Source organism: Vitis vinifera, chromosome 6, assembly GCF_030704535.1.
Source record: "Vitis vinifera cultivar Pinot Noir 40024 chromosome 6, ASM3070453v1".
NCBI lineage: Eukaryota > Viridiplantae > Streptophyta > Magnoliopsida > Vitales > Vitaceae > Vitis > Vitis vinifera.
The window spans coordinates 13,292,605-13,364,693 of NC_081810.1; the positions used below are offsets into that span (position 1 = coordinate 13,292,605).

A 72,089-nucleotide genomic window follows, 5' to 3' on the forward strand; every position below is an offset into this window, starting at 1 on the left:
AGCATTAGAGAATTCATATATCATATGATAAAGATGAAATCTAAAATTTTGGCTAACTCTCAATTATTTTATTATCAATTTTGAAAGGATAAAAGAGGGACCCACTGTGCACATGGGCGCAGTCCATCCAAGCCCAAGCCCAACCCACTCCTCTAAATATTTTTAGATTTAAAAAAAAAAAAAATCATAACGATCACTTTTATTATATCCAATGGGATCATATACTTAGAGGATAAAAATGGCAGTGTGTTAAAACTTTTAGTACCTCTAAATTACTTTCAAAATTTGTATTGTTAATTTGAAATTCAATCGGCTGCCTTATATTCAAAATTCAATTTTTCCCTAATGTACAAGTTGAGGATGAACTCATAAAGGATACACAACCAACTATATCAATGTGTGCAACATCATCGATCAAATGATATTACGTATATATTTTCAAATATCAATGGCTTTTATTTTATATATTAATCTCACTTATTGGTACTTTTATTCAATTATTTAAATTTTATCATACATTAAATTATTAAGACGGAGAGTTTGATAATTGGATGACTTAGTAGGGCTTATTTAACGATAATTTTAATTTTAATGAATTAGATTTTAAAAATAAATAGTTTTTATTGAGGCAAACTTATTTTAGAGTGGAAGAAATCGAAGAAGAGAAAAGAAAAAGGGCCATTTGTAAATAATGTAATGTAACTCCACGACGGGATCAAGGAGGTTGAAGAGGTGGAAAATCCAATAAATATGACAATGGAAGTAACATACCCACTCCATTAATGGAAAAGGTCAAGGTCACTTCACCCCCTTACCATGTACACACAATACTCACTTCTTCCTAGCTCCTTCTCCTTCTCCACCTCTACCTCCACCCACGCCGTTAACTTCATTCACCAAAAAGGCCAAAAACAAGATAACCAAAACCCCAACGCCGTTAAAAGATGACGGACCCAACGTCGCCAATTCAATTTGTCACGATCAGCCCTCACCCCACTCTCCCCACATCTCTCCCCTCTACCTCGCCCCCTCCGCTCGCCTTCCCTCCCTCCCAATCCCCAACGCCCTACCGCTAAAACCCGCCCTAACCCCAAAAATATCATCATTTCCCACTTCGGTCTTTCTCAATTTCTGTTAAAATTACTTTATTTATCAGTCTCTATCAAATATCTCAATTTTTTTCTCAATGGTATCATCACCATTTGCAATATCTTCTGTGCTACTCCTCTCAATTCCTGTGCTTTTTCTTCTGGCGCCCCGCATCCTCCCTCCGCGCCAAATCCCCATTCCCCTTTCCGACGAGGTCGATGATCTGGCGCTCTTCCGCCGCGCCGCTGCCCTCGACTCCGCCCACTCAGCCTCCAATCTGCCCTCCTCCTTTACGCATCTCGGCGCCACCAACCCTAAGCTCAAGATCGCATTCCTCTTCCTCACCAACTCCGACCTCCACTTCGCCCCGCTGTGGGAACAATTCTTCAGAGGTAATGAAGATCTCTACAACATCTACGTCCACGCCGATCCAACCGTTCAGGTGGCTCATCCAGCCGGAGTTTTTGAGGACCGCTTCATCGCGGCGAAGAAGACGCAGCGGGCCTCGCCGATGCTCATCTCCGCCGCACGCCGCCTCCTCGCCACCGCCCTCCTTGACGACCCCTACAACGCCTTCTTCGCGATCCTCTCCCAGCACTGTGTCCCCCTCCATTCCTTCAGATTTGTCCACCACGCCCTCTTCGCGCCTCCCCGGGTCAAATCTGCGTTGTCGGTTGAGTCGACTCGGCTGCCGGTCCGGCTGAGGTACTCGAGCTTCATCGAGATACTCTCGAACTCATCCTCTCTCTGGAAACGCTACACGGCGAGAGGCCGTTACGCGATGCTGCCGGAGGTGCCGTTCAGCAAATTTCGAGTCGGATCTCAGTTCTTCGTCCTGACGCGGCGGCACGCGCTCGTCGTCGTCAAGGATCGGCAGCTGTGGAAGAAGTTCAAGCTGCCGTGTTTGAGAAGCGACTCGTGTTATCCAGAGGAACACTACTTCCCGACGCTGTTGTCAATGACGGATCCCAATGGTTGCACTCACTACACACTGACTCGAGTCAATTGGACTGGAAGTACACACGGTCATCCCCACACGTACCGGTCGGCGGAGATTTCGGCGGAACTCATTTACAGGCTCAGGCAATCGAATTCCAATTACTCGTATTTGTTTGCAAGGAAGTTCACACCTGATTGTTTGCAACCGTTGATGAATATCGCCGGCACCGTCATTTTCCGGGACTAAAGAGGATTGATGCCGGTATGTACAAAATACAAATGTTGTGATTTGGGTATGCATAGTGAGTTGAGCTGAGTTGAGTCGACTAGTGGTGGAGTGAGTGGAATCAGTGGTGGTGGTGGTGGTAGTAGTTTTAGGCTTTTTGCAAACCCTGGAAAGTTGGGGTATTTAGTTTTAGAGTAGCTGGAGTCAAACACTACTTTTCATGGATGAATTATTTTGCAACTTCAATTGTTTAAAATCCTCATCTTCATCTCTATAGCCTTAAAGCAACAGAATGCCACTCTTTTCGTAGGATGCCGAAATCCCACATTTTGGGATGAAAATCAGGCCATCTGAAATGGACTGGAAAAGGCGGGGGTGCGGACCCGCTTTCACAAAACTGGGGAGGAGTTATTTTCATTATTTCTCTTGTGGGGGAATTCATTGGAGTACTGGGGGGCATCCTACGATTTTTCTTTTCTTCTTTTGGCTTTTAACGGATAACGTGAAGAAAAATTTTGTGATAGGAATGTTGGGAGACTTGGTTGCACATTTCTTCCACCTCTCTCGTCCGTTGATTTTTAACTTCTATCCACATAAAACGTGTACAAGAATTACTGTGAAAATGAGGGAAATGGTTAAACATTTTGGGGGCGTGGAAGTTGTCAAAGTGGACCCACCTTGCAAGTTATATCCTTTGAACTTGTCGGTGGATTAACATCATGCGGGTGGTATGTGGTGGTCGACTGGTGACTCAGGGGGGGGATAACAAATTTTGGCTGTAATGGTCACTTGGTCAGTGGTGCGAGTCCTTTTGAATACCAGTAGTCTTTTCTTATTTTTTATTTCTTTTTCTTGTTAGAAAGATTTGTGATCTGATGGTGGGAATTGAATCAATTTGACAGGTGAAGTTTTGAGGCATACGGTGAGAAGGAGCGGGAATAAGGTTTTGAAGAGGCGTCAAAATGGAAATGCCCACAACCTAATGTAACCCGCCACCGCCAATAATAAATAAAAACCAACAACAATTGGTGAAAGTTGAAGAGAGAGAAACCAACAAGGTTCTAAGGGTGGTACATTTTTTGCTGAATTGTAACCATTGCAGCAGTAGAGGTGGAATTAGTCCTTTTTTTCTTTGTAATATTTTTGGGGGATATTGTACATAAATAGATTTATAAATATATATTATGGAAGGATGGATGGATGGATAGGTTTTTCTTAGAAGGAAGGAAAAACGATTGAAGGTGGGGATTGGGTTGAGATTCTGAAAGGCCCCCATTGCTTGGAACCTGGATATGGCATCTCCCACTTTGCTTCTCTTCCGAGCCTACCTTTATTTTTTTAATCATTCGTTTATATTTTCCTTTGCTCCATCCTTGGAAAGGAGAAGTCCCGGTGTTGGGTTTCATGGTTTTGTGATGTATCCAACCAAAGTTGTCCATGGGATTTAGCAATTCAAATATCCCATATACGTCTGTATTGATTATTATATCATATGTTATACAGAAAATAAAATATACAAGTACAATTTTGGTCTAAATGAAAATTAAACTGCTTGCATAGATGGGTATTAAGTTATCAGGCGCGTAGAAGGGGAAATATGCTGTAACTTCCATATTATTATTTTCACCCTTTACCCTCCCACCAGATGAAATCAATATTCTAAAAGCTTTCGGGGGAGGGTAGAGGGTACATAATGTAGTGTACTTTTTTGGTAAACCAACCACCACTCCATCCGTACCATCGGCATGACTCCCACGCCCACTACAAATTTCCTAATCGTGTTCTCTCCCCGTTGTCACCCTTACCCCTCTTTTTCTTCCTTCTACGCTTCTACCCTCTCCATTTCAAGTCGTTAGGCAGAAGAAAGTCACACACCAAAAGCACACTACACTTAGAAACATGTATTTTAATCTAGAAGCACCTTGCCCACTGTAGCTCAACGGTCTATATCATATGGTAGGATGGACCCATCATTATTGTATGGACGTGGACATTTTCCCTCTTCTTAATTCAAATGTGGACCAACCAAGCCTTTGATGATGAGGATTTGGTGGCCTGTTTTCCTAGTTTTGAATTGGAAAAAAGAGGGTAGATAGGGTATGTGTCACATGATGAAACCATTTTGATTGCTCCAATTGCATACCTCTAGTTGGTGGGTTTCACCATAATTAATTACTTCTCACATATGGCCAACATCATATCAAATATGGGTGAGAAAACTGGAGTAGGAGTGGATGGAAAATTTTTGTCAACATGGGATCAAGATTTTAAGGTTTATTGCTGCCTATGTTAAATCTCTCCTTTTACAAATTGGATGGGAGGGGCTGAAGACCCCAAATACCATCCATTTAAAATATGGGAAGGTTGAATGCAGGGCTGAAGACCCCAAACACCATCCATTTAAAATAATAATGAGTTACATCAAATCCTACAAAATATTACGTGCTTGTGAAATTAGCTTTACTCGGACTCATCCCAATAAGGTTTCTACCTTACAAATATTTCTGCATGTGTTGAAAATTCTTTACATGCCCAAATATGTGATTGTCATTATCCTAACAAGTATTTTCAAAATTCTTAAATAATTAAATTCGTATTCGAAGTAGAGTTTTGTGATGTTAATTGCATCACCACAAGCAATTAAAGTGTATACTAAGAAGCACGAGGTATGCATTGTGGATGTGAAGATAAAATGTAGGTCTTGGTCAATGTAAGTCTCCTATGGGAGAAGGCTGCATATGGATTAAGATAAAAGAAAAACCATATTCTTGTAGGTGGTTTCCATGCATATTATGTTTCTTATGATGTAATTGAAATTTTATTCATATTCCTGGAAGTTTTGAATTGATTAAAAAATCATGATTATATAAAAATAAAATTTTGAGCTTAATAAATGATCCTACCTATTCACCTCATAGTTGTTCCAAAAATTAAGATAAACATGATTTCAATTGATAGAAGAGTAGGTTCAATTTAGAAAAATTAAAAATTTTCAATTCCTACTTGTTCTTTTCATGGAATTGTATTAAGTATAATCATCAATTAATAATTCTTCCTACGATGATGAAAACAATTATTCCCATTGGAAACCCTATATGAATTTTTTCTTAAAAATGTGAGCTGAAAGGGCTTGGAATTATGTTGAATTTGGATGGGGACCTCTGTTAAAGATAGATAGGACTAGAAGATCAACAAGTGAATTTTAAGCCTAAACATGGGTGGGACAAACTTGATAACGAAGGTAGTGAAGTGAATGCCAAAGCCCTTGACCATGATTCTCTCTTTTGTTCAAAATGCTATGCCTTTTTATGTAGCAACTCCAACTAAGAAAAAAAATGTATAGTTACATGGTTAGGATAGAGCCCTCAAAAGCATAACTTGATGTAATAGAATATAATTTCATTAATAAATTTATTTATTATGATTCTAGTTTCCTTTTCTTATCCTTATTTGCATTAATTATTATATGAGCATTCATACTCATATCACTTGCATTATACATGGGTGCAAGAGTTGTACAAAATATCCAAGTCATGGGTTCCTTACATGATGCTAAGTGGTTCACAATCAGTTCATGGATTTAAGCAATTCATAAGAGATTGTAGTGAGCAACCTCCTAATTGGATAGATGACTTATTTTTGTCATTGAAATGGTTTTCTCATAGTAAGTGCATTAGTATGTGTGAAACCAAGGTTTGGTTAATCTTGATTTTGATGATAACAAAATAAGGTTTAAAACTAATGACTATATTTCAAGTGTGATTAGGCAAGACGATTTCCAAAGTGGCAATCACAAAGACAAATCAAGCCAAAGAGAAATCATGAAGAAGAAGACCACCTCAAAGAGAAGTGTTTTTCAAGACCCAAGCTTCATAAGATCTCTTTGTAAGGTTGTTGGTGCACTAGGATTTTCATGCATTACATTCTTTACTTATGCACCAAAATCATCCAAGAGTCATTTTGTTTTAAATATTTTAAGAATTAGATGACTTCATGTTTTCAACTAAAACCTAGTGTTAAATGTCTTTCAAACTTGTTTTAAAAGGTTTTAAGTTGAAAAAGTTGGTTGTTGAGCCAAAAAACGGTTCAACCGGTTGAACTGGGTGAGAAACCGGTCGACCGCAAGCTCAACCGATCGAGGTCCGAGTCGACCCACAGCTCAACCGATCGAGGCCTGGGTAGACCCCCAGCTCAACCGGTCGAGGGTGCAAAAAACTTTTTCTTTCTTCCAGAACGGTTGTTCAACAGATCAAGGTTGAACCTCAACCGGTTAAGGTCCCGTCGAGGTCTGGTTGAGGTCCGGTCGAGGTCCGATTGAGGTCTGGTCGAGGTCCAGTTGAGGCCCAACGGTCACCTGTCAAGCATTAAATGTTAACGGCTAGTCGACCGGTCGACCCCTAGCTCGACCGGTCGAACCCCCAAACGGCTAGTTTGGTTTTTCTCTTCTATAAAAAGGCTTTAATCTTCATTGTTTAAAAAGTTTAACCTTCCTAAACCTTTCTTGATTATATTTGAGCCTTGGAAGAGTGTTTTTGAGTGCACCATTGTTCTAAAACTTGCATATCCTTAGTGCACCTTTCAATCCTAGTTTTCTTGTATCATTTGAGCTTAAAGTTCTTGTGCTAGGATTTTTGTGAGATCATTTATTTGTAAACCTTTGAGAGGAAGTTTCTCAAGAGTGTGGTATCTCTTGAGAAGTGTAAAGGGTGCTTGGAGCCAAAAGTCCAAGAGGGTGAATTGGAACCATAACCCAATTGTATTGCTTGAAGGCTTGGTTTGGAAGCCTTGAATTAGTGGAACCTCAAGCTTGGGATTGAAGCTAGAGGAGAGTGGATGTAGGCCGGGTTGCGGCAAACCACTATAAACTCTTGTGTTTGCATTCACTCTTCCCTATTTTTCAATTTATATGCAATTGTCTTGGTATTGCTTATTATATACTTGCATATAATTGTCTCTTACATTCACATAGTTTAAATTTGCAAAAAGAGACCATCACCCTATTCACCCCCCCCCCCCCCTCCCTCTCCCCCTTTAGGGTGATTATCATAGGTTGGATTAGCCTCATTTTTCTAACAGTATGTATAATTAAAAATTGGACAAGATCTATAATGAATCATGATATTAACTATTGGGTAGTCATAATTCACCAAGCTACCATACTACATGCTCAATCTTGAGAGAATAGTAAGCTAGTACTGAGGTATTTAGTGGCTTTAACTTATGGGTGAGACTCTAAAGTGGGCATATATTTCTTACAAATTAGGTCACAATTGTTGGGATTGAGCCCCTAAAAGCAAGGCATGATGTAACAAAAATAGACTTGGTTGTCCCCTTAGTATCCTTTTTATGCATTAACATTGATTTGAACATTCAACTCATATCTTTTACCTTATACATGACTTAGGTGCATTAGGAGTTGCATAGAGGATGCAAGTCATGAGTTTCTTATAAATAGATAAGTTATCGACAGTCAGTTCAAGGATTTAGGTAATCTACTAGAGACTATAGTATACTACCTCCTAATTAGAGGGATGACTTGTCTTGGTCATTAGGATAGGTTTCCTATGGTGAATGCACTAGTGTATGTGATGCACACTATATAAGACCTACAGTGAATCATGACGTAAGGATATTGATTTTCATGATTCACCAATCTACTATACTACATGGAATCTCAACCTTTGGAATATATTAAGTTTGTGTTGAAATCAATAGAAGGTTTTGACCTGTGAGTGAGACCCTAAAGTGGTTATATATCCCTATGGATTGGGTAATTGTTGATGAAGGTTGGTGGCAACGAGTATTCTCAATAGAGGCACCATGATATCTAATGAGATTGAAACAGTAAGTCCCCTTAGTGATCCAAAGGACGTGTGATCATGAAATCTTTAGTCTTTGTAATTTCTTTAGTGAAATTTTCCATATGCTCCTTAGAGATAGAGTATATTAATTGATCACATGATAAGTGGAATATGTAACTCATGGATTGGAGAGGTAATCTTGATAAGTGATAGTACTACCCTATTAGATTATGGGCACCAATGCATGGAGAGCTTGCATGCAGTGAATAGTAGGTCACAAACTCGAGTTTTATCTCGTTGTTATTTACATAGGGTATTAGAGTGTTGTTGATTCTTTGTAGTGAGATGTTGAATCAATTTCAAATTTGGATTCTGAAGAAGTCAATACTCTTATGGGTCCTACTAGTCCCTGCTTTGAACTCATATACCATGATGACATGGTTTATGAGGATTTAATTGACTTTAGGTTTGTTCTTGTGCATAAAGGTGTTTTGATAACTATGCAAGGTTGCACAAGGGATAGTAAATAAGGTCTCTGGATTAGCTTAATTTGATTAATTAGATGGCCCTATAAGGTTAATTAATCAATTAGGACCCACATTGGGCTAAATTAAGTAACTCAAGCCCATATAGGCTCAAGTCACATAAGCCTAGTAGAGGAACTCTATAAATACCCCCTTACTCTAATTAGTTGTCTTCCATCTTCATAGAGAGAGTAAAAATTTACTCCCTTCCAAAGTGCATCCTTTAGAGTGTCAAGGTCATGGTTAGAATCATTGGGTGGAAGACTTTAGGTGTATGAGACCTCCACAAACTACAAGCTTCTTCTTCTCCACACAAATTCAATCTAGGAAAATTCAAATCATAGGTATGATTACTATATCTCTAGATTTATAGTTAATAATAGTTTTTCTTATCATTTTATTTTTCCGCAATAGATTTAAAGATGCCTAAGAATAGATAGAATGCACCCTACAAGATCCGGGATGAGGGAACGAAGTAATCCAAAGTTTCCATCAACTAGTATCAAAGCCTCAGGATATGTTTTAGCATGTTAGATCCCTTATAGGATGTGCTAACTTTGTTTTACAATCTTAATTTATTCATCCCATGGCCCTAAGGGATGAATGCATGGAGTTTTTTTTTTGTTTTTTTATTTTTCATTTCATAAATATGGAAAGGTGTAATATCTTGTTTTTCCTTTCTCTAGATTGGGTTGTACACCCCATAAAGAGTATAAAATTTTTATTTTATTGTAAAAATCTTTTCTTTTCAATAGATAGATTGTAAGCTCCATATAGGCGCATAGAAATTTTTTTATTATTGTGAAAATTTTCATCTTTTTTTATCCATTTATGGTGACCTAAGAGAAGAAAGATTTTTGAAGTTTCTTTTTTGAGATCCTATGATGACTTAAGAAAAAAAAAAGATTCTTGGAAGTTCTTGTTTTGAGATCTATGACAACAGAGTATTGTTCACTTTGACTCAAAATTGGGGTTGTCTTCCATAATTTTGAAGCTTAGGAAGTCAAGAACCCAACGCTTCAAACGATTCGTAAATTGGAGTTAAAACGAGAGAGATATCGTCAATTGAAGCAAGGGTGTACATATAATTATTTCCTTGTTTTTATTTTATGTTATCTTTATTAAATGCATTTGTGGCCTTAAGATATTTTGGTATTCTTAATTGAAAATAAATTTTCATGAATTTTTCAAAATTGGAAAACCTATTTAAATTGGAATGTGCAGTTGGAAAAGAATTAAGAGCTTTCTTTCCTCTCTAAAATTAATTCTTAGAAATTTTAATTTTATTTAAAATCTTCTCAAATCTTTGAGATCTCTATGAATAAAGAATATTTCCTTTTTAGAAGAGCTCATATTTTTCCAAATCTTTATAAAATAATATATTTCTTACGATTTAAAAAAGATAAGTTAATTTTGGAAATTCATAATAGATAATTTATAATTAAAAAGGTTACTAAAATAAGTGTTAAAACCTAAAGAAATTTTTTTTAGTATTCTTAATAAATTTTCATGAGAAGATTTTTTCAAGCTTATTTATTTAAACTGGTTCTTACTAATAAGAATGTTATTCCTTTTGAAACGATCCACTTGGTTTTAGGATAGGTGGTTCTCCAAGCTCTCCCCCTCGAGAGAAGGAGAACTACACCTATACAATCTCCAGGGTCTCCCCCCTAAGAGAAGGAGGAAACCATTTAGTTTGAATATGGATAGTCCAAAGACTAAAAAAAAATTCTTTTAACATGGAAGTTCTATTCTAATTTAAAAGGTAAATAAATAATTTGGAAAATCTCATGATAGAAAATTTATGATAAGAAAAGTTACAAAAATATTTTTGGAAACTTTAGTAATTTAATGAAAGTATAAAATAGTTTGAAAATATTTTTTAAAATGGATTGTTTAATTCCTTTTAAGGAAATAAACATTTTTTGAAGTTTCTCATAGGAAATATTTTATCCGTTAAGGAATTACTAAAAAAAATTGTGATTTTGGTAGTATTTAATGGAATAAATTATTATAAAGTTTTCATGAGAATATTTATTAAATTGGAAAGGTGTAGGGATAAGGAAAATAGATTTGCAAGGAATTTTGAATATAAGAAGCAAAAGTTCCTTTAGTGGATAAGGTGCTCTCAAGATTTTCAAAATCTCATAAATTGATAATTTCCTTATTACACTAGAGTTTCCAATTTAGAAAATAAATATTTTGAAAACATTTCACTAGAGATAATTTATCACTAAAAGGTTATTACCAAAAGGCTTAGTAATTAGATAGAAATAATTTTTTTTGAAAGTATTTCCGAGATAAAATATTTATTAATTGAAATTGGGTATAGAAAGAAAATTTTATGAAAATAGATTTTAAAATTTTGAGAGAATATATTTTATCAAAATTCTTTTTGAAAAATACTCTCTTAAAAATTTTAAATTTTCCATGTTGACATTCTCTTATTAAACTAGGTTTTCAATTAAGAAATAAATATTTTTGGAAATTCTCAAAGTAAACAATTTATTCATCAAGATAAGTACTAATGATTTAAAATGTTCTTATTTATTTCAAAAGATTGAGTGAGAAAGGGCTTTAGGCGAACCCGTAGCCTCCATTATCGAACCCATCTTGATTTGGGTTCGTCAACACCCCCACATGGGTTGGGCCCTAAGGATTAAGAGATATGGACTCTCCACATGGACAAGACTAGATATGTCTATAGTGGGAGTAACCACCCCCATGATGGGGTTCCTTACTTAGTGACATTGATAATTTAAGGATAATGGTTATACACTTAACATTGGATATGAAGCAATAGAATCACCCCACATGGTCCCACTCGCATAGTCCATAGGCTAAATTTAAAAGATATGTTGATTTTGCTTTCAAATATATTTCATGGTTAAGGCAAGGAGATCAATCTGACAAGGTCTCTAACTAATAATAAGGTATGATAGTAGGATATCTTACAAAAGGGCATATAGTTTGAGAGCACTGCATTTTTGCTAAATTAATTACCAATTGTCTTGAATGCTTAATTATGTCATATGCATGGTTATTTCTTTATGACAGATATCATGTCAATTAAGTTATCACTCTCTTTCTCATTTTGGACCAAGCCTTACTATTCTTTTGGATTGATCTAGATGTAGTAGCTAATTGTAGTTTAGCTAGAGCTAGCTATTCTTTATGAACTAACCTAGTAAAAAGAAAAAGGGGTATATCAAAGGTGGCATTAAACAGATTAGAAAACTAAGTGTCTAATACTTGGATCTTTTAATAATGTGTTGCAATAGCAACATATGTCTATTACTAGAGACTTTGATGTTCTCTTTCTAGTCTACAAGAGTTATTTGGTGTTAAAGTTAGGTCAGCTAGACAAGCTATCCTTAGGATTATTATGAACACCAAAGTTCATATGACCTTAGAGACCTTGCCAATGTCTTTTGGGATGGCTAAGAGGATTCTCAAAGACTATAAGGGTGTTCATATGGGAGTCAAAGATTCTTTAGGTTCTTTTACCAAGAAGAAGAAGAAGAACACCAAATAAGGAAAGTTCTAGAGAAGGAATAAGAAAGCAAGCTCAGTGGTAGGTGATTTCTTTGTAACCTTTTAGGACACTAGAAAAGGAATGCTTAGTTTACTTAAAGGAAAAAGGAAACTATACATCATTTTCTCATTGTTGAATATTTAGTGGTAGATTTCACCATTTCTAGTGAATAGATTCTAAGCCCACTGTTTGTAAGTCCTTACATGGTATTCAATAAGTGAAAAGGTTAAATGATGGGATTATACTTTCCTTAACTTCAAAACCTAATGCCTTAGATACATTCATGGAATTTAATGTAGGACCAAATAACCTATTAGGTAAACATATCAGGCACTTCAATTGAATTGAATTGAAATGGTGTATCTAGTAAGTTTGATTCTTTCCATGGGAAGCATGAGATTATATCCCAATTATGCACACCAAAGACTCCCTTACAAAATGGAGAGGTGGAAAGAAAATATTAAACTTTGATAAACATAGTGAGATCAGTGATTGGTTTCTCATTACTTCCCATATTCTTTTAGAAATATGTCTTATAGACTATGTAATACCTCTTTTTTTAAGAGGTATCTTAGTTTATAGGATATCTAAGACGATTTATAGGTTATTACCTTTATAGTCAAGATCATAAGAAAATATTTGTTAGTACAAATGTCAATTTCTGATGAAGACTATATGATAAAGAATAAGGCAGAGAGTAATATAGATTGCAGCATATTGTAGAAGATAGTTGCAAACCCTCCATTTTGTCCTCATAGCACATGTTATTTCATACTTGTTTCCCTTTGCCTTGTATGCCCTTGTCATACATGCTTAGGATCCCCTTCTATTTAGTCGTTCATCATACTACGTGGTGGTTCACATGTTGCTCAATTCGTTATTGACTCTCGAGCCACTTTTAAAGACCTTTTGGAGGGAGTTTCTGGATCCATAACATGATTTTAGTGGCCCCCTAGGCTCGGTTTAGGAGGGTTGTTTTGTTTGTGAGTCTTTACCTAAGGTTCTTGATTTGTTTTTGGTTTAAGCTTAGCTTAAGAGGTCCTTTTTTAAGGGTTTGTAAAGAAAGTTAGAGCTTAGGAAGAGATAAGGTCAAATGCCCAAATTTCCCCCATCCCTTGCCCTTTAAAAGGGGTCTTTGGAAGATCATTTAGGGGATTCTCTCTTGGTCATTTTTGTGGGGAGACTCTAGTGAAATTGGGAAAGAGAGCGAACTTTGTGAATTCTCTTGCTTGAAGGAGAAGAAAGCATACAAGAAGTTGAAAAGGTTTCTCTTCTAATGGTACTTTTGTTCTTTAGATTATGTCACCACCCTACTATTATCACATAATAGCATCTTGGACGATTCAATCAAGGGAAATACCACTAAGCCAAAAGGTTTCCTTTAAAAACCACTTAGAGTATACACATATTCAGGGGTAAACCTATGAGAGTCCTCCTTATCAATACACATATTCTTGACTTTCTGCACCAAAAATAAAATTATTTTGTCCTTTTCTTCAAACAGTACCTTAAATTGCTACAATTGTGAAGTAAATTAGTTGAAAGTATTCAAGTGTTGCAATAGATCTATATTTTCTATTATACATAGACCATACAACACCATATATAACTTATTTGACAAGTTTTTCGATATATACAATTGCTCCAAACTATTCCAAATATCTTCAATTGTGACTTCATCAATCAAGTTCACATTATGTATTATTACTTCATCATAAAGATGTAAATGGGTCACACTAGTATCCTTATCCATTTCTTTAAATATCTCATCTATCATATATTTGGACTTCCTAAACTAATCCTATAATGCATTGTGAACTTATTAAATGAGTATATTCTTCATTTGCCATTACCATAGAGAGAAATTACTCTAAAAAATCTCGCTATCTCATACTTAACCCCAAACATCGTATCGGTTCTAATATTATTTATTATATAGAAGCAAGCAAATAATACAAGGAATAACATGAAAACACAAGATTTAGTGCGCCTACACTCACAAAGAGAGGGGAAATCAAATTACAATCCTAAAAGCTCTCAAATCCCAAAATTCTCAATTATACCTAAAAGAACTCATCACTTCAGTCAAATTTCTTCTTATATCCTTCCCTGTCTATTTCTATAAAAGAATCTCACCAGCCTATTCCTGTAACAAAATCTCACCACACTTCCTTCATAACAATAGAAAAGTTCGTTACAAAATATTATTCAAATAAGAAATATCACAGGTTCAAAAATAAACTAAAAAAAGAATTTAAGACACTTTTCAACAAAATATTTCTTGCACACATCATCGGACAATAGCCATAGAGAAGAAGAAGAAGAAAAAAGACATGAGATGATTTGTCCCCATTTCTACAATCTTGATGTCCAAGTACAAAAGTAGTATCTTGAAGCTGCACCTGCCCCACCTATAGAGTATTTAGATACAATCAGAAAAGGGTCTTAACACGGTGACCCAATTTGAAGCAACCTGCTTCGACGCTGCATCGTGGCATACGCTGGTTGTTTGGCCATTTTAACATTCTTATTATTAGAGTTTTTCCACTTGCCTCAGCAGAATATTAACACCTCTCTTTTGGAAAAACTGGTCCTCCAATAAGTATTGATAGCAGAAATAAGAAATATGGGGGCAGAAAATAGAGTTGGTCTGTTTGTCTGTGAGTTTGCAACCAGTCCACACAAATTTCTATTAAGGATTATCAAGCAACTCCATTGAAACAGAACCAATATAACATTATGTTTTATAGACATGCTGCTGTCAGTGCACCCTACAACCAACACAATATCCCAACCAACAATATACATGCATTAAATGGCTCAAATCCATCAGCCAGAACCTTGTATTAATTATAGAAGGAATTATTCATAACAATTATTTACCCACGGCATAAAGAATATACTTTGTAGTGACAACAGCCCTCAGAAAAAAAAAATAGTGAGATCCTCAATCTCACATTGTGAATTCAGTAAGGAAAAACCAAAAATATTTCAGTCCAATGGGAAAAGGTTTCAATTTCTCTAGAGTCCCAGAAATGAGGGGGTGTGTTGAGTATCTGCAACTCAAAACATAATCTTCCAAGTGTCTGCAACTTCTCTTTTAATGTGTTGAGCAAAGATGGAACACCACCATTCCCATGAGAAAAGGGGATGTTCTTTTGAAGCCCAGAGTCCAAGCAAACCCATCACACCCCACTGTTTAATGAATTTTAGCACCATAACTTTCAGAAGCATGGAATCTGAAACTTTTGGGTTTTGGGACTTTCATGATGCAAGGTTGCTGATACCAAAGTAGACAGTTCTTTCTTGAAATGCATTGATAGCATAATCAACCTGAAAGTGGCCTAACCGAGATTTCATCCTAAGGCTGTAACCAAGCCCAACACCTGAACCAGGCTTGCCCTGCCTCAGTGCTGGATTTCCTGAAATTCACATAAGCAAACTGGTCACTAAATTATGTAAACTCAGAGGAGTAAAACATTAAGGTGGTAATACTGCAATAGATCAACACCATAACTGGCAATCATAATAAGAAACAAGTAAACTTGAGTTGAACATGGCTAAATGAATCTGACCATGTAACTTCAACTAGAACCAGACAAGCAGATATCATTAATTGGTTGAGCTCAAAGAAAGAAGTTTGGATTGAAAATATTACAAAGCCCAGGTTTCTTGCCCATGTTTGTCTTGATTAGACAACATAGTAACTAGCTTAGTAAAAGTTCTGCTTCTAGCATATAAACTATGAAATATATCATATTAAAACAATAAACAGAAAAAAGTAAATTTTATGCTGATGAAGCTCTTTTTCCCTTGGTCTTTGAAGAGATAGTTTGCATTCTTCCAAGTGGCTATATAATTATATGTCATATGCACAAACCAAAGCTTTTCGCTCAAAATCGTCCACATTAATAGCAACTTGCAACTAGAAAAAGATCATGGCCATTGACAAATAAATGTAATATGATTAAGTCGCCTCATGGAAAACCTAAAAACCTGCCACAGCATTTCCTTACTGAAATCTACCATTTGAGAGAATCTGATCTTGGTGGAATTACTCTTCAATGGTTGTACGTCTACATTTTTTTTTTTTTTGGCATATTAGTCTTTTGCCTCTACATAAGGTTGATTTGTTTTTCTGTCTTTCCTTATAGGCTAGTAGACTTGGAAATAGAAAATCAAAAGAAGTTTATTAGTTAAAAACTTCATGGATGAATATTTGTTAAAACTTAAATACAGATGGAGCTGGGTCAGAGCAACCAGTGTTTAGGAGGTTATGGCAGCTTAATTTCTGATGATTTTAAGTAGATTTGTCTTTGTTCACTATTGTTCTTTCAGTGAGATTTCTAACATTAAAGTTTAAATCTTCAGCTCCAGGAAGGATTGCAGTACTGCCTTGGATTGGTTCCTCAAACCCCATAGTAGAATTGGATTCTTATAAATATTTGGTAGATGTGTCTCTTAGTACAAGCAGCCTCCTTGGCAAACTTCATCAGCTAGGGAATCGAATCTTTTGCCATCTCAGAAAATTATTCAGTTTCTAAATGTTTATTGAGAAGATAATCAAGTTGCAGACTTGCCTTCCCAAATACTGACTCACCCTTGCATCTTTCTCCTTCATTATGCCATACAATGTCCAGATAGCAATTCTTCAAACTAAGGTTGTCATAATTACACGTCTTTCTAAAGCTTATCTTAGACCCATTGCCCACCACTAATTCAAATACTTTTCCCAAGTGCAAGCCCTAGTTTAGAGATCTCCCAAATTTAGAGATCCCATAGGAAAAAACCTAGGTTACCTCAGTTGACGTCTTATCTTGTGGGTAGCCCCACATGGCCCTACAGTTCCATCTACATGCCATGCATACCACAACCCAGTAACACAGAAAAGCTGTTATCCACTAGAACGGTGTCAAGTGCAAAAAAAATCTCCACATGAATGCACCAGGACACCACTTTTATACCTTCTTCTTGCCAAAATAGTGTTGTACAGTGCTAGGTGCCCTCCTTCTGATGGATGCCCAAACACTTCAGATGCTCATGAGATGTTGGTGTCTGCTTGGCAGATGCCAATGGGGTTGTCTATGTCACCTCTAAATGGAGGTGATTCTGTGTGGGTTTAAGGGGAAGACTAGTTCTTCCACCATCAAGGTAGGGGTTCATGTCCCTCCAGGAGGCTGAATCCCAGGGAGTTCTATGACACCACCTCTGAGCACAGGTGATTCTGTGTGGGTTTAAATGGAAGACTACTTAACTGCCATCATCATGCTCCTCCAAGAGGCTGCCTCCCAATAATCTTCCCTTGAAAGTGTCATCTTTGACATAGCATTTTAATACAACTATGCCTACCTCAGTTAGGGGCAAGGGTTTGGCATTTCCAGTATGGCTCAATGCACATCAATCATGGGTCCAACCTACCATCTCAAATACATTAGAACTGATTTGAGAATTTTGATCTAGTAGTTAAAATTGTTGGATTCATTGAGCTGGGATTAGCATGCACTGAACTGTTTCAATCAGAATGACAAAAAGGGGGAACTCATGAATATATGTGAGACATGTGTCAGTATTAGATTCTTCTCATCTCAATGGCATTTACTGAGTTACTTTTCATAAGCATGATAAAAGAACTCCATTATCAGAGCATATCCAAGACAACCAAAAAGCTTAGTCTCCTAGATTTTCATACGTGAAATCAGTGTCCATGCTTCCAAACTTCTATTGCCTCTCATTCTCATCCATTCTTCTCTCAAACTTGGAAACATCATCATTCCATCTAGCTAATCTCCTCTAACTAAGGACCCTTTACAAACAGCTTCCCACCACTGCTATTATCTCTATATTTTGGCTGCCATGGTGAAGGAGGCCTACTATACGTATACTGGATTACCAACCAGTGAAAAGTAAAATAAGAAAAATGTCAGTGAACTATTGAAGCTATCAGTGTGATTGATCAGACAAGAACCAAGGGCCTTTGGCAGATTTCTTTCATTTCCAAATTCACTCGCCACCTTACTCCCAAGCCTAGATGAAGAGGATAGTTAGAGAATTAAATGTAAAAATCAGTCAAGTTCAAACTGATTCAAACCAGCATTTTATTGGGCTTGAGCTTATTTCATGGTTGAAGTTTGGCTTGGGTTGAAGAACACCAATCCAAGCTCCATTAGAAAGTCTTTGTCCTTGTTTTAGTATAAGTTTCTGAATTTGAGGAGCATGAGTTTGGCAACAAGGCCTCGTGAAAACTTTTTATCTCTATGAATCCATATAGATTTTTTATTTACTATTTCTCTTATGTCTATAAATGTTTAACTTTCTCACAAACCAATTAACATTAGACCTGGCCAGGCTTAAGACATTTTTATTAGTTTTTTTTTCTTTCTACTATTTTAAAACACATGAACTACACATGGTCATACATGCATTTTCTAGCATATTCCAACATGATGAAAGAGTAGGAGAGAGAAGGCTCTCCTTTTTCTTAACTAATCAATGTGGGATTTAAACTTTAGAAGTTCTCTCTGTCAAAATGGAATCATTTTCCCTGTAGAGTTGACAGGTTAAAGTTAGTCAAAAGAAAACCTTTATTGGTTCATCTCTACCTGGATTGCTCAAAGACTGTAAGATTAGTTCCACTTTCTTGAAACAATGCTGATGTTGGACAACCCTAGGATGGTTGCCTACAATCAAATAGGTGGGCTAGGGCTTTTATTTTTTATGGTTTAAGGAGAGGAACAAGGGATAAAGTTTATGTCAGAAAAATAAAATAAAATAAAATAAAAATATAGAGAAAGGAGATAAGGAGAAGAAGAGATAGCAACCTTAGAATCACACTAAGGCCTTCTAGGAGTTTCAGCTAGAAGAAAATCAATAGAGTTTAACACCAATCTTACTTTAATTGCAACTAACACTAAAGCTCTTTGCTGATGTATATCTTGGAGATTCATCCTCAACAAATGCCCTAGATATTAATTAGACTCCAAAAATCATGAGGGGAATGGAGCAGAGTTACCAAGATCCTTTCCCTTCGAGCTTCCTTAGGAAACCCATTCTCACCCCTGTCCTAATTGTTGATACTGAATTATGCATCCCATTGCCATTCCTAGATACTCTAGACCCCGTGTATAAGTTAAAAATTAGGGATCAGGGTTGTTGCAGATAACACTGCTGATATTTTTCATGATTCAAACCATTACCAATGAGATTTGGATTAAAAACTCAGTAGGTACGAACTTTGCAAGTACAAGTTTTGGTCAAGTAAGAAGATCACATACCAGGAACATGACGACCAGAGCCCAAGTCAGTTCCGAAGTCCAAGAAAACAGCACCTTCCAATATCTTGTTCTGAATACAGCAAGAGTGGCATAAGGGGGTGAAATAGTTTCAAGAATTCATTGCAGCCCAACAACAATATAAAGTGCACCATAAAGATATTGAAAAATTGTAAATGTGATTGGGTATCTGAAGAATATATTTTAACATTTAACTATAATAATTTTTACAAAAGCGCAATTTAGATCAAGTATTCTATCAACAAAAATAAAAAATTAGCCATTTAAACAGAAGGGATAATTGGACCAACAAACAAGAGGTTCTCAAATTCAAATCTGTCAACTGGACATAGTCTTCAGTTCCCTCACCAATTTCATGCACCCAATTCCCTGTTTGGCACACAAATTTTGGGTAGCTTAGAAGATATTTTTTGGCTGTCAAAGTACTTTAATTACTTGTTTGATTATACTTCAAGTAATTTAGACTAGAGACATTGTAGAGTTAAAAAGCTCCTTTTCCAATAGCTTGGGTTGTACAAAGGTTTAAAGAGCTTTAGGCTCTTTTGCTTCCATTTCTGTTTTCTGTGAATTATCTTTGTCCTTCCATTGGTTTTTTTTAGCCTTCTTCATCATTTGAGCATGGCCTGCACATATTTCCTGTGTACATGACTTTCAAAACATTTGGCACTTTGAGGATTTCAATCACTATAAGTAAATAAATAACAAAAGTTCATTTCCAGAAGTTACAGCTAACTTACTTCCTTCCGAAGAGTTGCAAGAACTAAGAAGCCAATCTCCAGTTGAAAGGTTTCTATTACATGGACATCTATGGCTTATAAGTTCTATGGAAAGACCATTCAACTGACCTGTTATCCTATTCTATCCCACACTCCTGTTATAAGAGAGAACTCAAACATCTTTGCAACTGAAATTCAGTATGCTTCTTCCTCTGTCTCTCTCCTCTCACATGCAAAATCATACAATATAACAAAAACTACCTCATCCTTACTTGCACAAGCACACAATACAACAAACATGCTCAGAACTCAGGACATCTGTTTCATTAAATAGGCTTTTCTTTCTTTCTACCTTTGGATTTTAGGTTTCCTTTCCAAACCTTTTGATGGAATGCTAATATAAGATTATTTCAACTGTTTTTTAAGTTTCTAAAAGTTCATGTTGTTAGTGAATCAACTCATCATGTTTTAAGATATTTGTGATTTTAACCTCTCTTATATTATATAATATGTTTGGATAGCTTATATATCTTATGGTGCTATTAGAAGTGACACTATACAAATAGGAAAAACATGCACAAAAGATGAGGTGTCATATCATATTAAAGGCTGGAGGGACTTTAGCAACAATCATAACTAACCAGACCAAAAGCACTTCTTATTATGTCAAAAGTCCTTAATACCTAGCAAACGAACAAGACGTAAAGGACTACACTAGAAACAGATGGAACAGACCTCCCTGAATGCCACAAATTTACTCAGTAACATTTTCCACAACTCATTTGAGAAGGCTCTCACCAACTTTGAATCATGTCCCCATGAAGATCAAACTATTTGGCTCTGAAATTTCTCAACAACCACTATATGGTCTCATAAGTTTTAGGGAAACATCAGTAACTAGCAACAATGGTATTGTAGAATGACAACACATAATCCATAAAGATTTCTTCTTATGTAATAATAATTGAGAGGGCCTCATTGGTAGGTGCGGCCTGCACATTAGAACCGATGGTTATGGACTGAATCCATTCAAATGGAACATTTTCTCTTGTGGAACCTCCTTCTATCTGAAAGATAAAGAAGTGTGCCACTTTGCTCAAGATTTTCTACAACAATGGAAATTCCAACTTACCGTAGCATATTTGAAAATCATAGATTTGCTTCCATGAGATGGCAGCCTAAATGAGAAGTCTATATAATTGCCAAGGGGGAGTTTGAGATAATATATTGCACACCACATTTCACAGAAAATATGTTTTGATCAATAGATCAACTAATGTAGTGCAGTACAATCCAACATAGAGAGGAAAATAAGATCCACCTAAAAATCACAATCATGTTAATGACACATCTGGAAGTGATCTTGCATGGAATATTATTTAATCACAATCATAATTGGGTTTCTTTTTCCAAATGAAGCTTATAAAGATACAACCTACGCGCCTAGACAACAAGATTCAATGATGCTTTCAAATTCATTTCCTTTTTTCTTTGTAAGTTAAGGAACATCCTCATTCATAGTGTTAGGATGGAGCCCTTCAAAAAGCATGACATGATGTAACAATAAATGGATTTATTATTTATACTATGATTCCAGTTTCTCAATTTATCTATCCTATTTATGCATTATACTTCTGAGCATTCAAGTCTGGCATCTCTTGCATTGTACATGACTTGCATTAGGAGTTACATGGAAAATATAAATCATGGGTTCCCTGCCAATAGATGAGTTGTTCATAACTAGTTCATGAACTTAGGCAATCCATTTGAGGTTGTAGTGCATTACCTCCTAATTAAAGAAATAACTCGGTCTGGTCATCAGGATGATTTTCCTATAGTAAGTGCACTTGTGTGTATGGTTATACATTGAACATGACCTATGATGAGTCATGACATTAGTTATTGAGTAATCATGATCTCACTAAGCTACTATATTGTATAGCTCTCAACATTGAGAGGATACTAATCTTGTGCTAAAGTCATCATTGAATTTTCCCTATGAGTGAGACCCTAAGGTGGTCATACATTCCCTATAAATTGGATCACTATTGATGGAGGTTAGTGGCAATAAAGCATACTCAAGATAAGCGTCATGATATCTCATGTGTTTGAAATAGTATACCCCATTGGGTGATCATAAAGAAATGTAATCAAGAAATCTATGGTCGTAGTAATTTCTTAATTGGAATTTCACATATGCTCTTTGAGAGCTAAAATTTGTTAGTTGATCACATAATAGGAGGATTTGAGACTCAAGGGTTGTAAAGGTAATCTTGAGAGATTGATAGCATCCACTCGTTAAATTACAAACATCAGTTCATAGGGAACTTACATACAGCGGATAGTAGATCAGGGACCTAAGATTAGTATCTCATTATGATATCATAAAATACTAAAGTACAATGAAATCTCTGTAGTGGGATGTGAAGTCAACTCCAGAATCGAATTCTAAGAAAATCAATATTTTCCTACAAGTCTTAGTGGCCTCTACTCGAACTCATATTCTATGGTGGCATAGTTTTTTAGGGATTTTTGGGTTCCATATTCATGTGTGCATAAGAAGATTTCAATAAATACATAAGGTTGCAAAAGAGCTTATGAATGATCTTTCTAGATTGAGATAATTACTTAATTAAAACCTAACATGGCTAATTAATTAATTAAAACCCAAGTGGGTTGGATTAAGTGACCTAAGCCAACAAGGAAACCTATATAAACCCCCTTAAGGGCTAGGGCTTGAACATGTTTGCCATTCATCTTTCTATAAAGAAAGTCGTAGCCACCACCCCTTTGAGAGAGGATTCCACCTCCTCACATGCCAAGATCGGAAAAAAAGTCATCGGGTGGAAGATTTGTTGGTCTGTGAGATTCACATCAACGCTCCATCAATAGGATTTGATCTAAGAACATCCAAATCACAGGTAAAGCACTCATTCTCTAGATCTAAAAGCTTCAAATGTTTATATGCTTCTATATCTTAGATCTAGAGTAGCCTAGGATAGATTCTTGCATGCACCCTAATAGTTCATGTTGTGAGTAGTGACAATGATGTAAGGTTGGATGATATTCCTATAGTACAGGATTTCCCTGATGTTTTTCGTGAGGATTTGCCTAGACTTCCACCGAAAAGTGAGATGGAGTTCATTATTGAGTTAATGTTAAGGACAACTACTATTTCAAAGGCACTTTATCCTATAGTACCTTTAGAACTCAAGGTGCTGAAAATACAACTCCAAGAGATGCTTAAAAAGGCTTTATAAGGCCTAGTGTATCACCTTGGGAGAACCCAATGCTTTATGTTAAGAAGAAAGATGAGACATTGAGATTATGTATTGATTACAGGGAGTTGAATAAGGTGACCGTTGAGATCAAGTACCCATCGTCTAGGATTGATGATCTGTTTGATCAATTGTAGGGTGCTAGTGTTTTCTCTAAGACAAACCTCCGATCTTGTTATCATCAACTTGACTCTAGTGAGGATGTACCTAAGACTGCTTTTCATACTAGATACAAGCATTGTAAATTTATGGTGACACCCTTTAGCTAAACTAGTGCACATGTAGCTTTTATGGATTTGATGAATCGGGTATTTAAACCTTACTTAGATCAGTTTGTGGTTGTTTTCATAGATGACATCTTGGTCTACTCACAAGGTAGGGAAGAGCATGAGCAATTCTTAAGGATTGTTTTATTTTATTTTTATCAAAAACAAAGAATAATGTATTAATAGTAGAAAAAATACAAGAAAAGGATGAGAGGTCCTTCCCTCAAAATACAAAATCTGATCGAAGTACGAATACACCCCTCTATAGAAAACTATATACAAAGATGATCCCCAACTATCTCAAACTTTTGAATCACGAACCACAATCCAGTTGAGTTGTAAAACACTAAGAGGAACTCCTCTAAAAGCAATAGTACAAGAAGCTCATAAAGAGGAATAGAAATGAAGTAAATCCCATAACATCCCTTCTCATCTCCCCTTATCCTCAAAAATCCCAGCGTTTCTTTCTTGCCACACAATTCACAACAAAGTGAGGCAAGCGATTTGCCAAAGTGTCTTGCCTCTAATTGAGTTCCCCAAACCTCTAAATGCAATAATCATCATGTCCTCAATACTCCTTGGTGGAACCCAATCCAACCCTGCTAGATTGAAGAGCTTGTGCCAAAGCCCAATAGTTAAAGGGCAATGTAGAAAAAGGTGATCAATCTATTCTTCATTTCCTTTGTATAAAACGCACTACTCAGACAAAGGGATTTTTAGGGTCTTCTCAATTGAAGCTTGTCATTGGTGTTTACCTTGCCATGTACTACTAACCAAGCAAGGGCCTTAACATTTAAAGGGGCTTTTGAACTCCACAAAAACTTGGTTGGAAGAAACAAGATAGGATTTGAGAAATTTAACAAGGCCAAAAAAAAAATTTAACAGTGAACAAGCCTAGTGAGGACAAAGACCAAGCTCTTGAATCTACCGCAAAATGAGAAAAATGCACTGAACTAAGGGAGGACATGAGTCTCTGAAGGAGTTCAATTTCTATATTAGTGAGATTACAACGGAAATTAAAATTCCAAGATAGTGGATAGGAATTGCCAAGGACAATTGAGACGGTGAGGTTTTCCATAGAAATAACTCCTTAAAGATTGTGGAATTGAGAGCACAAAGGTTGGTTACCCCACCATAGATCTTCTTAAAAACATATTCTCTCCCCATTCCCCACCACTAGACGGATATATGGGGAGAAATCCTGGAAAAATTGTGCAATAGTCTTCCAAGGATATTTATGTGACCATCTAACCACCATGTTAGCATCCCATCATTAGGATGTCCCATAGATACTCACAATAAACTGATGCCAAAGACCATTTCTTTCCCTAAGGAACCTCCAAAGCCATTTCCCTAAGAGAGCATTATTTCTCAAGGAAGTCTTCCCGAATCCCAAACCTCCCAACTCTTTTGGCCTACAAACAACATCCCACTTGATAAGATGGTCTTCTTTATATATATAAGTAAAGAGAGGTAAAAATACATTAAAAAGAAACACCAAAATGGCAACTCAAAGTAAACAAAAAAGATACACCAACCCCCACCCAGCTGGAGCAAAAACAGTTGTCAACAAGGAGGTACAAAAAAGACCCCACCCTCAATGAGAGCCCAACCAAATGAAACCAACTAACGTCAAAGGACCATCTTTTATGAACAATTTCATCTCCTACCAAAAAAAACAAACAAAAGAACTTTTAAGTCTTTGGATGAACAACACATCATCTTTAAACGCAATTTTGTTCCTTACCTTCCAAACCGTCCAAAAAATGCATAAGGGGCCCACTCTCCAAACTTCCCTCCTCTTCTTACCCACAAAGGACACATCCCATCCCAAAAGTGTCGCCCTAACTGACATAGGCAGCACCCACTGCACCCCAGAGAAAGTGAAAAACATCCCCCATAAAGTCCTTATCTTGGCATAATGGAGTAGGATGTGATCTATCGATTCTTCATGCATTTGGCAAAGGTAATATCTATTCACTAACAGTCATCCTCTTTTCTAAATTTTATCCAAAGTAAGAGTCCTTCCCCATGTTGCTTCCCACCCAAAAAAACTCACTTTTGGCTACACACAAGGCTTCCAAATGATATTTGATAGGAAGGAAATTGTAAAGCTTGGTTCTAAGGCTTTGTAGAAGGATTTAATAGAAAACTTCCCGCACTTGGTCTCCATCCAAAGCACCCTACCCTCCTTATCCCGCTGAACACTCTTCCCATTGAGACTCAATAAGAATCTGTCCACCTCATCCACCTCCCAATCATTGAAGGGTCTAAAGAAATACGGGCTTTAACTCCCCCCTCAATCAGCAGAACTCTGCACATCATTCACCCAAGCGTCCTTAGAGACGGCTAGAGCAAATAATGAAGGAAAAGAGTCACAAAAAGGTAAAGTCACACACCATTTATCCTTCCAAAATCTCACCCTTTGTCCATTGCCTACCATAAAGGAAAGTCTACTACTTACCAAGTGTCACTCCTTCCTAATTGCTTTCCACTACCCCACACCATGCTCATCCCTCACACCATCCCCTTTGCTCCTCCCCATACTTTCCCCTTATCACTTGATTCCAAAAGGCCCCTCTCTTAATTGCAAACCTCCAACTTCATTTGCATAGGAGAGCCTTACTGAGAATAGATAGGCAATTCACCCTCCACCTCCCTTTTCTTTTGTCTAAGCAAACAGTCGCCCACCTTACAAGATGAGTTTTTCTCTCAAGAGCCTGACCTCCTCACAAGAAATCCCTTTGAATCTACTCTAACCTCAATCTGACTATCCTGGGTAAATAAAGTACAAACATGTAATAAATAGGCAAGCTAGTCAAAGTGCTTTGTATCAAGGTGATCCTCCCTCCTTTGGAGATGTATTGTCTCTTCCACATTGTCAATCTGTTTCGAATCCTTTCCTCCACACCATCCCAAGCAGCCACGGACTTAAAAGGCGCACCCAACGGCAATCCCAAGTAAGAGGAAGGAAGACTCCCAACCTTACAACCAAGTTTTGCAGCCAAATCCTCCACATTTTTCACATATCCCACTAGGATTAACTCATTGTTGTCCAAATTAATTCTCAACCCCAAAATGGCCTCAAACCACATGAGGGTCCAACATAAATACGTCATCTGATCCTGAGAAGCCTCACAAAATACAAGTGTATCATCTACGAACAACAAGTGGGACACTTGAGCCCCTTCGCCACCTCTACCCTTCACCTTACAAGTTGTCAAAAAGCCCCCATTCACAACTCTCTTTAGAAGGAAACTAAGTACCTCCATAGCAATCACAAACAAGTGCAGTGAAAGAGGATCCGTTGCCTTAAACCCCTGGAACTTTGGAAAAAGCCTGAGGAAGTCTCATTAACCAAAACGGAGAACCTGGGTGTGGAAATACACCACTACATCCACCCTAGCCATTTCTCCCCAAAACCCATCATACTCAAAACTGAAAGTAAGAATGACTTGTCCACATGACCATACGTCTTTTCTATATCAAGTTTGCACATCACTGCACACTCATTGCTCTTCAAAATTGAGACTATGGTTTCATTAGCAACAAGGGCAGGATCCAAAATTTGTCTACCCTCCACAAAGGTATTTTGGGCCTTGGAAATCACCTTAACCACCACCGGCTTTAACCTATTTGCTAGCACTTTAGCCAACCACTTATACAGTCCTCCCACCAAACTGATTGGCCTAAAAGCCCTTAAGTCTTCTGCTCTTCTTTGGGATCAAAACTAAGAAAGTTGCATTCCAACTTCTGACAAAACAGTTGTGGTCATAAAACTCCTTGAAAAAACCCATGACCTCCTCCTTCACAAACCCCCAAGAAAACTGTCAGAAAGCCATGGAAAAACCATCAGGCCCTGGCGCTTTGTCCCCACTAAAAATCTTAAGAGCCTCAAAAACCTCCTCCTCAATAAAAGGCTCCTCTAGCTTGGCTACTTCAAGAGCCTCCAGCCTTGCAAAGGAAAGGCCACTAATGTCAAGTCTCCAATTTCCTGCAATAGACTGCAAAACCTTAAACGCACTAACCACTCCATCTCTAATCTCATTCTTCTCTATTAACCAAGTACCATTGATTTTAACTCAAGCCATTAAGTTCCTCCTCCTGTGAGTGTTAGCCATCTTGTGGAAAAAAAACTAGTATTTCTATCCCCTTCCTTCAACCACACTTCCCTTGATTTCTGTCTCCAAGAAATTTCTTCCAGGAGAACCCATTTTTTAAAATCCTCCTTTGCTTCTCTCCTAACTTCCATCTCATGAACAACAAGTGGTCGGACTATCTCTTCTTTGTCCCAAAATTCCACCTGCTTCAAAGCCACAGCCTTATTGACTTCGACTTTTCCAAAGACATTCCTATTTCAATCTCTCAATAAAGGCTTCAAGGCTTTCAACTTTGCAACCAAAATGAAACTAGCAGACCCACTAAAATTGAGACCTTTCCACCAAGCCTGCAGCTTATCCCTAAAGCCCTCCTCCTTCAACCACATATTTTCGAATCTAAAAGGCATTAGGCCTCTCCTCAACCCTCCCCCATCAAGCAGAATTGGACAATGGTTAAAGATGATAAGATGATCTTTCTTCCCTTCCCCCGCCCCAACTTAAGGATTGTTTTATAGATTTTGAGAAAGCACCAACTCTTTGCTAAGTTCAAGAAGTGTGAATGTTGGCTTGATAGGGTTTCTTTCCTTAGTCATATAGTTTCCAAGGATGGGATTCCTATTGATCCTAGCAAGGTGGAGGCTATAGTTAGTTAGAAAAGGCCTATCACAATAACTGAGGTCATGAGCTTTTTAGGATTTGTTAGGTATTATAGACGCTTCATAGAGGGATTCTCTAAGATTGCCCTCCCTCTAACTAAACTTAGAAGAAAACTAAGTTTATACGGTCTGATGAATGTGAGCATAGTTTTGAAGAGTTGAAAAATAAATTGGTGACTACTCTAATGTTGACTATTCCTTCGGGCTTAGAGGGATATGTCGTCTTTAGTGATGCATCAAACCAAGGACTTGGTTTTGTATTAATGCAACATGGGAAGGTTATTGCTTATGCTTCTAAGCAATCGAAACCTTATAAGCAGAACTATCCTACTTATGACTTAGAGTTGGCAGTTGTGGTTTTTGCCCTTAAGATTTGGAAACATTATTTGTATGATGAAACATGTGAGATTTAAACAGACCATAAAAGATTAAAGTATTTATTTTCTCAAAAAGAATTGAATATATGACAAAGGAGGTGGATTGAACTCCTCAAGGACTATGATTGCTCTATTTTGTATCATTCTGACAAGGTGAATGTAGGTGTTGATGCTTTGAGTTGAAAGTATAGTGGTTTTTTGCATACAAGGAAGACAACCTCATTTGTTATGTGATCTGGCAAGAATTAGGGGCTTAGTTCACAATTCTGGATTTTGAACTATCAGTGACCATATACAGACTATATGAGTCTCCCATATGATACTTAAAAAGACAAAAAACAATGAGTTTCCAACATAAAAATTACTTACTATTTATCAGCAGAAACCAGCCATTTTTTAATAATGACTTGCTACCGTGTTTAAAAGACTAGGACCACACCTCAACAATAAGAGACATGAATTTCAATTGTCCAAGGAACAATGGCTCATCTGTCAAAAATTAAGGCACGAAAATTTGAATCTGACCCAAAATGGTTCTGACTTAGACATGACACTGATAACAAATATATACACTGGCTATATGAATCTCCTACATAATACTCTTAAAGGAATAAAGAAATGAAATGAGTTTCCCACATATAAATTACAGCCTACTCATATGCAGAAGCCAGTGATTTGAATAATAGCTAAAGCAGTACGTGCCAGAAGACTGTGATGGACTAGTTTTCCTATGTATTAGGAGTAATATTATCCTCCTATACCCCTGTATGCTTTGCGGCGTTTGCCTTTGCTTATATATTGATGTTTATTTATCGAAAAAAAAAGTAATATTATCCTCCTATACAGAAGTCTCTTATAATAACATCAAAGGAATTAAAGAAAAATTTATAGCTAGTGAGTTTCTGGGAGGAAGGTTCCTCTCAAAGTAAACCACTATCCATTCTTTTCCTTTTTCTTCTCTACTTCTTTTTGTTTCTTTTTTATTTAATTGGTCAAAATAGGCCCACAAAAGAATCACATCCAAGTTGCACAACCAACTAGATTTATATGGAGAAACCAATCATGAAACCCAAAAAAATTACCCAGTCAGCTAGAAAAATAAACAATCTTGGATCATGAGGTCCTTTATTGCAATGACAAAATTAGACATACCAAAGGGAATGTCAATTCACTGTTAGCAACTAGACATGATGTCCCAGATCCAACTGCACCCTCACCATACCCTCGCACACTACCAAGACCCCCAATTGCAAATGCTTGATATGGAGCCATGTCCCCTACTATGGAACCACCTGTCAGACTGTCAAAGGAAAAGGTAAGATCAATGCAGATAGAAACACGAAATAAAACTCATTATAAGACAGGAATAGAACATGATTGGATAAGCTAATATTGAAGGAAGCACAAACAGTTAGTGCAAAGAACACTACAGTATAAAAATTAGGATTCTTGAAGGCTACTCCTGCCTCAAAATAAAGTTAGCACCTCTGTGGCAACTAATCATTTCTCTTAGGTTTACTTTCATTCTTCCTATAGATGAAATTCATGTTTCTTATTTTTTGAACCCCACTTGCTATAGCTGGAATCAGGATTCTTATTTTCAAAGAATGGTGTTTCTTATATTTCTTTTAACAAGTAATCAATATTGCATTTGTCTTGAATTCAGAGGGAAGTAAGACCTTGTATACATGCGAGGTACGAGCCATATGAGAAAACCAACACGTCAAACAAATTGGACTCCCTGTTTAGCTAATCAATTGGCAGATTGTTCAGCCAAATGAGGAGCCAAGCACCTGTTTTCTTTTGTAGGAGATTTTACCTCCTCAGATATGTTGAACATTTTTAGGTTTGTAGATTGGCATTTCCTTCAGCTCTGTGGCTTTTATCAGACTTTGTATATGTTGGAAGTATCTCTTCTCCTTTATTCTACTTCCTAATTCATATAAATGAATATGTTGTTCCTAATTAAAAAAAAATTGAAAATTAAAAATTAAAAACAAAAAAGGTAAATTAAATTTAAAAAACTGAAAAAGAAAAGAAGAAGACCAAGGAATACACAAAATCAAACAAAGACATCCCTCTAAAATCATCCAACCCTAACAACTAAGTAAAATCCTTTCAAAGATTTTTAAATTCCTTAGCTGCACGATTCAAAGGGCTCCAAATAGAACAAATTGCGCTAATCTCCAAACTCAAAACCTTCTGCAAGCTGAACATTCCAATAACCAGCTCTAAAAGATGTCATCAAGAAATATAGAGCAACCTGAAATTCATATAAAACTCGAGCAAATCTTGCATTGAAACAAAAGATGATGACTTATACTCCATGTCTCTCTCTGCAGGACATGCAATGCTCAATTCAGAATAACCTACTTTCAGCCAATTAAAAATAAGATAAAGTAGAATTAAAAGAGCCACTTCCAAGAGACCGAACATACCCCCATAACATGGAAAGAGGGAACTTAGAGTCCATTCATAGAGAAAGAAATTCATAGAACAGCTTAACTGTTAAGGGCTATGCTTTGGTTCCTCTTCCAACCCAAAGCATCCTTCCTTTATCAAGACATCTCTGTCGAGTAAAGACCGTCACAGAAGGAACACAGCCACCAACATTAATGTATTCAGCAATCTCCAAATTCAGAATATCAGAGCATGAAATTCCCCATCCATTACACATGATCTTGCACTAAAGCATCCTTATACCTAGCTATTCTAATAGCTCAAAACTGCACTCCAAAAGAGTCCCCATAGCAGAGATCATGCCAGAAGCAGACCATCAACCCCAGCACCACACCCCCTCTCACCACTTTATGATCAGAAGACAATCCCACATATCTCTTTCGCACCCACTCACCCATTGGCAAACCTTCCTTTACTCGCTGTCTCCAGAGTAAAACTAAACCTTATAATCATTTGGTGAAAGGCACCTTATTAATCATGTATAGAAACCAAAGCTGCGAGCTTCTATTTTCCTTCACAGATCACTGCATCTTAACAGTATGGTTCTCGAACTCCTTTCCACATCTTTCCACAAGAAATTATGCTGCAGCTTCCCAAATGCCTTTAGAAAGTACACAGAAGTTAGAAAAGAAGATTTTATTATTCTATTTGGCACAGGAGACTCAAAAGGAAATGAAAGAGCTGAGAAGAAATGGACAGAAAATGGTGAGGCTTGCAATCCAAATTCCTCTTATCCTCTCCTTTTCCTTCTATCATGTCCTTGTCAAACACACTCTTAATGAGTTAGAGACTAATTATATAAGATCCCTCTAAAAAAAAATCCTACTCTCCACAAAGATTTCCATGCAGATTATCACTTTGTGAACCGCTTAACGATAGGACACCAAACACTTGAAGCTTCAATCAGGAATACACTAAGGTTTTGTTTCTTTCTTCTTCTTTTTTTCCCCCCTTCCTTTTTCATTATTGCAAAATGTATTTATTTGGAACTAAACCTGAAAACCATCAATCCCCAAGCTGCCAATCCCCACTCCAACTCCTTGACACCTAGGGCAAGCCCCAAGGACCACTTGTGATACATGGACTCATCAAACTAATCCAAGTGTAGACACAATATGGTATTGGTGTGGGCATTGGATCCTTATCAGTATAGATAGAAAGACATACCATTTGCCCTTTATTCTTTGGCCAAGTTGGAATTGCATTTGAAGGGGTTTGGGGGCAAAGAAATAGGAAATGCTATTTTCTATATGACTTTATTTTTAAATTGTTTTCTTTTTTCAGTAATGTAGGGCAATAGAGAGAAAAGAATATAGAGATTAATATAAGCAGAAGAGAAAATTTCTAAATAATTATGATTTTCTTTTCTTTGATATGCGACCTAAAGTTTTAGGGTATCTCCGACCAAAGATTTTACCCACCCAATAGTGAAATCCTGCAAATAAAGCAAAAACGGCTGCTGAAAATAAGTTAGCTTTGGATTCAAGGTTGGTCGTAGATCATGCAGTGGCTCAAAAGATGAAAGAATCGGGTTTAGAGAGGTGATGGTTTTTAAAGAAAGACTATAAATATATATAAAGAACTAACCACAACGCTTGCACCAAAAGCGCAGAAAAGTACACACAAAGTATACAAATGGTGCCAAAGGACAAGCAACAAGAAGATAGAGGAAGGAACAAAAAACCATACCCCCTCTCCCCCACTCCTTACTCAAAACTAATCCAATCTACATAGCCTATCAAGGACATGGGATTAACATCAACATACGATTTAACCCATTCCACAAAAGTATTCATAAATGAAAATTTAATGGTTTGTTCTGTTTTCTCTTAATCTTCAAAGGCCCCTCTATTTCTTTCTGTCCGAAGCATCCAGAACAAGCATACTAAAGCTGCCCTCCAAGCTTTTTGTTGCTTCTTGCCCATGAAGGAACTATGCCAGCTTAACAAAGTTCTCCTCACCAAGGAATGCATCACCCAAACCACACCAAGCATAGAAAAAATCAATTGTAACAAAATACTAGCTATAGCGCAATGGAGGAACAAATAATTAGCCAACTCCTCATCCTTTTAGCCATGGAGCACCTATTCAAAACACTTCATCCCCTCCTTTTAAGTTGCTCAATTGTCAAAATTCTGCCCCATAATGCTTTCCAAGCACAAAAACTCACCTTCGTGGGAAACTATGAATTCCAAACATAGCTTGTAGGGAACCTATGAATTCCAACCCCCCCTGGATTCCTTCCACTCCAAACTATCATCCTCCTCCCTCCTAAGTGAGCAAGCTTAGAGTTTCTAGAAAAAGTTTGTCATTACTTCAAACCCCCAATCATGAAACTGCCTAGAAAACCGAAGGCTCCACCACCCACTTTCCCCGTATCGCCCCCATCCATCCGCAACCCATGCACCTTTGCCTGTGGCAAAAGAGAACAACAAAAGAAAAAGGTTCTTCCAAAGATGAGTCACCATACCAGCTATCTTTCTATAACTTGACCCTTGTTCCATTGGCAATAGAGAAGCAAACTCTACCCTTCATGAAGTCCCATTCTTTTCCAATCACTTTCCACACACTCACCCCATACCATCTCTCACTCCCCTTGAGCACCACGCCCCTCCTTCTTCCCTAAATTTTTTAGCAATAACTTGCTTCCAAAGAGAATCCCTCTCAATCGTAAATCTCCAACACCACTAGCCGAAAAGAGCCTGGTTCATAATAGAGAGGTTTCTGATACCTAGACCTCCGCTCTTTTTGTCCAAGCAAACTATAGGTCACTTCACAAGATGTGCTTTTTATGCAAGCTCTACCCCACCCTAAGGGAACTTGCTCTGGATTTGATTAATTTAACATCATCACGCCTATATGTAGATAGGCAATTCTAACTCTAATAAGAAACTAATTCTAATAATAATATAAAGAATCTTAACTCTAGTAAGAAACCAATTCCAATAATTATATAAAGAATCACGACACTGTACTCTATTGTAGAATAATAACCAACCTAAAATAATATAACAACATAAAAACATTATCACTTCCAATATTTATGTCTAACATAACATTTGTATCTCCATCAACCAATGAGGTGTGGTTGAAGAAGAAGAGGACATGAGAAGAAAATTTATTGGAAGTTAGCTTTTACAAGCATGTATAGGAATATGAGAAATTATTTAGCAATACAAAGGAGAAAGTGAATTTCCATAAGGAAGAAAGTAAAATTGCATTAGAAATAGAATGATATTAGCCATTGTACTTTTTTTATATACTTCTAATTTTTATAGTCTCATTTTTTAATTAAATCACATCTAGAAACAAGCATAGACTTGTATCATAAGTCTACAATTAAAATCAAATATTCTTTTATTAATTCTTAAATAAATAAAAATTTAAAATAAACTTATACTAAAATCTAGTTAAATTCACATTTGATCACCTTCTATCAACTTAAAAATAATAAAATGTTGTCCAAATGAGATGATAAAACAAATTGAAAAAATATATCATCTTAAATTTAAGTAATAAAATAAAATAATAAAAATAATAACCTTGCAACTTTGGGAGTATCTGGTCTCTCTGTCTTATATTATTTTGTACATACATAAGATTAACAATTACATTACAAACACAATTACTTTAACTAGCAATAATTTAGCTCAAATTTATACCAAAATAGAGCAATACATTATTTTAAGTACCATTAACAATAATTTGATATTAAAATTCACCATAATAAAATATTTTATTTAAATAAAAATAATAAAGAATATAGCATCACTATAATAATATATTTTATTCAAATAAAAATAATAAAGAACATAGCAAAATAAAAAAATTTAATTTTATATATATAGAATTTGTCTTCTCAAGAAAAATCTCTTTGCAAAATAAATAAAATAACAGTTAGCATTCTATTAAAATAAAGGACATAAAGAAAATAGATCTTAAAAATGGTTAGCATTCTATTAAAATAAGGGCATATGATAAATATGATCTCCAATTACAATTACCCTTAAGGTAATAAAAATGAAATATAATAAATTAAGATCATAAATAATCAAACTTGATGTAATGAACAAAGTTTCAATTTTAGCCTTTTCACCAAAAAAAAGTTGGCTTCTAATCTAGTAATGTACTATAAAAGACATTACAAATTTATTTTGATGGGTATTTTCGAAACTACTTATTTAGATAATATAGCTTTGTTGATAAGAAATAGAAGTAATTAATACCATAATGCGATTGACTTTTATGTTCGGAAATTATATTTTTAAAATGCTTTTATTAAAGATAAGGATAATTATGACATTTTTTAAAATTTTAATTAAACAAAAAATTGTTTCCCACATTGCGTTTGAAGAAAAGCAAGGGTATCCTTGCTTCTCCAAAACACAAACAAATCACACTAGGAGGTGTGACCCATGGTTGAAAATTGCATCCGAACGCTTCAAAAGTAATGATTGATCTTCAAATGTTACTTTTAGCATTTGATATGCTCTCCCAAATATTGCTTATATATTAAATAACAAAAAGACGTAAAGGATGTTAGCATGCTATTAAAATAAAGGGAAAATGTGTGTTTTCATGTTTTCATGTGAAAATACATGCAAAATGAGAACCCAACTTTTCATACTTCAATCCATGTCATGTGATTAAAAAATATCTATTGTTTTACACACTTTTAGGCCAAAGGTAGTACCTTTGACTTGATTGGGTACTACCTTTGACTTGAGAGTGCGTAAAATTGGAATTATTTTTATAGGGTTTCTATTTTCTATTTCTCTTCAAACTATTGCCCCAAAACACACTCTTCCCAAAATGAAAGATATATAATAAACATCTTCTCCATTTAAAATTAAACATGTCATATAATTATGATAATTTCAATGTCAATCAGGAAGTTGACTTCACACCACATTGGTCTACTTTAGAATTAGCATCCTATTAAAATAAAAAGCATATGATAAAAAATTTGCAAGTTACAATTATTCAATAACAAAATTAAATCATATCAACTAAAGATCATAAAGTAGCATATTAATATAATAATAGTTTCCAATGTAAATCCTATTGTCTCAACATCCTAGTGACTTGGATAATCAAATTCTTATTGACATTAATAATCCATGATTATTTTTTTCCCAATAGTGTCCCTTCCCAATAAGTAACTATTTACACCCACTTTTATTTCTGATGCACTGTAAACAACTTGTCTTCAATTTCTCTCTCTAAATGATCTCTCTCCTCTCTACCCTTTTTTATCTTTAAAATATCGCTCTTCCTTCTGCATCTCACTCACAACTCCGCCACAAGCTATAGCCTCCCAATTTCTCTCCATTCATTCTCTAGACCTCTTCAATATAAATCCATTTTCAAAAGGAATAAAGATCAAGAAGTCTGCAAAGAGATGCCTTTATAAACAGTATATTACTCATTTATCTACTTAATTTTTTTAAATTGACTTGCTTGTTCTTTTTCTAAAATTATTTTCTAGTTTACCATTTTTTCTTATATTCTTATCTATTCATCCAATGCATGAGGATGTCTTACCTCATCTCACAATTGAGAGAAAGGGAAAAGCACCGCTATGTCCACTAACGCCTCAAGAAGTTGGTTTTGATGATAAACCACTATGGAATCATGTGGCTATTCTAAGTATTGCAATGGGAGGTGGAAATAGATGTTGGACATACAACTATTGCAACAAGAAAGTGAATTTTCATATTTTAAGATTAAGGCTCGCCCTCCATTAGATCCTTTTTTAGGTCCCCATATAGTAAGATTTTAGGATGTGAAAGATCAAATGCCTACACATATTAGTGACTTCCAAGTTCTGCAATCACTTAAACCTTATCAACTTTCCCTAAGAAGAACCTTATTTTCCCTCAAATTCACCTTCAAGATGGACACAAGTCTCATTCAGCATTACTTTTTTACTACCTAAAAGCTCTTTCAAATTGTAAAAATGTGTTCAATATGTTCATTACAAAGTACTTTAAGATTAAAGAGATTTGAGGGGCAAAAGCTCTTTTCAATAATGTTTAGGTTGAGATGCTTTTGGAGAAAGAAGAGATTTCAAAATTTAAAATTGAAAATTTTTCAATATGAAATGGAAACCCCTTCTTTTGTAGATCTTTTCAAAGAGGAATTTTACTAGAATTTAGAACTGCATCATATAGGCCTCTAGACTCAATATAAAAGATGCAACCTTTTTCTACCAAAGCTTCATAAAATATTATTTGTTTTTTACTTTGGTCCTGGGTCCTGTATTAGCTATTTGCAACATGTTACTTTCAACCAATTCTTGTAATTTTTACTTCCAATATCATGACTTCCTTTTTTTCTTCAGTCCTAGGTCCTAGTTAGCTAGTTGCAACATGTTACTTTCAACCACTTCTTGCAATTTTAACAATTCTTATGATGCTTCAATAAGTCATCTATACACTTCCATATCCACTTTAGTATATGCTTCTAGTAATGCTCCTCAAACACTTCCTTAACAACCTGGCTGCTTTAGGTTCCCCTGCTTTCCATTACTTTAAGGCCCTCACTTTCCACTTATGCTTCACATTCCCCACAATTTCTCTAAAAACCAAGAATTATCAACTGAGCACACAAAAGGGAATATTGTTCACCTTGATAAGAGAAATGCTGGCCCAAGTCTAACTCCCTTAGATGCAACAAACTTGAAACGGTTGAAGATTAGCCATTTAGAAAGAACAGGAATCCCTTGTTCTATTTGCATATTAAGCTGAAAGCAAGACAAACTTGAAGTTGGTGAAATGTTATAGGAACTGCAGTTAAGATTTATAATCAATTTGCATTAAGAAAGCAGCATTCTAGATTGGTAAGAAGAGATATGTTACCTGAGTAAAACTGTGGTCATTTGCCTTTGCAAATTGAGATTCTTGCTTCAAAACTACCATACTGTCATGAAAAGTTCCACTGCACAACAGGAATTTCACACACAATATTGAAAATTACTTCAACAGCTTGTTTAAAAACCTTTTGTTAGTACAAACCTATGTACCTGCAAGTCACTGGAAACCCATCACGATCTCTGCTAACGGAGCGGCCATCATCACTAATTGGACGAACATGCTGCATGATAAATAGCAATTAGCTTCTGCCACAAACTGAGTCTCAGAGCTATAATTTGTGGATGGACTGAGAACATGGAAACTGATGCCTAGTAAACCCTAATAACAGAGACAAGTTACACCAACCTCAAACCTAATACTGGTTGTGTTGCTCCAGTTGGAACTTGCAGGATCATTCAGATCCATACCCACTGAAAATCGAGACAGATTCACACCACCACTCACCGAACGGGAGAAGTTGTCAGTAGTAAATCCATGTACCCCAATCTCAGGCGAAAGTGAGTGCTGGATCCCAAAATTTTCAGATAAGAATCAAAATACACACCGTGAATTTCCTTTTTGAAAATAAATGTTCATCTAAAGTCCCAAATGGGTAATCACAATTTAGGTTGAATTGTTCCATAAAATTCCATTTCTAAGTAAACCTGTCATGTTATGAGATGTTCCCTAACAAACCTGAATGATAAAAGACTGTTGAGCAAGCCATTCAGGCCGAGGCCTTCTATAAGCTATCAAGATATTGGAATCAAAAAGTCCCTTATCCCATGAAACATCGAGCTTCTCACTTCTGCCAAATAAATTTGGATGTTTGATGCAAAGACTGCAAATCCCAAATTGAACCAGCAACAGTCACACCATAGTCAAAGAAAGAAATGAAAATGAAAAGTGTAAGGAGTTGGGTTCTTGGACTAGGAATTATATGGCCCAATTCCATAAACCCCACAGCAACACAAACAATTTCACAGATTCCTTCATCAAAACCAGAGGCAGCCGAAATGAAAACCAAATGGAAAGAAAACCATAAACACTACCTTCCAATAACCTGAGACAGAGGACCGCCAGAGTCCCTGCAGAAGAGAAACAGAGGTGAATTAAAATGGTGGAGTCTTTTGAGAATCCGTTTGGTTGCTGAGGAAATGTTGCAAAAGAAAACAAAACAAAACAAAAAAATAAAAATAAATAAAAGCTCAAAACTTTCAATCATAAATGTTGCATCATGCTGTATCAGAGAAAAGCAAAACCCCCAGTCAGCTAAACCACAATGGTGTTGCTTCCCATTATCCCCGCCCCAAAAAGAAACATTCCTAGCACTTTCCTTCTCCTACTCAAAGGAACTGAACACCAAAATGAAAACAAAGGAATACAAAAAGAGCAGGAAAAACCTGAAAGGCTGAAGCATCAAAGCAGTACATAACTTGTGAGTGAAATCAACATTAACGTCAATTGTGGCTGTCATCGACATCAACACAACACCATCATCCATCACAAAAGAGTACAAAAACTGAGCAGCATTACCACTGGAGCCAGCAGCAGCATAGGAGCAATTGAAAGAAGAGGGAGGAGGAAAAAATAAAAGAAAAGAAAAGACAGAAACAAACCTTTGCCAGCATGAATGCTCTTCCGAGCTCCCATAATCCCATCACTAGACTAACCCATCAACACAAATCCAAATCCATGCGATTCTGCTGAGCACACCACACCACACCAAGTGTTTGTGAGATTGTTTGAAAGAGATAGAGAGAGATGGGATCCGTTGGTTGTTGTTTTGAAGATATATGCCTTGCTTTTCTTGGTCATCCTACTCCACGTAGGAATCTCTACTCGACTCGTTCACGCCAAACATCTGGGTCCGCCTTGCAACTTCCACGGTTCCACCCGCTTTTCCATTTGTTGGATCCGGATCCTACACCCTCTTTATTTTGTTCTTTACTATACTCGTCGAATTTCCAATCAAACATTTTCCCATCGCACATAAACCTCAATATACAATTGAATGGGAAAATTGGGTTCAAATTATTTGACAAAAATTCATATTTATCTTTATAAATTTAAAAATATTTAAAATTATTTGACTCTTGGACCACGACTAGAAAAATAAAAAATCATATAACAATACACTATCCAAAAAAAAAATAGATTTTCTAAAAAAATTTATTTTTTGTCTTTCAAAACACATAATGAAGAAAAATAATTATATAAATATGTACTTAAATAGGAAAATAATTAAAATTTCAAGATTATTTTTGTATAGAAGTCAAGCCATCTAATTTCTCTTCTTTTCTTTTTAACCTTAACACACCGATATACCATATTATTTTTCTTTTACGATTTCTCTTTCTCTATTTTACCTATAAAGTCATATCACCCTCTATTTCTTTTTTAATATGCTATTTACACATTCCCTCATGAAATATTTTTAATTTTATTTTTTTCACTCTTTCATCTTTCTATATTTATTTATTTTAATTAATTATGGATAATAATAATAATATGTAATTAATGAAAAAGAAAATAATATAAAAATAAATACATAATTAACAAATTTAGAGATTTATAATATTAGATTTTATATATTAATGAAAAATAAAATATTAAATAAATCTTATCATATACACATAAAATAAAAATATGATATTATTTTATTGTTTATATTTTTTAAAATTTTCATGCGAAAATTAGAAATTATGATCATGATTTTAACTTTTTGCTTATTGACCTCACCAAAATTTGTATTATGGTAGTTCCCCAAGCATAGGGTGCAGTTGTAGCTTTAAAATTTTGGCGAGTCAAGTGTCAAATCGTAGATAAGGAAGATAGAAATATCAAAAAAAATTAATAAGGTTGGTGGTAAAAAAAAAAAAAAAAAAAAAAAGACATTTTACTGAATTCTTACTTTGAGTAAAGAAGTAGTTGAAAAGTTATTACGTAAAAAACAGGAATTGATTAAAAGTTTTAATTAACTTGTAAGTTGAGGAAAGGAGAATCCTAGGGTCCTTTTTTAGTCATTAATATCTCATCTAAAAGTGTTTACACTCATCAATTTAATTACATTATATAACCCTAAGTTTCATTGAAATATCTAAAATATTAGTGATTTGAAAATTGTTGTCCTAAGGTTACATAAAATTATTTTTCCCATTAAATACTTGGAATACTGTAAATTGTTGTCCTAAACTTGTATAGAATTGTTTTTTCTATTAAATGCTTGGAATATCGTATGGGGACCTAGGCTTCAATCTTTAATCGGGTATAAAAATTTGTGGTTTCATGAGTCCAATATTTTAATTATTTGCCCAATTAGGGTATTTAGGACTTAGTCAAGTCATCCCCAATCAAAATGGTTTTACCATTAAGTGCTTGGAATACTCTATTGAGACTTATAATCCTCAATTGTCAAATGTTTAAATAAGGTGATTTATATTGAATAAATGAAATTCTCTTGGTAGGTTAACTTAAATTAAAAACAATTATTAATGAAATGATACATTCCAATAGAAGAATGGCAAACCCTTGGGCTCCCTTTTCTCAACCTTGATGACGGCTCCCATTTCATTAAAATTATATCAAATTGAAATAATGACGAAAAAACGAAAAATTGAACATTGAAATATTTAAATCAAATATAACATTGCATTCAAATAACAAAACTAAATTGTTCAATCTTACTGAAAAAAAAAATTAAAAAAAATCAAAGACTAAAAACAAGAGAAACAATCTGAAAATAATGACAAGCAAATTAAAGAACCTAAGTGGAATCAAGATTTCCAAAAACTCCTACCTTAAATCTTTAATTCTCCTCATGATCAGCTACTAAACCAAATATGAACCAACAATTTTGAATGGCTACCCATGGCCCCTTCTTCTATATCATTCCCCAAATCAGCCCTTTCCCATTCAAATCAAGGGCTCAAGAATGGGCTGAATTGGTCTACCACTTTGGGCTAACAATGTTTGAAATTTCGCTCATCATCATCACTCCGACACGATAATCGTCCCCATTCTGCACGGTGTAGGACCCACAGTCTCGCTCCAGCCCATTCTCCACGCACAGGTGCCCACGCATCAGTCATTATTTATTTTACAGTCTGGGGATTCGAACAGGGGGGGCCAAAAGGGCTTGGGTTGAATCCCTGGCTACCACTGGACCAAGATACAGATACTCCTTAATAACTTATGTTAAATTTAAATTTGTTAAGGTTCATCATTAAAAAAAAAAAAACCTAATTCTAATTATTTTATTTTAAATTATATTTAATTGATTAATAAAATATATAAAAATCGATATTATAATTTTTTAATAAGTTTTTTTTATATTATTTATATTATAATTAAATATTAGAAAATCATATATGTATCATCATTTATTTTATACTGTTAAATGCATTTGAATTAAATAAATTATAGTTTTAATATTAAATATATCATCATTTATCTCATTAATCTTGTTCTAAAAAATTACTATCACTTCACTTTTAAATTTTTTATATTTATCCTTTTAATTTTGAATGTTTTTATTTTAAAATATTAAAAATAAAATTTTATTTAAAAAACTAAAATATAAATAATAATGATAATAATTAAGTTTTAATATTTTATAAATTAAAATTAATTTGATAAGATAAATAATAAATTATATAGTAAGACCGATATATTCTTGTATATAGATATTTTTTTTCTTAACAATATTTATGTCAATTACATTTACAGAATAACTTTAAAATATATATTTTTATTTATTTTATAATTTTTTAGAGTTTTGTCAAATATTTTTCATGAATTTTAAATAATTTTTATTTTACTAATATTTCTCCGATATTTCCGGTATATCCGTACAATCCAAGTATCGATATATCCTAATGATATTTCAAACCTTGGGCCAACTCATTCCCCCCTTTTTAAGACAATTAAAAGGCTTCTCATGTGATGCAATCACATGAGTTTTAAGGCCAAAAGGATGGCTACAGTGGTGAGGCCGTTGTGAGGGCCTCGATCGTGCCTTCATGTGCTAAAACATCACTCATGCTTCTCAAATTTATTTCTCAGGAAAACGACTTCCAAAAATTATGAAAATTGGTTAGAGTTAAGTTTGGAAAGTGCGGAATCGAATTTCAGCTCGATTGGACATGTCTAATCCTTCCAACCATCTCAAAACATTTTACTGGTTGAACATGATCAACACCTGATAATTCCTTGCAATTTTGATTTTTCAACTAAATTTGCCCTTCATTCTCACATTTGGGATGTCACATGAGGATATCAAGATCTCATTATTCAATAAATATAGTAGTTGTAAACATAAAAAAACTCAAAGAAAACATAAAAAAAAATTGGGTATACACGAGGTGACATACAATTGCCTAATTGAAATATAACAAGCTTATGTTATTGATTTCATCTTACATATAGGTATTTTAAAATTTTTACTTAATTTTTTAAAGGTAAGGCTAAGGTGATGTTTATTTGTTTTTTTTTAATTAATTTTAAATAGAATTTAAGACTAAATAATATTCAATAATATTTTATATTAAATTGTTTGTTTTTTAATATTTCATTTTTATTAAGTATTAAGAAATACAAAATATAATCAGGTTCAATTTAATTATAATGATTTACTTTTAACTTTCAAAAAAGTCAAATATTTTAGGTTTTTCTATTCAATTAAAAAAAAAAAAAGGTAAGTAATAAATTAATAAAAAGTAAGATAAAAAAAAAAAAAAAAACAACACTACCACCTAAGTTTTTTATTTATCCTTGTCTATATTTTTTTTTTTGTTATTATTGTCCTTTTTGTGGTGCAAATAGAACATTAAGGATTTTTATCATCATCTTATCAAAGTACAGATCTCCAACTCTTTTCTTATTTCAAAACCAATGAAAAAATGTCGATGGTCTCTACTAAGATCCACTCACACAGATAAGCTCAGAGATGACATTTCATCAAGAAGCCTGAAGCCTGCCTTGGTCATTTATTCTTCAGAGAGAATGAAGCAGAATCTCTCAAATACTAACGACGTTCACAATTCTCTCTTTCAAAGTCTCAAACCGTTATGACTTCAGATTCTTCTCTCACATGCTCAATATTCATTTTTTGTACTAGCATAATATGTGAGCAAATCCATGCATTGTCTAAAACCCACAACTATACTTCTACCACTCCATAAGTGATTGTGCTATAGAATAATATATTCTTCATATATTTTCTTTAAAACAAACAAAGAGAAAGAGAGAATACAGATCACTATACTAGCAATCCAAAAGTGAATTTGCAGTGGCCATGATGTGCCTCTGCTGGAGAAGAAGAGGCATGCTGCAACATACAAGAATCTGATTCAACGGCTAATTTTCCAACAGGACCTCCTCACAGGCTCACCCAACATTTAAAGGACCCGTGTTCACTGGCTTCTGGAAGACCCTTGCTACTGGCATTCCATCATCCTCGTCATTCTTGACCCTCCATGAGCGATCCTTTTTCCTCTGAGGCTTCTTGTGTTGTTTATGAGGTGCCTTTGGAGTTTTCTGAACAGGGGCCTTCTTGGAAGCTAGCCCATTAGCCATGTCAAATGCATCAAGATCGTTCAACACATGCTCGAGATTTGGTGCACTTTCACTCTCACTTTCACTATTTGGGGGGTTTTCAGAATCAGATGCATCAGATTCATGTGTCTCAGAAAAGCTGGGTTCTGCAGGATCTTCAAATTCACTTACCTCATCAGTCATTCCAGGGGGCATTTCAAAATGGGGCACCTTTCCATCAATGTAATCCTTCAAAATTTGGCGTGCAGCTCTTGTTTCATCAGGTAAACCGCTTGAGGCTACATACCCACGAGAGGCACAATACGCCCTCAAAAATTCCGATGCCAGAGGAGGCCGATTCTGCTGCTCATATGGCTTGGGTTTCGGCAGAGTGATTTTGTAGACATCTTCAATGACATGTCTTGGTACTCGATTGGCCACAACCTGCACAGCCTCTCTGTGCTCAGTCATACGATCAATTGGCAAGACCCCAGAAGCAATCATCTCATATCTCGAGCTAGAAAAGGATGGGAATACTAATCCAGGGCAGTCACATAGGGTCAGTTCATCAGATATTATCAATGTCTGAAAATGCTTTGTCTTGCCTGGAGTAGATGTGACACCTGTCCGCTTCTCACCGACCAATGCATTGATCGTTGAGCTCTTCCCAACATTAGGGTACCCCACGAATCCAACAACTACGCTCCTAGATGTTGAATTTCCAGCAACATGTCCACCATGAAATTGAACATGAGATGAATCTGTACTACTGGAGCTTGATTTCCTCTTCCTCACTGATATCTCCTCTGCCTCAGATTGTAATCTGGCAAGAAGCTCGTCCCTGCCATATATTTTTGTATCAGCATCATCCGTTTCTTGTAGGGGCTTTTGGGTCTCCCACTGCACATTAAGCTTTTTTCCTTCTAAAGCTGCAGAGGCAGCTTTAGCAGACCAGAATATGAAGAGAATCCCATGAAGGCGAAAGTACTTTGCCCATCTTTCCCTACAGATGATGTCAAGTTATGAAAAAAGTTAAGAGAAAAATGCAGACTTAATTGGTTGGCAGCTGAGGCATTGACAAGGGTGATATAAAACCTGACAGAAAATGGTAAAAGGTCCGCCTTGTTAACCAGAAGCAATGTCTTTTTGTGCTCATCAATCTCTTGTGCATATGCCTACATGAAGGAAAATGTTAATGTTCATATTAGCAATTAGTCATGAAATCATCCTTGAGCAAAAGGATATAGAGCTTAGTCAAAATGAATGACACAGACATCAACAGAAATTCCTCCAAGATATATATATATATATATACATTGATAACTGAGGAACCTTCCATGGCCAAGCCCTTAAGACTCTCCATGGGGACCCAAACCTCGGGGTGCTGATCGCCCCGCAACAACCAGCATTAGGTAAATTCAAGGTATCATCAGTAGCAGGATTCAAACCCACAACCATATGCCACTTACTAGGACCGCACTTCTCAATGTTCACCTTGACCAACTAGGTTACCTTGGCGGGTTAATTCCTCCAAAAATATATAAATCAATTAATTTTAAAAAAAGAAAAAAGATACCGCCATCCAATTGTTTTTCGTTCACTTTTTTTTTTTTATCTTTTTCCAAGTCCAATCACTCTGAGTCTACTTGGGGATCAAACATGTTCAATTGTCTCCAACAGATCATTTGAAATAAGATCAATTTTATCCCAAGCACTTGAAACAAGCCTAAGACATATGTTGTGTGTGATCATTTTTGGAATTTCAAGAAATGATATCATGATTGTTAGTATTATTATCATCTCCAGGGTTGTGATGTTTTCCAGAGCATGACTAACATTTTGGTGCGAAATGGGTGAAGGAGCAAGTTCTGGCTTGATCTTTTACTTTTTATCTTCTATTTTATTTTCTTTTTAAATCATAAATAACTGTTTCATTAATGAATTAGTAAGGACAAGGCATCCAGAATTTACAAAATGAGATTAAAAAGAAGAGAAGTAATCAAAGCCTTTCCAAAACCAAAACATAATAGGTTGCACAGCTGAGTGAGGTTACAAAAAAAATCCAAAAAATCACTAAATACAGCTCAGGGAGGTAAAAATTCCTGACCAAAAGCTTTGCTTTTTGCTTGCCTAAATGATCTGCCTTATGTATGGCATGCAAGGAGCCCAATTAAAGGAACACTTCCACTCTGCAGTGCTATAAAAAATTTGGGGAAGTCACTCATCAAACTTCCATGAACTTTCCTTCTCAGTCATTCATGATTTAATAACAGTAGAAACTCCCTCCATTAGAAGCTTGGAAAGACCCAAAGCTTTGGCCTATAATAAGCTCTCTAGAAGGGCTAGAAGCTTAGCCTCAACGGTGAAACCCTCTCCAGCAGGTTTAGATAAGTAATGGCATGGAGAGGTTTTTCTCAAGGGCCAATTGTCAGTTTTTCCCCATCCTGTAAGTTAATAGAGATGCATTGGTTGCTGATTATTGCTGTTTGGAGGATGAGGCTGATCCAGTGGAATCAAAGTTCTGGAGTTTCCATGATTGGAAGTAGGAAGTGAGAAGATTCCTGGCTTGCATTTATCAGCCAGTATCCAAAGTGACAAGGGAAGATGTATTAATTTGAAGGATCTCAAATAAGAGCAACTTCTCAGTAAGTCCGTCTACATGGCACTATCATCCTTGTGTAAAAAACACCAACCCCCTCTGCTAAAATACCCTAGTCATATTACCACACACACCTTTTTGAAGTACTAAACACCTTAAACACCACTCAAGGGACATAGGATTGCTATGCAGCAACATCGGGGCCTGTTAAAGAAGCTGAAAAGGCCCACCATTCACCAAAACCAAGGAATAAAGCAAAAGGATTGGATGTAGCAACCCATCTTCCATGGATAACCAAAACCAACTCTCCTAAATAAGCATAGGTGGAATTCCCAGACAACTTGATCACAAGCCTGATCTACTTCCACCGTACAAATGAAGGCAAGAGCCCAACTATTTGGCAACAAATCTAGATGTTCATCAGTAATTGGATCAGTGTTAATAATTTATGATCACATGCACCCCCTTTAGTATTGCATGAAATAAGGAAACACCACATTATAATAATAATGAAAAAAATAATAATCTTCTGAGACAGTCATTAAAAATTAGAACCACAGATATTGCCGTATTTGTTGGTTCTAGTAAATTTGAAGTTCCAACAACATGCACTCCTTTACTATTCTGATTAAGTTATTTAAGAAATGAAAAGGGAAAAAATGCATAGCGATTTAAAACATCATAGCAACAAGGAGCCAGACTAGTCAATCTATTCCAAAATGTCAATTTCAAATCATACTCAATTCATACTTCAGCATTATATCTTGATTTGTTTTATTACTAACATCCTCACATTCTCGGAATCATGTTTACAAGGAACTACTCCTGATCATGTCATAATACACTAACAATCTAAGCATTTTAAAACCAAGAGCATGAATGCATTACCTCAAGATCAGGACAACGGTAGAATAGTGGGTCTCGTGCATCAACAACCATTACAAGCTGGAAAGGGACATATCATACAAAGAAGTCAGCATTTACATACAGTAGATAATGTAGCAAGAAAGGTGGATACCTTGTGTTACATCATAAAAACAGAACCAGACAAATATATAGATAACAACCAAAAAAATAGAACGTTTCAAAATGCAACTGATACATGTCGACTGTATAAATACTTGATTAAGAATTGTTGAATTGTTGAATTGTTGACATCTTCATTAGACTACCTTTGAAAGGGCCTGAGGACCTTTCATGATTGAAAGATCATAATTTTGTAAGGTGGAGATTCATGCATCAACACCAATGTAAGTTGTTAAGAAAGGTTCAGGTCAATACTTAAAAAAGAAAAAAAGACAGATTATGTAGTCCTACCACTAACAAAACATGATGAAGAAAACATCACAATATAATAATAGAAAAGTGAGGGCCCGTATAAAAAACCACACACCAATGATTATCATAAAAAAAACAACCACCATATTGTGTGAAATTAAAGAAGGGGATAGCTACAATCTTTTAATTAAACAGTTATTCTACAATTACTTAAATTGATGACTACCTTTATGCTATCACATACAGACATGAAAAGCGAGTAAGATGAATGCTCTAAAGGAGAGGTACGAATAAAAAACCATGACTAGAGTCAGAAAGAAGACATTAACAAAGCTCACGCTTCCACTCAAATTATGGATTATGCGTAATGGAATGGCAGAACAAGAATCACAATTCATGGTATGAAAACACAAGTCATTGAGATAAGGAGCTGTATCTTCTTTCCTAATACCGTTCATTTAACAAGTAATAATCATATACTCCTATTCTTTTTTTTCTTTTTTTATCAGAAATAACCATATAGTCCTATTCTTATTCATATCCATGTTTGAATTTTGGCTGTTAAAACATCCAAAAAGAATAACTTTCACCAAAATACAAAAGTTTTAGAGAAAGTTTGACTTAAAAACATATTCTCCCATTCCTTGTATGCAACTTTGCATTGTTACCTATTGGGAGAAGCAAAAAATATGACCATAACTATTGCTCCAGCCTCCAAGATAAAATACAGTTAACTGCTAAAAGGCTTTGATGTCCTGAATGCATTGAGTGTGGCCAAAGCAAGGTGACAAACTGACCATATCAAAACTTAAAAAGTGCAAATGCAGAACATAAAGGCTACTTTGAAATGCAAAGGCACAACATAAAGTGGTGAACTTAGCAATTAAAGAAGGCTGTAAACCTGTAGCACTTGAAATCAACCACACGATATGCTTCTTCTTAGTTCAACTATATGCTAATTCTTAGTTTCGTCAACTTCAATTGAAAGTAAAACCAAATACCTTGAGAAACAATGCAAAGCACTTAAACAGAAAGTTAAGACTTTTACCAAATCACTACGTTCTAGCACCCGCCAAAGTTGTCGCCAGATATCCAGGTTCTTCTCAAATGGAGTAAGTACTAGGTTCTCATTTCCCTCAAGTCTGAAGCAAATAAGTGTCCATAAAAGGTATAAGTAAACAATTAAGAAACCCATGCAGATAGATTTGAGTTCAAGATAGTTTAGAGGCCAAAAATTTATAAATAATGAACTGTTGATAAACCATATTGGTAGATTGTTTACAAGAATATTGGGACACAGACAGGAGTTCAAGATAGTTTAGAGACCAAAAACTTATTAATAATGAATAAGTGATAAACCATATGAGGGGCTGCAGCCCAAGTATCATTATTTTGGTCATAAATTGTAGAACTTTCTTTCAATGAAAAAGAATAGAAAAAGGAGGAAAATCAGAGTCGGGTCATCCTTTGACAATGCCTGGTAAGGCTGAAATATATAACCTTCCTCATTTTACTTCCCCTTTCCAAATAATATCCTTTACTGGTGATAAAAAATTCAGTTCACCCCAAGTCCAGATTGAATGTTGGTAGGCACAAGAACAACCATTTTGCCACATTCAGACAAGTTCAACCTGGATTTAGGAAAAACATTCTATCCAGATCTCATTTGTTAAATCAGGTACAGGTCAGACAATATGCAAGCATAATGCCTGTTAACCATGTACAGACTTTGCTTGAACTTGGATTTCAGACAGAATATTATATCCAAATCTAATTGGGATAACCTGTGGGCGGGTCAACCAGAAAATTACCACCCCAATATCCTTTTATATGCACTCATACAAGCACATACTTCACAGCTATTATTTAAGCGAAAAATAATGTTGTCTTCTGCCATAAACCTGACCTTGCAAGACTTCGCCGCCAGATTAAAAGAGCTTGTCTTTCATTAGCATCAAGCTCTTCTGCAGTCATTCCCACATTCCACGGTGGCCTGCAAAAGATCCAACAATTCAGCACTATTTATATCACTAAAAGTTAGGTAAAATTCCATTAAATATTTTGACAAGGGAAGAAATAATGCCTGCGAGGAACTCGAAGACTGCTAGCATGCAATGCCTCCTCTTTCTTCTGTTGCTCTCTTCTTTCCTCATCAGTCATGTTACTGGTGCTAGCATTTGTATCCCTACTCCCATAGAATCAAGGTATACAAATCAGAAAAATCCATAAATCAGGTGAGACAAGAGATTGCCCAAGTCCTAGAAGCCTCAAGGCTTAAAATAATTATAGGTCTTCAAATGGAGAAAGATGAATAGATCCCCGAGAACATAATGCTTAAACAGAGTCGTAGTTGCAAATCCTATAGATTGTTAAAAAGGAAAAAATGCCACAAATTCTGCTATATGGTTTGCATTCTTGGTTAATGAGGATAGACAGAACACATAGAACAGGTCAATCATATCACATATTTTAAAGTACTGAATCAGAAAACTACAGTATATCAAGCATACAACCATATTCTACTTAATGCTAGAGACCAAACAGGAGACAAACAACCGAGTTTTATATATATCCAGTAGCATGAACCTTAGGCTGTTCAGCTCTCTAGAGACGAGGCTTTCCATTCGGTTTACCATATTTTCCAGATGGGTCCTGATCCTCAAACATTAACAAGAGAAGCAAGTGCATGAAGCCTATCAATTTTGAAAATCTGGCAGACAAATAGCATCCAAGTTTGATCAAATAAGCTGATTTAAATGACTAGTAGTTCAAATTACTCAAGTACAGACAATAAAGAACACTAATTTATTAATGAAACTAACAAATTCCCAAGAAACAATCACGACCTTATGATTTTCCCAAACGAAAATTGAAAAGGGGAGGTATACATACAGATTGATGAGGACGTTGGGGGCAGGGTGGTCGAAGGCGAAGAGGCGTTGGGCTTCGTCGGCCTCTTGGATGACGGCGTCTATGTCGTTGACGTCGGTAATGGATTCCAGAACCTTCTTGTGCTGGTTCTTGTAGAAGCGGCCCTTTTCGTTGGACTGCTGGAGCATTTGGTTGTGGTGCTTGACCAGTGCCCTGCCAAGCCCAGTTTTCTCGTTCTTTCCCATGGTTTCTCGGAAACCAAACACCCCACAGTAATTGGAAACAAAACCCTAGAATGAGAAGAAGCAATATAAGTGTTTGTATTTGTGGATGAAAATGGAAGAGAATAAGGGTGGAAAAATTGCAAAGGGTTATTGTCCTTGGAGGCTTGGTGCTGCGCCTTATACACTTAGGATTAGGAACTCAACACAAACTCTGATGCTGAGTCCACTCGTTTGAGTTAACCAGCCAAGTGCAGCATGCCGCATTATAGGGTTTTTAGCCTCTCTTTTTTTCATATTAAATTTAATTATTAATTACGCTTGACTCTTCTTTATTTTGTTTTGAGGGAATTAACCATTACGTTGGGCGGGGATATTATTCCTATAAAGGTCATTTTTTGTAAAAATGTCAAAACTGTTCCTAAAACAAAATCACAAAAAATAAGATTTCTTACATTTAAGTGCAAAAATTACAAGTATTTAACATTTGATGAAAAAGACATGTTGAAAATGTTGTTGAGGACATAATGCCGACATTGAAGACACCCTGACAAAGATGCAAAATCAAAGGCTTCAATAGAAAGGCCATTGGAATGACAAAATTACAGATGCCTAGACGAGGGAGGTTGAAAATGTCATCAAGGACACAAGGCCAATAATGAAGACACCTCGACAATGATGCGAAAGGGAAGGCTTCGACACAAAAGGCACTAGAACATAGACAACTTCCTCTTCCCCCCCTTGACAAATTAGTCTGAAAATTTGGTTTTCATAAAAATTAACAAATTAGTTGATCTTTCAAAGTCATTTTCATCTCAAACTCTTGACAAATTAGTCTGAAATTTTGGTTTTTTGATCTTTCAAAGTCATTTTCATCTCAAACCCACCTTAATGGGTTTTTTTTTTTATTTTAAGGAAATTACCCATTAGGGTGGACGGGGGAACGAATGTATATATATACCCAAAAGCAACAAAAAAAAGAAAAAAAAAAGAAAAAAAAGGCAAAGTTGTCTTAACTCCAATTGCTTGTGTGTACTAAGGAAGAAAAAAACACATCTTAGGTCTGTGAACTAAAATCACCTCCAAAAAGCGTCTTTTTTATTTTTATTTTTATTTTTATTTTTATGAATTTAGCATGAAATCCATCAAAGATGAAAATAAATAATTTTTTTAAATACCCCAAAAATATGAAAATACCTCGATTTTGCCTAACACAAGGTGTCTCATCGCTATAATTACCTATATTTCAATACTTAGTATGTTGTCTTTCTAAAAATACGAAAATACCTTGGTTTTGCCCAACACAAAGTGTGTTATCGTTATAGTCACCTATATTTCAATAGTTTGTATGTTGTATTTCAATCACTATTTTCCATCATAAAATAAAACCTCTAACCTAACCATGCTAAATCTTTGGATACAAATAATTTAAAGCATCAAGCAATTTAGAACTCAAAAAATCAATGTGAATAGGTATTCCAAATAAACATTAAAAACTAAAAGCACAAAAAAAAAAATCATATTTAAATGAAAAAATTATAAGTATTTGACATATAATGAAAAAAACAAGGTTGAAAATGTCGTCGATGACACAATGTCGACAATGAAGACACCCCAACGATGATGCAAATGGAAGCGAAGAAACCATTGAAACAACGAAACTGCAAATGGTTAAACAAGAGTAAAAATGTATTGAGGACACAACGCGACAATAAAGACACCCTGATGATGATGTGAAAGGGAAGGCTTTGGCAGAAAAGGCACTCGAACAATGAAACTGTAAATGGTTTTTTTTTTCCTTTTTTCTTTTCTTGAAAAATTATAATTTTTAAATTCAATGAAATGGCAAATCAAGCTGATAAAAAAATTTGGTTTTTAGAAGAATTATCAAATTAGCTAACATTTCCAAGTAATTTTTACCTTCAACCCAACTTAGTAGGCAATTCTCCTTCTTTTAGGGGGGAATTACCCATTAGGGTGGATTGGAGGACAAAATGACTTAGAAGGGTCAATCAATATGATAAGTTATCTAAAGGATGGATTGGAACTGTGATAATTCCTACAAATGTCATTTTCTATAAAATAATAATAATAATAATAATTTAAAAAAAAACAAAACAAAACCAAAACTACTCTTAAGAACCCAAAAGCAACAAAAAAAGAAAAAAAAAACAAAGTTGTCCTAACTCTTGCTCGAGTGTACTAAGGAAGAAAAAAAAACATCTTAGGTTTCATAAACTGAAACCACGTCCAAAAAGCTTTTTTTTTTTCTTATATATATTAATCTAGCATGAAATCCATCAAATGTGAGAAGAAATAATTTTTTTAAACACCCAGAAAATATGAAAATGCCTCGGTTTTCCCAACACAAGGTGTGTCATCGTTATAGTTACATGTATTTCAATAATTAGTATGTTGTCTTTTGAAAAATACGAAAATACCTTGATTTTACCCAACATAAAATATGTCATTGCTATAGTGACATGTATTTCAATAGTTAGTATGTTGTTTTTCAATCACAAAATAAAATCTCTAACCTAACCATGCTAAATCTTGGGATGCAAAATAATTTCAAGCATCAAGCAATTTAGAACTCAAAAAAATCAATGTGAACAAGTACCACAAATAAACCTTAGAAACTAAAATCACAAAAAAAATAAGATTTCTCATATTTAAATGGAAAAACTACAAGTATTTGACATATAATGAAAAAGACAGGTTAAAAATGTTGTTGAGGACACAATGTCGACAATGAAGACACCTCAATGATGATGTGAATGGAAGGTTTCAACAAAGAGACCATTGGAACAATGAAATCGCAAATGGCTAGACAAGGCTAAAAATGTCGTCAAGGACACAACGTCGACAATGAAGACAACCCAACGATGATGCAAACGGGAAGGTTTTGGTGGAGAGAGCACTAGAACGATGTCATTCCTCCTCCTCCCACAACCTATCCTAATGGGTAATTATCCTTTTTTGGGAGGAATTACCCATTAGGGTGGGATAGGGAACAAAATGACTCAAAAGGATCATTGATTCGACTCATGGTAGCTTAGCTTTAAAGGCGTATCAACAAAATTTATACCTTAAATACTATTACTAAAGTAGCCAAGCTACTATAGCATAGTGGTTCTAGGATCGTTCACTGGGATGGGTTTTCACTTCACAAATGATATTAATTCAAAGATGAATTGGTGCCTTTTCATTTCAAGGTTAGCTTTAAAAGAAAACATAAAGATGTAAATGTTTTAGAAAGATTTAAACTAATCTAAGCTAACATTAAAGATTAAAATGAAAGGGTGTAAAAACAAGTTTCTCAAAGATAGGATAGCTATGCTCTGGCTCTTATGCAAATTGGAAATCTCAGGATAGGCTCCTCGCGTTGGGGTTGCAACTATGGTGATGCTTGCTTCCCGAACCGGTATGGATTTAGCAAATCAAGTTTTAATCCTTTAAAATGGCAAAACAGATGGTAGTGAATTTCATCAATGGTTATTCACCATAGACTTCCTTTGAATGGCTCGTAAGAGATAACTAATGGTCTAAAGCCAAAAGCTTACCAAATATTGGCAACTCAAAGTCATTCCAGGTGATAAACTCACCTTTCAATGGCCATTGAAATTGGTTCTAACGGATTAATGCAAAACTTGGAATTAAAAACCTCACCTTCCAATAGCTCGTAGGAGATAACTAATGGATAGAAATCCAAAAGCTTATCAAGTATTGGCCGTTGGAAGTTGTCCAAAGGAAATAAAAACCAAACTTTGCATTAATGAACCTTTAATGAAAAACGACTACCTTACCTTCCAGGTGCGAGATATTTCCATGGGATTGCATCCAAGTCATCACATAACATCCATACTTTGAGAAACTAAAAGTTTTAGCCAATCATCCTCTGAGGAAAAGCCCTCAGAGGCTGTTTGGCTACTAAGAAAATAGAAATGGGGAAGAATAGGAGAAGAGAAAAAAAACAGAGCAAAGCTCTGTATATTCTATATATTTATCTATCTATATATCCCGTCGGATTACATGATTACATGATTACCTGATGCTCTGAGAACAAGCTCCCGAGAGCTATATATAAAGAAAATTACAAAACAAAATATCTGAGGTTATTCACCCCTTTTCCAAACTTAATAACTAAGGAATCCTATAATTGGTGGGTTACAAGGAGAAAATGGGGATTTAGACATCAAAAAATCTAAAGAAAAATATATCACAATGTCGGTCGCAATTATCGGGAAGCTTCAGGAGAATTTCGCAGGCGCACAAAATGGCTGCGAAATTTCGCAGCCAAAGGCTGATTTCGCAGCCCTGCAAAATTGGCCTTCAGCTTGGAGTGATCTTCTTCCAATGGCTCTAACTTCTTCATTTCAACTCCGATTTGTGAACCGTTTGAAGCATTGGATTATTGACTTCCTGATCTTCGAAACGACATATAGCATGTATAAATTGAACTTCAGGAAGTGCTCCAAAAGTGGCTGAAATGACTGTCATCAAGAATGCTTCATGGCAGATTTCTCTTTGCTTCCCCTCCTTGCATTCCGGATTTGCTTATGGCAAAGGACTTCAAAGCTTTGGTTATTCATGTTTCTGAGCTTTCCATTGCTTTGCCATGGATTCCAAATAACTCTCCTCAATCTCATATTGCTTTGGTGATCAAAAAGCTATCAAAACACCAAAACTTAACACAAATTGATTAGAATTGATTGCAAGGGTCCTTAACATGCCAATTGAGTTAAAAGGTAATAACTACTACTCAAAAGTGTTTAAAAGAGTTAATTACAAGCTATCTAATAGCACTTTTTGAGTAGTAATCACTCCCCCCAACCGACATATTGCTAGTCCCTTAGCAATGAAGGAGAGAAAAATAAAAATAAACATTACTATAATTTACAACATCATGCTGATCAAAAAACAATTCCCAAGTGGCATGATGATCGAACTCTCACATGGAACATTAAAGAAATAAAACTCAAACTTCAACAAGAGTTATCAAATGACTTGTCTAATCACAATTCTTAAAGAGAAGGCATTTATGCAAATTTAAGCTTTAAAAAGAGTTTCCACTCCCAAAGAGTCAAACCTTACTCTTCCACAAAAATCTAAGTGTTATTTATTAGTTTCCGAATATAGTATGTTGAACTAATCTCTCCCCCCAACCTAGTTCTTTTTCAAAGCTTAGCAAACTGATCAACCTCCAATAGGCTAAGAACGCACCTCTTTTATTTCACAATTTTTTTCATTGTAGGAGTACAAGGCTTAAAGGTATTCTTTTTTTTAAATTGTCCATGTAACGGGGGTCCATCGATGACTCCCAACCAATTAAGGTTTAGGGCATCAAGCTTTAAGGATCTTTCAACCACTAACTCCTCGGATTTTACCCCGGACTTTTGAAAATGAATTTTAATACCCAAGCACCTACAGTATGTTAAACTCCACCTATTCACCCTTGTAACGAGCATTGAGGTCGGTGACTCCCAACCAATTAAGGCTTAGGGCACCAGGTTTTAAAGATTTTCACCATATACCCCTCAGACCTTGCTCGGGTTTCAAGGCAAGCAAACATTTTTCTTTCTCTCTTTTTTCAAAGACTCATTGGCCTTTTATAAGGTGTCCCAACACTATTAAATGAGGTCAAAGGTACCAAGTCTAAAATTTTCCTAAGTCAAGAGGGAAATAGTTTTTCATCTTATAATCGGAACCTATTGTGCACAGTGTGTGAATAGCTTAAAGTGGAAGAACTAAGGTTGAATTCAATAGAAGTTTCAACAATTCATCAACTTTAGTAAGCATAATACAAACTCTAAATCAAGTAAAAAGACAAAAATTCAATTTCTCCATTTTCATTTTGAAAATTTTTCCTTAATAACCATGGAGAGTAGAATAAAAACTTTAAAAAATTTTAAAATTAAGCAAAAAGTAACTAAATTACCAAAATAACTTAGCATTATTAACAATACTTACTTCCTCAACTCTCCCCCCAACCAAGCTGAACATTGTCCTCAATGTGACAAAAGCGATTGAAAAATAGGGAGGAAGTGGTACCTCCTGAGTGACATGGAGTCTGAGTCATATTGGAGAAACCACATGTTTCAAAGAAACAACAGAGTTAGTGAAAATAGAAAAATGCTAAGTTTAAACAAAAATGATGTCTATATATGATGCATCATCAGTAATACATCCAATTCCAGAATATAAGACATCAAAACATGGAATTATGTATAATATATAAAGACAAAAAGTAAAGAGATGATCAAGTAATGGTAAGGTCCTGTGGAGCTGATGCATCTGCGGTGGCCTCCTGAGTGGGTTGGATCAGGACTTTGGCCTCTGTTATGGTAGTCTCCTTAGATGGCATAGTCTCCTCAGCTGAAGCTATGGGCTCTGATGGTTTAAGGAGGTCAGAAATAGAGTGAGAGGCTTTGTGTGTGATCTCAGTGAAAGGGCTCTCCTCTTTAGATGCATGGTTGCGGGGCTCTCTTCGCATTTTCACAACTTCCCTTGGCTTTGCAAAGTGTTTTTGCAAACCTCTCTTCATTTTGCAAGTCATTTTTATAGCCTGGAGGTCATTTTGTATCTTGGAGATCATCTTGCAGCCAAAGGGAAAAAAGAAAAACATTTTCGCAGCCCATGGAAAAAATAGAAACATTTTCGCAGCCCATTTTGAAGCTTGAAAATCATTTCATAGCCATTTGGAAGTTTGAAAATCATTTGGTAGCAAAAGGCCATTTTCGCAGCACATGGAGGATTTGGCAGGGGGTAGCTATGGGGCTGCGAAATCATTTCGCAGCCAAATGGAGTTTTCGCAGCCGGGTGCCATTTTCGCAGCCCATTTCGCAGCTGCGAAATGGGATTGGGTGGCTGCGAAATGGCACTCGTGTGCCAAAGGGGTGTTTCGCAGCTGCGAAACCACCTGCGAAATGGGGCTTTGGCTGCGAAATTTCCGTTGGTGCTTTGCGCGTTCGTCTTCAAACGGCCATAACTTCTTCGTTTCAAATCCAAATCGCATACCGTTTGAAGCACTGGACTCCTGACTTCCTAAGCTTTAAAACAAGATATAGTATGAAAAATTTGAGCTCCAGGAAGTGCTTCAAAAATGTGTCCAATGGGGTGCGGATGCAACATTTCAGCTCATTGTTTGCACAGTCTTCAAACGGCCATAACTTCTTTGTTTCAACTCCAAATTGAGCACCGTTTGAAGCTATGGACTCCTGACTTCCCAAGCTTTGAAACGAGATATGGTATGAATGAAATGGACTTCAGAAAGTACTTCGAAATGTGTCCAACAGGGGTGCGGCTTCAGGGTGTGCGCGCTGAAGGATTTTAAGGCATGGAGGATTTCGCAACCATTTCGAAGCTGCGAAATGAGTGTACGGGGCTGCGAAATGGCACTCGTGTGCCAAAGGGTGGTTTCGCAGCTGCGAAACACCCTGCGAAATAGGGCTTTGGCTGCAAAAATTGGAGATTTCACGCTTTGGGGATTTCGCAGCTGCGAAATGAGGGTACTGTGCTGCGAAATGGCACTCGTGTGCCAAGAGGTGGTTTCGCAGCTGCGAAAATTTTCGCAGAGGGGGCAATTGGGCTGCGAAATGGTTTCGCAGCAAAGGGCCGATTTCGTAGAGGCTTCTTTTAGGCTGCGAAATTTCGCAGACCCCTGTTTTTACACTTTTTCTTGCTCCAAACAACTTTCCTTCAATTTCTTTGCAATTCCTCCTGATTTTGATCATCCAAAAACCTATATTAAATCAAAACAAATTAGAATTAAAGCATTGAAATCAAAATTAAAGCATTTAAATCAAAATTTAAAACATGTAATAAATAAAACAAAAAGATATGGACTAGCTAGTCTTTAAAAAGACTAAGTCCATCAAAAAATTTGATCCTAATTTAGCTTGCCCGGATCCCATATGAAGTTTGCATCCCTCACTTGAGACTTTCTTTGTATGATTTTGGCATACAAAGCTTGGAGGAAAAGTGGAGGCATGTGTTTCTTCATCTCTTCCTTGATGACTATCCTCTGTGATTCTCCTTCTACATTAAAATCATAGTCATCTTTCTTTGTACTTTTCCCCTTTTTCTTTCCTTTGATTTCCTCCCTCTTTTCTTTCTCTGCTTCACTTTCTACCTTATGCTCTAGCTTGCATGTGGGTAGATCAACCTCTTTACCACTCAAAGTGATAACCGTTTTAACTTCCTTCACAGTTGAAGATTCTCCCTCCTTAGCCTCCATTTCATGGATACTCATGGAATTTGGATAAGGTTGAGAAGGAGAGTTTTCTTTCTCTTGCACTTTGTTGAGGTTGGCAAACCTTGAGATTGAATATTGGAAATTATCTACCTTTGGAGATAGATCACTTTGCACTTCATCCATCCTTTTATTCAATGAACTCTCTACACTATCAATTCTTTGACTGAGATGAGCATTGATGGATTTTTTAGCTCCAACAAAGTCTCCCACGACCTTGCTAAGATTCATCATAGCTTGTTCAAGGTTTGAGGCTTGCTGTGGTACTTGAATATGTTGCTTGTATTGAGGTGGCTGTGGTTCCCAAGAGAAACTTGGATGGTTCCTCCAATTGGAATTGTGGGTGTTGCAATCACCAAACATTTCCCTCACCACTGGAATGGTAGGACACTCATCCACCAAGTGCTCATAAGATAGACAAATGGCACAAGGCATAGCTTGCAATGGTGTCTGAGAGATGGCTTGCACTTCTTGCATCTTCTTCATTTCTAGCTCTTCCAATCTCCTTGCCATAGCTGCAATCTTTACCTTCATGTCTATGCCGTCATTCAAAATATACATCTCACCCTTAGCATTAGGTTGCGACTTCATTCTTCCCATATCTCTAGCATTTGGTTCATCACATCCTCTTGAAACTTCAGCCACATAACTCATGAAGTTCATGGCTTCCTCTGCTATCTCGTATTCAATATGGCATGCACAACTAGCAATTTGTGAATTAAAAGCAGAGAAAACAAAACAAAACAAAAGAAACAAAAATTCTAGAGAAGAAAAAAAAATTATTAAGATTAACTAAAAGCTATACTAAAAATATGAACAAAGAAAAAGAAACAAATAAAAAGAGTTAGTAAAAGGAAAAGAAAAGTCACCAAACTTGTGATGAAGATCACAAGTACTCTGAAAATGTCATATCACTGTAAAGTGGCACCATCCCCGGCAACGGCGCCATTTGATTCGACTCATGGTAGCTTAGCTTTAAAGGCGTATCAACAAAATTTATACCTTAAATACTATTACTAAAGTAGCCAAGCTACTATAGCATAGTGGTTCTAGGATCATTCACTGGGATGGGTTTTCACTTCACAAATGATATTAATTCAAAGATGAATTGGTGCCTTTTCATTTCAAGGTTAGCTTTAAAAGAAAACATAAAGATGTAAATGTTTTAGAAAGATTTAAACTAATCTAAGCTAACATTAAAGATTAAAATGAAAGGGTGTAAAAACAAGTTTCTCAAAGATAGGATAGCTATGCTCTGGCTCTTATGCAAATTGGAAATCTCAGGATAGGCTCCTCGCGTTGGGGTTGCAACTATGGTGATGCTTGCTTCCCGAACCGGTATGGATTTAGCAAATCAAGTTTTAATCCTTTAAAATGGCAAAACAGATGGTAGTGAATTTCATCAATGGTTATTCACCATAGACTTCCTTTGAATGGCTCGTAAGAGATAACTAATGGTCTAAAGCCAAAAGCTTACCAAATATTGGCAACTCAAAGTCATTCCAGGTGATAAACTCACCTTTCAATGGCCATTGAAATTGGTTCTAACGGATTAATGCAAAACTTGGAATTAAAAACCTCACCTTCCAATAGCTCGTAGGAGATAACTAATGGATAGAAATCCAAAAGCTTATCAAGTATTGGCCGTTGGAAGTTGTCCAAAGGAAATAAAAACCAAACTTTGCATTAATGAACCTTTAATGAAAAACGACTACCTTACCTTCCAGGTGCGAGATATTTCCATGGGATTGCATCCAAGTCATCACATAACATCCATACTTTGAGAAACTAAAAGTTTTAGCCAATCATCCTCTGAGGAAAAGCCCTCAGAGGCTGTTTGGCTACTAAGAAAATAGAAATGGGGAAGAATAGGAGAAGAGAAAAAAAACAGAGCAAAGCTCTGTATATTCTATATATTTATCTATCTATATATCCCGTCGGATTACATGATTACATGATTACCTGATGCTCTGAGAACAAGCTCCCGAGAGCTATATATAAAGAAAATTACAAAACAAAATATCTGAGGTTATTCACCCCTTTTCCAAACTTAATAACTAAGGAATCCTATAATTGGTGGGTTACAAGGAGAAAATGGGGATTTAGACATCAAAAAATCTAAAGAAAAATATATCACAATGTCGGTCGCAATTATCGGGAAGCTTCAGGAGAATTTCGCAGGCGCACAAAATGGCTGCGAAATTTCGCAGCCAAAGGCTGATTTCGCAGCCCTGCAAAATTGGCCTTCAGCTTGGAGTGATCTTCTTCCAATGGCTCTAACTTCTTCATTTCAACTCCGATTTGTGAACCGTTTGAAGCATTGGATTATTGACTTCCTGATCTTCGAAACGACATATAGCATGTATAAATTGAACTTCAGGAAGTGCTCCAAAAGTGGCTGAAATGACTGTCATCAAGAATGCTTCATGGCAGATTTCTCTTTGCTTCCCCTCCTTGCATTCCGGATTTGCTTATGGCAAAGGACTTCAAAGCTTTGGTTATTCATGTTTCTGAGCTTTCCATTGCTTTGCCATGGATTCCAAATAACTCTCCTCAATCTCATATTGCTTTGGTGATCAAAAAGCTATCAAAACACCAAAACTTAACACAAATTGATTAGAATTGATTGCAAGGGTCCTTAACATGCCAATTGAGTTAAAAGGTAATAACTACTACTCAAAAGTGTTTAAAAGAGTTAATTACAAGCTATCTAATAGCACTTTTTGAGTAGTAATCAATCATTCAATATGATAAGTTCTCTGAAGGGTGGGTTGGAAGTGTGATAATTCCTCTAAAAGTCATTTTGTATAAAAATATCAAAACAACCCTTAAGAACCCAAAAGCAACAAAAAAAAAGGAAAAAAAAAAAGATAAAGAGGTCTTAACCCTAATTATATGTACTAAGGAAGAAAAAAAGCAAATGGGAAAAAAACTCTAACACCTCAAGTCTGTGAACTTAAACCACCTCTAAAAAGTTTATTTATACATATGAATCTAGCAAGAAATTTTTCAAAGATAAGAAGAAATAATTTTTTTAAATACCAAGAAAATACAAAAATACCTCAATTTTACCCAACATAAGGTATGTCATCACAATAGTCACTTGTATTTCAATAGTGATTATGTTGCCTTTCTATTACAATTTTCTATCACAAAATAAAATCTTTAACCTAACCATGCTAAATCTTGTGATACAAATAATTTCAAGCATCAAGCAATTTAAAACTTAAAAAATCAGTGTGATCAGGTACCCTAAATAAATATTTGAAATAGATATTACAAAAAAAAAAAAAAAAAAAAAGATTTCTCAAATTTAAATGGAAAAATTACAAGCATTTGACATATGATGAAAAAGAAGAGGTTGAAAATGCCATCAAGGACACAATGCCAACAATGATGCAAAATGAAAGGTTTCAGCGGAGAGACCACTAGAATAACGAAACTACAAATGGCTAGACGATGTTGAAAATGTTGTCAAGGACACAACGCCGATAATGAAAACACCCCATTGATGATGAGAAAAGGAAAGCTTTGATGGAGAAGGCACTGAAACGATGAAACTATAGATGATTTCTTCCTTTTTTTTTTCCTTTTTTTTTTAAACAAAATTGTAATTTTAAAATTTAATAAAAAAACAAATTAGTTTGATAAAAGAATTGGGCTTTCAAAAGAATTATCAAATTGGTTGACCTTTTCGAGTCATTTTCACCCTCAACCCACCCTCATGTGTAATTCTCTCTTGTAATTATCCAATATTTGATTATATATATATATGACATATATTTTGTAGACTCTATTAAAGTAATTCATTGTTATAATAAGATAAAGGCAAATTAATTCTTAAATTCTATTATATTTTGAGTTAGAAATTTTATATGTAATTTAAACTACAAATCGAGTTGGTTTTAAATAATTTTAAAAACAAATTTTTCTTTAAGGTTTAAATTAAGTTTTGTTTTATAGAATCCTTCCTTTTCGCATCATTATCAGGGTGTCTTCATCCTCAACGTTATGTCTTTGATAACCTTTTCGACCTTGTCTAGTCATATGTATTTTCGTTGTTCAAATGGCCTCTCCGCCAAAACCTTCCATTCCACATCATCATTGGGGTGTCTTAATTGTCGATATTGTGTCCTTGACGACATTTTCAACCTCGTCCTTTTCATCATATGTCAAATATTTGTAATTTTTTCATTTAAATATGAGAAATCTTATATTTTGTGATTTCAGTTTTTAAGGTTTATTTGGGGTAGCTGTTCACACTGATCTTTTGAGTTATAAATTGTTTGATGCTTGAAATTATTTGCATCCCAAGATTTTGCATGATTAGGTTAAAGGTTTTATTTTGTGAAAGAAAATTGTGATAGAGAAGAAATCTTAGAGGGTGTGAGTTCTCATAGAAGGTAAATTAGAAGAAAATAATGGTCACTAAGGTAGGAAAACCAAAATCTAACCGATAATGGTTATTATAAAAACATCTTTCATTTGAAAACATTTGAAAAAAGATCTTTCATCATAGAAGGCATCTTATTAAATATGGTATAGATAATAGAAAGATTTTATATAAAATTGCTTGAAAAAGGATTTAATAGGTAGCTTGTTTAATATATTAATTACTTTTATTTGAAAGAGAATTAATTTTTTATAATGGTTTTTTAAGAAGGGTTTGATCTTTGGTCTCTTTTATATAAAAGAAAATTAATTTTTTTATAAGATTTTTTTTGAAGAAAAGTTTGAAAAGCCAAGGCGTAATGATCATTAGGTTGAAAAAACTAAAATAATGAAAATTGAAAAAACATTATATAAAAATAAATTATCATTTTTATAAGCAATCCGAGGAATCTTACGCATTTTATAAAATAGTTATTTGATTAAAAATATGAAAATATGATCCTAATTTACAAAATTGATCTCCATTTTTTCAAAATAAAAAAAAATGATAAATTTATAAATGGTTCCCTACACGAAAATCTCATTTTAAGGTCATTTCATATGTAAAATCCTTTTCTAAAAGTATTGTAATTTTTTAGATACTTTTAAATTTTCAATTAATATTATTTAAATAAAAAAATCGGCTTGTCGCTTGGGTGCTTCGGGTTCGGGGTGGAAACCAGGCTTCCGTGGGATTCTCAGTAGTCGTACAACACTATCGGCCTTTTTCCATTATTTTTGCTTTTGTTTCTAACCCTTCGATTAATCCAGACAAACCTCAACAATTTGTAAAAGATTTTTGACCTGTTTTTCAACTGGTTTTTACAACAGTTTTTTAAAAAAAAAAAAACAAAAAAATAAATAAATAACACTTTTAGTAATTAAAAATTATTTTATATTTTTTTTCTGTTTTTAAAAATAAAAAATATAGTTTTTTTAAATAGTATTTTTTTAGTTGTTTTATGTTATTCTCATTTGTTTATAAAAATTATTTTAAGAAATAATTATATAAATAAAAATAAAATACTACATATAAAAATTATTTTTAAAACATATTTAAAAGTATTAAAAACATGTTAAAAATATTTTAAATTTTCAAACAGACTTTTGTTTTATAAAAATCAAACAATTTTAAAAACTATTTTTCAATATTGTTTTTCAAAACACTTACCAAACAAACCTTCTTACTCTCACTTAAAAGGATTTGGAATTTCAATTACTCCAATATATACATAAACTTTTATTTTGTATTTTTTTTCTTTTTGTCATCAGCCTCTTATATTAAATAAAATATTTTTAATTTTTTATTTAAAATCTAAATAATTACTCATATTTTTTAAAATATTTTTATTCTCTTACATTTTATCTTTTTTTAAAAAATGTTTTCTATATCATGTTCGACCTCTTTTTCCTTCATTATTATTTTTTTTTTGTAGAAATAAGTCACCTTTTAAAATTGATCAAAACATTGTTTTGATCCATGTGTTTGTTACTTTTATTTTGAAAAATAAAAATATTTAGATTAAATTTTTTAAAACCCTAAATGCTTATATATAATGTTTGTTTTGTAAGTGAATAGAAAAGATCAAAGTCAAATTATTTGACTTTTTCTATTCAACCAAAAATCACAAACACCATCTTAAATTTCTACTTCAAATTTATCACATTAAAAAAATAATTTATTGACAATTATACACATAGAATTTACTCAATATCAACAATGAATTTGCCTATGTACAAAAATTAGATTAAAGAGATAAGTTTTTGTTTAATGTTTTTATCTATAATTTTACTAAGAGAAAATGATTAAAGATGATAAGACGCCCAAAAAGTCATTTTCTTTGAAAATTAAAATAATTAATTAAAATTGATGAAATAATCTCATATTTGTGAATTTAACTCCTCCCATATTTCTATTTGAAGAATAACATTTTTCTTTACATAAATGTTCTTGATTATTTCAAATATTTATAAGTATGTTTTAAAAGAGAAGTTATTTTTATACGGAAAAAATGAGGGTATTTTTATCCACATGAGGTCAAAAAAGGATAAAATGTTAAATTTTCAAAATTGAGTTTTCAATGATCCTTTTAATCAAATAACCCTTGAAAATTCATAGTAACTATATTATGATAACTTAAACAAAAGCCGATATATTATAATGAGACACCTAAAAAATAATTAGGTTTATTGAAAGAGATAAACACAATATAAATATAGTGATTATATATGACGAAAATTTATTAAAATATGATGTTTCACTAGAAGACTTGACCTTGTTTTCTTACTGCAAAATACTTATGATTGGTTCTAGCATAGCATAGACAATCCAATCATAGAAGACAAATGTTTAATATTCTCAGGACATTTAAATTTGTACAAAAAAAATCATATATGACATGAAAATACGTAAACACTTGTATATAACCTTGCACAACATCCACAAACCACCTCCAATAACTCAACTCTAGAAAGCAAATTTTTTATCATTTAAAAACAATAGTTTTTTTATTATAAAATTTATACATAATACTAATACACTCAATATATAAGACAAATGTACTAAAATTATAATAACTTACAATGATTATATGATGCATTATAAGAATAAAATAATCGTCATCATAATATGAATAAGAATATTAATAGATAAATAATGGTACCAAAAATAATTATAATAATATGTATAACATGAATAGAATTAACGTGAGACGCTGTTAATTTGTGTGGTCAAATTTGAATCACTAAGGTCCTACTTAGATCAACTTATGAAAATTTAAAAACTCTTTTATAAATTCAATGAGAGTTTTTGTATGCATTTAACTAATTTTATTTAAAGAACTTATCACTTAAAAATAGGTTAATACAGAAGCTAGGAAACTATTGCTTTTTGTAAAAGCTTTATTTTAGTTTATGCAATAAGTTATTGCATACTTAATAAAACTTTTATAATACTAATATTTTTTTTATAAGTTCATTAAAAACTACAATAATTATTAGATTAGTTTTATTAAAAGAGTTTGATTTAAGAAAGAACTTAATATGAAAATGAAAATGAAAGACAATGTTACATAAATTTTATTTTATCTTATTTAACTTGAGTAATCAACAAATTGACTATGAGGTAGGTGACAGTGAAAAAGTACATTGAATAAAAACTCTCATTTAAAAGTCCAATTAACCAGATCGTGCAAGATATGAAACCAAAGATTGATTTAACTTTATCAACTAAAAAAGCGTAGGGGAGGAACTTAAGGAAAATTCCTAATGAATGTAAAAGATGTAAGATGAATAGGTAGTATGATCTAGGAATGTTAGGGGAAGAACTCTATGAAGGGTGGAGAAAATTTAAAACTTCACCATGGTAAAGAGAATTTGAGGAGGAAGATCAAACCAAGTAAAAATGAATTCCTATTTTTTACCTTATCACCCTACTCAATTCCAAAATAGGCCATAAGTTTAAGGTGAAAGATGGTTGCCTCAAGTCCCTTAGAGAGCTAGTGTGGTCGAAGAAGGAAACTTTCCATATTGTTGATAGAGAGATTCTAAATGGATGATTTATTTTCCTTAATTCAATAGTAAAGTTAGGTTACTTTTTTTATTGTTTTTTTTCGTTTTTGCCTTTATTCATGTTTAAGTATTTATAGTTTATTTCACTCTTAACATCTTTGAGATTCAAATTGCTATACTTTGTTTTCTTTCACTTTTTTTTGTTATTTAGGATACTTTATTAATTTTCATTGCTAGGAAATTTTATGATATTGATTTCTAGATGGTTGGTGACACAGGATTTGGTTCTTTAACCTACAATTTTGATTTAATGATCATGAGGTAATACTTCCACCCTATTCTTTTCACCTGTTGTTTTTCACATTAAGGATAATGGGGCATTTAGGTTGAGGGGGGAAGGCATGTGTCCAAAATTTTTTGAGATTTTTTCAGTACCTCTCATGCTACTTTGGTGAGTTGATGTGATTCATGTTTTATTATAGTAACTTATAAATTCTTTTATATGCAATCCTTATAAGTATAATATTTTTTCTTTTGAATTAGAGAAGAAACATAAATAGATGAGAGCATTAGTTCATTTACCTTTTCTTTTTATACTTAGGACTGTAGATAAGGTTAGGTTAAAACCTTAGAATAATTCAAATTTTTCTTTGATAGTTATTTTCTACTTGGAATTTATAGCACACACAAAGCATTTTGTATCCTCATGGTAACCTGATTAAGACCAATTACCTTAATTGGAAAATGAGTCTTTCTTAAGACAACAACGTTGAAACATAGTTATTTAAAATTTGAATAATAATAATAAAAAAAGAGGTTAAAATAGAGAGAAAAAAGAAGATTAATGAAAGCTTGATCAATTATTCGAAGGAGTAATGGTCTAGTGTTTTCAAGACTTGGCACCCAAAACTAACTAGCTACGAGTCACCAATGTCTTGTTTGTTATATAAACTAAACTTGGTATTGATAAAAATAATAATAATAATAAAATAAAATAAAATAAAAAGAGAAAATCATGTTTGGAAAATTTGACTTTGTTTTACCTTGAGCTATGGTGATGTTTAAGGAGTAAGTAACATCTAAATGTCCTTAATACCTAGTACGTTGGGTGAAAACTTCAAAGTTGTCAATGGATCCTTATTGAGCTAGATAGAAGGAGATTTCGAAACTAAGAAAAAATGAAATTAAATTTTCTTCTGTTTTTGAGCTAAAGAATGATGAAATTTTGAATTTAAAGATGATCTTAAGAAGAATATTATGAGGGGACATTGAATTTAAACAAACAAGATTTAGGTGGAAAAACCAAAGAAAAAGAAGTCCAAGGGACAATAAGAGGGATGCTAAATATATATATATATATATATATATATATATATATATGTATGCTTATGTATAAGAGAGTAATGTGAGGAAACTAAGAAATTATCTTTCATTCCCTTTTCTATTTGAAGAAAATTTGATTATTTAAAGTATTTTATATAAAAGGTATTGACTAAGTCACTATGCTTGCATGAACTCCATTGTGCATGTTCCATTCTTTTTATTTTCTCTATTTGCTAGGGACTAATAAAATTTAGGTTGAGGGGGATGATTAAAGCCACAAATTATGCTTTAATGGCACGTATAAAGAATAAATTATTCAATATAAAAGTTTAGCTCACCCAATTTAACTCAAATTGTTGTTAAAACCCTAGCCAGGAGTCTAATGTATATCTTGAGCTAAATTCTAAGTTTAAGAGGTGAAAATGATGCAAGTTGCAAGATTCGTTTTCAATCATGGTAGTGAAAGAGCTAAATATGCATAAACGGAGCTCTAAAAGTTGTGACGCATGATGAAAACTTTGACAAATACAAATGAAGCACTACATAGCATAAAAGATGATAAATGAAGTTTATGGAGAAAGATGGAAGTCAAACAAACATAAAGATCTAGCAGGTGCACTTAATTTCACTCTAAGGTGAACGTAGTAGAACTTCCCAAGGTCAATTTTAGGAAAATTATATATATATATATATATATATGTATATTTAAAGTTTGAGGTTAAGAGTTCAATGCTTCAAACAATGTACAAATCAAAATTGAAACAAAAGGTTGTGGCCATTTGAAGACAATTGGACAAAACTGAAAGAGTATTTCAAATTTGAAATGATGATTTCGAATTCATTGACATAACCTCAATTTCAAAATCACGCACTACTACTTTGAGATTTCACCTCCTCCACCTTGGGAATTGCATCTTTAGCACTTTACCAACCCTAAGTAGGTCCCACACAAACTAGAAAATGGCATTTTATTTTTTAGTCATTTTTTGGTAATTATTTGGAAAATAAGCGGCTAATAGGAACATGTCATGCATTAAGTTTTTGCCTAAAACTATACAAACTCAACTTTTAGTTTTTGTTTTAAGAGTTTTTGGATTTTCTTAAGAGATAAGACGATATTGAAGATTTTTGGTTTGTTTTCTTTATTTTATTAATTTAATTTTTTGTTTCCAATTTCTTTGATTCAAGAATGGTTCTTTAGTTTTCTTTAATAAATTGTGTGAGAGAAATCCCCTAAGGATAAAAATATCGGTAATCACGGATATATCGGAGATATATCAGTACTTGGATTTTATGGATATATCGGAGATATATCAGCAGATATTTTGACACAAAATATTGATAGACCAGAAATTCATCAAAACTTATGAAAATGTAATAAAAAAACTCTTAAAAAGTGAAATTAGAAGTATAATAGACATTTTAAAGTTGTTTTGTTGAAGAAATATTAATATGCATGATATGATTTGCAATATTAAATTTAATTATATAGTGTTGGCTTATAAGAAATGTGAATTCTGTAAGTGTAGACTCATTATAAAGTTAAATTATTACAAATATACTAATTATGTGATTTAAATATATTATTTTGTTAAGTTAATTTATTTACCTCTATCGAAAATATATTAATTAATTGTAAAAATGTACTAATTTAAATTTAATGTTATACTAATTTAAAAATGTACTAAGTTAATTTATTCTCAATATACTATTATTACACTTGAATATCAAAATAAAATAAAATTATTAATTAATTATTGTAAATGTACTAATTATGTTACTTAAATATATTTCGAATTTTTATTTTAAAATATTGGTACATTTTGATACAAAATATTTTTATTTAAAAATATTGATAATTTTATTTATGATTTTATATTTAATTAGTATATAAAATAATTAAAATTAACTTATTTATAATAATTTAATTTTTTTTACCGATTTTTCACTGAAATATCTCCGATATATCCAATATATCTCCGAAATTTCAGCGATTTTTTCCCATTTAAGGTCGATATTTTGCTTGTATCACCGATATATCCATAATTATCGATATATCGCTGATATTTACTGATACTTCCGTCAAACAATATATCTTACCTATATATCGTATCCACCTCTTCCGATATACTATATATCAGTGATATATCCCGATATTTTCGTCCATGGAAATCACCACTATGAGATGCTAAAAAGTTATTTTGAAGTGTGGAACATAAAAATCTAGTGTTAAAGTCAAAGGAAAACAATGGGTAAAATTGAACTAAAAATGAAATAAATGAAAGATTGAGGTATAATAAATAACAATAGAGATACTCTCTAAGATTGGTTTAGATTAGGAGATAGTCCAATTGCTTATTTCTTAATACTATTTGTAATTTTTTATCCTTACTTATATGAGGTTTTTTCATTGTTATTTGTTCTTAAACAAATTCACATAGAGTGGTAAAGGCCTAAAATTCTAGACCTAAAACCTATATTTCACTTTCATTCATCTAATAGATAGTTTAAAATGAAGTAAAATTCTAAAAGTTGGAAACTAAAATAAAAAAAAGTTCTATAATCTTGAGTTATAAAACTTAGGTTGATCTCATTTTGACTACTACAAAATTCTACAAAATTAATAAAAATAAATACTCTTGTTTCACCTAAAGCTCTAAACCCAAAGTTAGATTATGTCACTCCCAATCTTAAATCAATTGAGTTAAAAATCAATAATTATTCGACAATTTAAATAAGTTTATCTTAGTAAATTCAATTTTATTCATATCAGCTTTACACATTCTTAGTTTAATAAATTCGGCAAAAAACAATCATTTAAACATAGTTTGACAACTTTTATAGGTCCATTGTTGAGAACGATATTCAAAGTACTACAAAAACTATAATAATACTATTTTTGTTTTTTCTTTATTAAAATTACTGCATAATTTAAACTTTATATTTTGGATAAAAGTGATT

General features: G+C 34.4%; 3 protein-coding genes across 3 annotated transcripts; 1 reads left to right on the forward strand and 2 right to left on the reverse strand.

The window, feature by feature from the left end:
* The first annotated feature begins 764 nt into the window (after window positions 1–764).
* LOC100241929 (glycosyltransferase BC10) lies at window positions 765–3,568 on the forward strand. The gene is made up of 2 exons (XM_002264318.5): window positions 765–2,290; window positions 3,157–3,568. The coding sequence occupies exon 1, from the start codon at window positions 1,187–1,189 to the stop codon at window positions 2,273–2,275; it is 1,089 nt and encodes a 362-aa protein (XP_002264354.1). The 5' UTR covers window positions 765–1,186; the 3' UTR covers window positions 2,276–2,290; window positions 3,157–3,568.
* An 11,353-nt stretch (window positions 3,569–14,921) lies between these two features.
* On the reverse strand, window positions 14,922–40,130 carry LOC100263991 (outer envelope protein 39, chloroplastic). The gene is made up of 11 exons (XM_002264400.4): window positions 39,730–40,130; window positions 39,514–39,580; window positions 39,163–39,198; window positions 38,807–38,951; window positions 38,477–38,635; window positions 38,281–38,351; window positions 38,117–38,195; window positions 37,886–38,001; window positions 29,949–30,096; window positions 19,386–19,455; window positions 14,922–15,536 (listed from the first exon to the last, which is right to left on the reverse strand). The coding sequence occupies exons 1-11, from the start codon at window positions 39,761–39,763 to the stop codon at window positions 15,379–15,381; spliced, it is 1,083 nt and encodes a 360-aa protein (XP_002264436.1). The 5' UTR covers window positions 39,764–40,130; the 3' UTR covers window positions 14,922–15,378.
* A 4,123-nt stretch (window positions 40,131–44,253) lies between these two features.
* Window positions 44,254–51,931, reverse strand: LOC100258825 (GTPase LSG1-2). The gene is made up of 7 exons (XM_002264534.4): window positions 51,414–51,931; window positions 50,605–50,706; window positions 50,428–50,514; window positions 49,570–49,663; window positions 48,132–48,188; window positions 45,740–45,819; window positions 44,254–45,647 (listed from the first exon to the last, which is right to left on the reverse strand). The coding sequence occupies exons 1-7, from the start codon at window positions 51,635–51,637 to the stop codon at window positions 44,498–44,500; spliced, it is 1,794 nt and encodes a 597-aa protein (XP_002264570.1). The 5' UTR covers window positions 51,638–51,931; the 3' UTR covers window positions 44,254–44,497.
* Window positions 51,932–72,089: the final 20,158 nt, after the last annotated feature.

Coding starts and splice junctions, on each gene's coding strand:
- LOC100263991 (XM_002264400.4), bottom strand. CDS start 39,763: ATGGGAGCTCGGAAGAGCATTCATGCTGGCAAAG. Junction 39,199..39,513: donor TTGATGCTTCAGCCTTTCAG/GTTTTTCCTGCT, acceptor TCTCTTCTGCAG/GGACTCTGGCGGTCCTCTGT. Junction 38,952..39,162: donor CTGTCTCAGGTTATTGGAAG/GTAGTGTTTATG, acceptor TGGGATTTGCAG/TCTTTGCATCAAACATCCAA.
- LOC100241929 (XM_002264318.5), top strand. CDS start 1,187: ATGGTATCATCACCATTTGCAATATCTTCTGTGCTACTCCTCTCAATT.
- LOC100258825 (XM_002264534.4), bottom strand. CDS start 51,637: ATGGGAAAGAACGAGAAAACTGGGCTTGGCAGGGCACTGGTCAAGCAC. Junction 48,189..49,569: donor TGCTAGAACGTAGTGATTTG/GTAAAAGTCTTA, acceptor GTCCCTTTCCAG/CTTGTAATGGTTGTTGATGC. Junction 45,820..48,131: donor ACCGTTGTCCTGATCTTGAG/GTAATGCATTCA, acceptor TCCTTCATGTAG/GCATATGCACAAGAGATTGA.